Consider the following 72,089-nt stretch of genomic DNA (forward strand, 5'->3'; position numbering starts at 1 on the left):
ATTAAATACAAAGGGCACAATGCCGACTTAAGGACAAGAAGACTGACTCTTCTTACTGACTATGTTTTGAACCATTCCTGTGACACTAGTTACAGATTCCGATGCTTCACTTCAGGTTTGCTGTATACCTTGGACCTTCTTATTGACGATGAAACACAGAAATTGCATCGGAATTAAATACAAAAGGCCCAATGCCGACTTTGGTACAAGAGGACTGACTCTTCCTACTGTGTATGTTTTGAACCATTCCTGTGACACTAGTTTTGGATTCCGATGCTTCACTTCAGGTTTACTGTATCCCTCTGACCTTCTTATTGACGATGAAACACAGAAATTGCATCGGAATTAAATAGAAAAGGCACAATGCCGACTTAAGTACAAGAAGACTGACTCTTCTTACTGTCTATGACTTGAACCATTCCTGTGACTCTAGTTATAGATTCCGATGCTTCACTGCAGGTTTACCGTATCCCTTGGACCTTCTTATTGACGATGAAACACAGAAATTGCATCGGAATTAAATAGAAAAGGCACAATGCCGACTTAAGTACACGAAGACTGACTCTTCTTACTGTCTATGTTTTGAATCTTTCCTGTGACACTAGTTATAGATTCCGATGCTACACTCCAGGTTTACTGTATCCCTTGGACCTTCTTATTGACGATGAAACACAGAAATTGCATCGGAATTAAATACAAAAGGCACAATGCCGACTTAAGTACAAGAAAACTGACTCTTCTTACTGACTATGTTTTGAACCATTCTGGTGACACTAGTTATAGATTCCGATGCTTCACTTCAGGTTTACTGTATCCCTCTGACGTTCTTATTGACGATGAAACACAGAAATTGCATCGGAATTAAATAGAAAAGGCACAATGCCGACTTAAGTACAAGAAGACTGACTCCTCTTACTGTCTATGAATTGAACCATTCCTGTGACTCTAGTTATAGATTCCGATGCTTCACTGCAGGTTTACCGTATCCCTTGGACCTTCTTATTGACGATGAAACACAGAAATTGCATCGGAATTAAATAGAAAAGGCACAATGCCGACTTAAGTACAAGAAGACTGACTCTTCTTAGTGACTATCTTTTGAACCATTCCTGTGACACTAGATATAGATTCCGATGCTTCCCTTCAGGTTTACTGTATACCTTGGACCTTCTTATTGACGATGAAACACAGAAATTGCATCGGAATTAAATACAAAAGGCACAATGCCGACTTAGGTACAGGAGGACTGACTCTTCCTACCGTGTATGTTTTGAACCATTCCTGTGACACTTGTTTTGGATTCCGATGCTTCACTTCAGGTATACTGTATCCCTCTGACCTTCTTATTGCCGATGAAACACAGAAATTGCATCGGAATTAAAAACAAATGGTACAATGCCGACTTAAGTACAAGAAGACTGACTTTTTCTACTGTCTATGTTTTGAACCATTCCTGTGACACTAGCTATAGATTCCGATGATTCACTTCAGGTTTACTGTTTCCCTCTGACGTTATTGCCGATGAAACACAGAAATTGTTTCGCAATTAAATACAAAAGGCACAATGCCGACTTAAGGACAAGAACACTGACTCGTCTTACTGACTATGTTTTGAACCAATCCTGTGACACTAGTTATAGATTCCGATGCTTCACTTCAGGTTTACTGTATCCCTCTGACCTTCTTATTGACGATGAAACACAGAAATTGCTTCGGAATTAAATACAAAAGGCACAATGCCAACTTAAGTACATGAAGACCGACTCATGTTATTGACAATGATTTGAACCATTCCTGTGACACTAGTTATAGATTCCGATGCTTCACTTCAGGTTTACTGTATCCCTCTGACGTTCTTATTGACGATGAAACACAGAAATTGCATCGGAATTAAATAGAAAAGGCACAATGCCGACTTAAGTACAAGAAGACTGACTATTCTTACTGTCTATGTTTTGAACCATTCCTGTGACACTAGTTATAGATTCCGATGCTTCACTCCAGGTTTACTATATCCCTTGGACCTTCTTATTGACGATGAAACATAGAAATTGCAACGGAATTAAATACAAAAGGCACAATGCCGACTTAAGGACAAGAAGACTGACTCTTCTTACTGACTATGTTTTGAACCATTCCTGTGACACTAGTTACAGATTCCGATGCTTCACTTCAGGTTTGCTGTATACCTTGGACCTTCTTATTGACGATGAAACACATAAATTCCATCAGATTTAAATACAAAAGGCACAATGCCGACTTAAGTACAAGAAGACTGACTCTTCCTACTGTCTATGTTTTGAACCATTCCTGTGACACTAGTTTTGGATTCCGATGCTTCACTTCAGGTTTACTGTATCCCTCAGACCTTCTTATTGACGATGAAACACAGAAATTGCATCGGAATCAAATACAAAAGGCACAATGCCAACTTAAGTACAAGTAGACTGACTCTTCCTACTGTCTATGTTTGAACCATTCCTGTGACACTAGTTATAGATTCCGATGCTTCACTTCAGGTTTACTGTATCCCTCTGACCTTATTGCCGATGAATCGGAATTAAATAGAAAAGGCACATTTCCGATTTAAGGACAAGAAGACTGACTCTTCTGACTGACTATGTTTTGAACCATTCCTGTGACACTAGTTATAGATTGCGATGCTTCACTTCAGGTTTGCTGTATCCCTCTGACCTTCTTAATGACGATGAAACACAGAATTTGCATCGGAATTAAATACAAAAGGCACAATGCAGACTTAAGTACAAGAAGACTGACTCTTCTTACTGACTATGTTTTGAACCATTCCTGTGACACTAGTTATAGATTGCGATGCTTCACTTCAGGTTTGCTGTATCCCTCTGACCTTCTTAATGACGATGAAACACAGAATTTGCATCGGAATTAAATACAAAAGGCACAATGCCGACTTAAGTACAAGAAGACTGACTCTTCGTACTGACTATGTTTGAACCATTCCTGTGTCACTAGTTATAGATTCCGATGCTTCACTTCAGGTTTACTGTATACCTTGGACCTTCTAATTGACGATGAAACACAGAGATTGCATCGGAATTAAATAGAAAGGGCACAATGCCGAGTTAAGTACAAGAAGGCTGCCTCTTTTTACTGTCTATGTTTTGAACCATTTCTGTGACACTAGTTATAGATAGCGATGCTTCACTTCAGGTTTGCTGTCTCTCTTGGACCTTCTTATTGACGATGACACACAGAAATTGCATCGGAATTAAATACAAAAGGCACAATACCGACTTAAGTACAAGAAGACTGACTCTTCCTACTCTCTATGATTTGAACCATTCCTGTGACACTAGTTATAGATTCCGATGCTTCAATTCAGGTTTATTGTAACCCTCTGACCTTATTGACGATGAAACACGGAAATTGCATCGGAATTAAATACAAAAGGAAGAATACCGACTTAAGTACAAGAAGACTGAATCTTCTTTCTGTCTATGTTTTGAACCATTCCTGTGACACTAGTTATATATTCCGATGCTTCACTTTAGGTTACTGTATCCCTTGGACCTTCTTAGTGACGATGAAACACAGAAATTGCATCGGAATTAAATACAAAAGGCACAATGCTGACTTAAGTACAAGAAGACTGACTCTTCCTACTGTCTATGTTTTAACTATTCCTGTGAGACTAGTAATAGAGTCCGATGCTTCACTTCTGGTTTACTGTATTCCTTGGACCCTCTTATTGACGATGAAACACAGAAATTGCATCGGAATTAAATACAAAAGGCACAATGCCGACTTAGGTACAAGAGGACTGACTCTTCCTACTGTGTATGTTTTGAACCATTCCTGTGACACTAGTTTTGGATTCCGATGTTTCACTTCAGGTTTACTGTATCCCTCTGACCTTCTTATTGACGATGAAACACAGTAATTGCTTCGGAATTAATTACAAAAGGCACAATGCCGACTTAAGTACATGAAGACCGACTCTTGTTATTGACAATGATTTGAACCATTCCTGTGACACTAGTTATAGATTCCGATGCTTCACTTCAGGTTTACTGTATCCCTCTGACGTTCTTATTGACGATGAAACACAGAAATTACATCGGAATTAAATAGAAAAGGCACAATGCCGACTTAAGTACAAGAAGACTGACTCTTCTTACTGTCTATGTTTTGAACCATTCCTGTGACACTAGTTATAGATTCCGATGCTTCACTCCAGGTTAACTATATCCCTTGGACCTTCTTATTGACGATGAAACATAGAAATTGCAACGGAATTAAATACAAAGGGCACAATGCCGACTTAAGGACAAGAAGACTGACTCTTCTTACTGACTATGTTTTGAACCATTCCTGTGACACTAGTTACAGATTCCGATGCTTCACTTCAGGTTTGCTGTATACCTTGGACCTTCTTATTGACGATGAAACACAGAAATTGCATCGGAATTAAATACAAAAGGCCCAATGCCGACTTTGGTACAAGAGGACTGACTCTTCCTACTGTGTATGTTTTGAACCATTCCTGTGACACTAGTTTTGGATTCCGATGCTTCACTTCAGGTTTACTGTATCCCTCTGACCTTCTTATTGACGATGAAACACAGAAATTGCATCGGAATTAAATAGAAAAGGCACAATGCCGACTTAAGTACAAGAAGACTGACTCTTCTTACTGTCTATGACTTGAACCATTCCTGTGACTCTAGTTATAGATTCCGATGCTTCACTGCAGGTTTACCGTATCCCTTGGACCTTCTTATTGACGATGAAACACAGAAATTGCATCGGAATTAAATAGAAAAGGCACAATGCCGACTTAAGTACACGAAGACTGACTCTTCTTACTGTCTATGTTTTGAATCTTTCCTGTGACACTAGTTATAGATTCCGATGCTACACTCCAGGTTTACTGTATCCCTTGGACCTTCTTATTGACGATGAAACACAGAAATTGCATCGGAATTAAATACAAAAGGCACAATGCCGACTTAAGTACAAGAAAACTGACTCTTCTTACTGACTATGTTTTGAACCATTCTGGTGACACTAGTTATAGATTCCGATGCTTCACTTCAGGTTTACTGTATCCCTCTGACGTTCTTATTGACGATGAAACACAGAAATTGCATCGGAATTAAATAGAAAAGGCACAATGCCGACTTAAGTACAAGAAGACTGACTCCTCTTACTGTCTATGAATTGAACCATTCCTGTGACTCTAGTTATAGATTCCGATGCTTCACTGCAGGTTTACCGTATCCCTTGGACCTTCTTATTGACGATGAAACACAGAAATTGCATCGGAATTAAATAGAAAAGGCACAATGCCGACTTAAGTACAAGAAGACTGACTCTTCTTAGTGACTATCTTTTGAACCATTCCTGTGACACTAGATATAGATTCCGATGCTTCCCTTCAGGTTTACTGTATACCTTGGACCTTCTTATTGACGATGAAACACAGAAATTGCATCGGAATTAAATACAAAAGGCACAATGCCGACTTAGGTACAGGAGGACTGACTCTTCCTACCGTGTATGTTTTGAACCATTCCTGTGACACTTGTTTTGGATTCCGATGCTTCACTTCAGGTATACTGTATCCCTCTGACCTTCTTATTGCCGATGAAACACAGAAATTGCATCGGAATTAAAAACAAATGGTACTATGCCGACTTAAGTACAAGAAGACTGACTTTTTCTACTGTCTATGTTTTGAACCATTCCTGTGACACTAGCTATAGATTCCGATGATTCACTTCAGGTTTACTGTTTCCCTCTGACGTTATTGCCGATGAAACACAGAAATTGTTTCGCAATTAAATACAAAAGGCACAATGCCGACTTAAGGACAAGAACACTGACTCGTCTTACTGACTATGTTTTGAACCAATCCTGTGACACTAGTTATAGATTCCGATGCTTCACTTCAGGTTTACTGTATCCCTCTGACCTTCTTATTGACGATGAAACACAGAAATTGCTTCGGAATTAAATACAAAAGGCACAATGCCAACTTAAGTACATGAAGACCGACTCATGTTATTGACAATGATTTGAACCATTCCTGTGACACTAGTTATAGATTCCGATGCTTCACTTCAGGTTTACTGTATCCCTCTGACGTTCTTATTGACGATGAAACACAGAAATTGCATCGGAATTAAATAGAAAAGGCACAATGCCGACTTAAGTACAAGAAGACCGACTATTCTTACTGTCTATGTTTTGAACCATTCCTGTGACACTAGTTATAGATTCCGATGCTTCACTCCAGGTTTACTATATCCCTTGGACCTTCTTATTGACGATGAAACATAGAAATTGCAACGGAATTAAATACAAAAGGCACAATGCCGACTTAAGGACAAGAAGACTGACTCTTCTTACTGACTATGTTTTGAACCATTCCTGTGACACTAGTTACAGATTCCGATGCTTCACTTCAGGTTTGCTGTATACCTTGGACCTTCTTAGTGACGATGAAACACAGAAATTGCATCGGAATTAAATACAAAAGGCACAATGCCGACTTAAGTACAAGAAGACTGACTCTTCTTACTGTCTATGTTTTGAACCATTCCTGTGACACTAGTTATAGATTCCGATGCTTCACTCCAGGTTTACTATATCCCTTGGACCTTCTTATTGACGATGAAACATAGAAATTGCAACGGAATTAAATACAAAAGGCACAATGCCGACTTAAGGACAAGAAGACTGACTCTTCTTACTGACTATGTTTTGAACCATTCCTGTGACACTAGTTAGAGATTCCGATGCTTCACTTCAGGTTTGCTGTATACCTTGGACCTTCTTATTGACGATGAAACACATAAATTCCATCAGATTTAAATACAAAAGGCACAATGCCGACTTAAGTACAAGAAGACTGACTCTTCCTACTGTCTATGTTTTGAACCATTCCTGTGACACTAGTTTTGGATTCCGATGCTTCACTTCAGGTTTACTGTATCCCTCAGACCTTCTTATTGACGATGAAACACAGAAATTGCATCGGAATTAAATACAAAAGGCACAATGCCAACTTAAGTACAAATAGACTGACTCTTCCTACTGTCTATGTTTGAACCATTCCTGTGACACTAGTTATAGATTCCGATGCTTCACTTCAGGTTTACTGTATCCCTCTGACCTTTTTGCCGATGAATCGGAATTAAATAGAAAAGGCACATTTCCAATTTAAGGACAAGAAGACTGACTCTTCTTACTGACTATGTTTTGAACCATTCCTGTGACACTAGTTATAGATTGCGATGCTTCACTTCAGGTTTGCTGTATCTCTCTGACCTTCTTAATGACGATGAAACACAGAATTTGCATCGGAATTAAATACAAAAGGCACAATGCAGACTTAAGTACAAGAAGACTGACTCTTCTTACTGACTATGTTTTGAACCATTCCTGTGACACTAGTTATAGATTGCGATGCTTCACTTTAGGTTTGCTGTATCCCTCTGACCTTCTTAATGACGATGAAACACAGAATTAGCATCGGAATTAAATACAAAAGGCACAATGCCGACTTAAGTACAAGAAGACTGACTCTTCGTACTGACAATGTTTGAACCATTCCTGTGTCACTAGTTATAGATTCCGATGCTTCACTTCAGGTTTACTACATACCTTGGACCTTCTAATTGACGATGAAACACAGAGATTGCATCGGAATTAAATAGAAAGGGCACAATGCCGAGTTAAGTACAAGAAGGCTGCCTCTTTTTACTGTCTATGTTTTGAACCATTTCTGTGACACTAGTTAAAGATAGCGATGCTTCACTTCAGGTTTGCTGTCTCTCTTGGACCTTCTTATTGACGATGACACACAGAAATTGCATCGGAATTAAATACAAAAGGCACAATACCGACTTAAGTACAAGAAGACTGACTCTTCCTACTCTCTATGATTTGAACCATTCCTGTGACACTAGTTATAGATTCCGATGCTTCAATTCCGGTTTATTGCAACCCTCTGACCTTATTGACGATGAAACACGGAAATTGCATCGGAATTAAATACAAAAGGAAGAATACCGACTTAAGTACAAGAAGACTGAATCTTCTTTCTGTCTATGTTTTGAACCATTCCTGTGACACTAGTTATATATTCCGATGCTTCACTTTAGGTTACTGTATCCCTTGGACCTTCTTATTGACGATGAAACACAGAAATTGCATCGGCATTAAATACAAAAGGCACAATGCCGACTTAAGTACAAGAAGACTGACTCTTCCTACTGTCTATGTTTTGAACTATTCCTGTGAGACTAGTAATAGAGTCCGATGCTTCACTTCTGGTTTACTGTATCCCTTGGACCCTCTTATTGACGATGAAACACAGAAATTGCATCGGAATTAAATACAAAAGGCACAATGCCGACTTAGGTACAAGAGGACTGACTCTTCCTACTGTGTATGTTTTGAACCATTCCTGTGACACTAGTTTTGGATTCCGATGCTTCACTTCAGGTTTACTGTATCCCTCTGACCTTCTTATTGACGATGAAACACAGTAATTGCTTCGGAATTAATTACAAAAGGCACAATGCCGACTTAAGTACATGAAGACCGACTCTTGTTATTGACAATGATTTGAACCATTCCTGTGACACTAGTTATAGATTCCGATGCTTCACTTCAGGTTTACTGTATCCCTCTGACGTTCTTATTGACGATGAAACACAGAAATTGCATCGGAATTAAATAGAAAAGGCATAATGCCGACTTAAGTACAAGAAGACTGACTCTTCTTACTGTCTATGTTTTGAACCATTCCTGTGACACTAGTTATAGATTCCGATGCTTCACTCCAGGTTTACTATATCCCTTGGACCTTCTTATTGACGATGAAACATAGAAATTGCAACGGAATTAAATACAAAAGGCACAATGCCGACTTAAGGACAAGAAAACTGACTCTTCTTACTGACTATATTTTGAACCATTCCTGTGACACTAGTTACAGATTCCGATGCTTCACTTCAGGTTTGCTGTATACCTTGGACCTTCTTATTGACGATGAAACACAGAAATTGCATCGGAATTAAATACAAAAGGCACAATGCCGACTTAAGTACAAGAAGACTGACTCTTCTTACTGTCTATGTTTTGAACCAATCCTGTGACACTAGTTATAGATTAAGATGCTTCACTCCAGGTTTACTATATCCCTTGGACCTTCTTATTGACGATGAAACATAGAAATTGCAACGGAATTAAATACAAAAGGCACAATGCCGACTTAAGGACATGAAGACTGACTCTTCTTACTGACTATGTTTTGAACCATTCCTGTGACACTAGTTACAGATTCCGATGCTTCACTTCAGGTTTGCTGTATACCTTGGACCTTCTTATTGACGATGAAACACATAAACTCCATCAGATTTAAATACAAAAGGCACAATGCCGACTTAAGTACAAGAAGACTGACTCTTCCTACTGTCTATGTTTTGAACCATTCCTGTGACACTAGTTTTGGATTCCGATGCTTCACTTCAGGTTTACTGTATCCCTCAGACCTTCTTATTGACGATGAAACACAGAAATTGCATCGGAATTAAATACAAAAAGCACAATGCCAACTTAAGTACAAGTAGACTGACTCTTCCTACTGTCTATGTTTGAACCATTCCTGTGACACTAGTTATAGATTCCGATGCTTCACTTCAGGTTTACTGTATCCCTCTGACCTTATTGCCGATGAATCGGAATTAAATAGAAAAGGCACATTTCCGATTTAAGGACAAGAAGACTGACTCTTCTTACTGACTATGTTTTGAACCATTCCTGTGACACTAGTTATAGATTGCGATGCTTCACTTCAGGTTTGCTGTATCCCTCTGACGTTCTTAATGACGATGAAACACAGAATTTGCATCGGAATTAAATACAAAAGGCACAATGCAGACTTAAGTACAAGAAGACTGACTCTTCTTACTGACTATGTTTTGAACCATTCCTGTGACACTAGTTATAGATTGCGATGCTTCACTTCAGGTTTGCTGTATCCCTCTGACCTTCTTAATGACGATGAAACACAGAATTTGCATCGGAATTAAATACAAAAGGCACAATGCCGACTTAAGTACAAGAAGACTGACTCTTCGTACTGACTATGTTTGAACCATTCCTGTGTCACTAGTTATAGATTCCGATGCTTCACTTCAGGTTTACTGTATACCTTGGACCTTCTAATTGACGATGAAACACAGAGATAGCATCGGAATTAAATAGAAAGGGCACAATGCCGAGTTAAGTACAAGAAGGCTGCCTCTTTTTACTGTCTATGTTTTGAACCATTTCTGTGACACTAGTTATAGATAGCGATGCTTCACTTCAGGGTTGCTGTCTCTCTTGGACCTTCTTATTGACGATGACACACAGAAATTGCATCGGAATTAAATACAAAAGGCACAATACCGACTTAAGTACAAGAAGACTGACTCTTCCTACTCTCTATGATTTGAACCATTCCTGTGACACTAGTTATAGATTCCGATGCTTCAATTCAGGTTTATTGTAACCCTCTGACCTTATTGACGATGAAACACGGAAATTGCATCGGAATTAAATACAAAAGGAAGAATACCGACTTAAGTACAAGAAGACTGAATCTTCTTTCTGTCTATGTTTTGAACCATTCCTGTGACACTAGTTATATATTCCGATGCTTCACTTTAGGTTACTGTATCCCTTGGACCTTCTTATTGACGATGAAACACAGAAATTGCATCGGCATTAAATACAAAAGGCACAATGCCGACTTAAGTACAAGAAGACTGACTCTTCCTACTGTCTATGTTTTGAACTATTCCTGTGAGACTAGTAATAGAGTCCGATGCTTCACTTCTGGTTTACTGTATCCCTTGGACCCTCGTATTGACGATGAAACACAGAAATTGCATCGGAATTAAATACAAAAGGCACAATGCCGACTTAGGTACAAGAGGACTGACTCTTCCTACTGTGTATGTTTTGAACCATTCCTGTGACACTAGTTTTGGATTCCGATGCTTCACTTCAGGTTTACTGTATCCCTCTGACCTTCTTATTGACGATGAAACACAGTAATTGCTTCGGAATTAATTACAAAAGGCACAATGCCGACTTAAGTACATGAAGACCGACTCTTGTTATTGACAATGATTTGAACCATTCCTGTGACACTAGTTATAGATTCCGATGCTTCACTTCAGGTTTACTGTATCCCTTGGACATTCTTATTGACGATGAAACACAGAAATTGCATCGGAATTAAATACAAAAAGGCACAATGCCGACTTAAGTACATGAAGACCGACTCTACTTATTGAGAATGATTTGAACCATTCCTGTTACACTAGTTATAGATTCCGATGCTTCACTTCAGGATTACTGTATCCCTTGGACATTCTTATTAACGATGAAACACAGAAATTGCATCGGAATTAAATACAAAATGCACAATGCTGACTTAAGTACAAGAAGACTGACTCTTCTTACTGTCTATGTTGCGAACCATTCCTGTGACACTAGTTATAGATTCCGATGCATCACTCCAGGTTTACTATATCCCTTGGACCTTCTTATTGACGATGAAACATAGAAATTGCAACGGAATTAAATACAAAAGGCACAATGCCGACTTAAGGACAAGAAGACTGACTCTTCTTACTGACTATGTTTTGAACCATTCCTGTGACACTAGTTACAGATTCCGATGCTTCACTTCAGGTTTGCTGTATACCTTGGACCTTCTTATTGACGATGAAACACATAAATTCCATCAGATTTAAATACAAAAGGCACAATGCCGACTTAAGTACAAGAAGACTGACTCTTCCTACTGTCTATGTTTTGAACCATTCCTGTGACACTAGTTTTGGATTCCGATTCTTCACTTCAGGTTTACTGTATCCCTCAGACCTTCTTATTGACGATGAAACACAGAAATTGCATCGGAATTAAATACAAAAGGCACAATGCCGACTTAAGTACAAGAAGACAGACTCTTCTTACTGTCTATATTTGAACCATTCCTGTGATACTAGTTGTTGATTCCGATGCTTCACTTCTGGTTTACTGCATCTCCTGGACCTTCTTATTGACGATGATACACAGAAATTGCATCGGAATTAAATACAAATGTCACAATGCCGACCTAAGTACAAGAACACTGACTCTTCCTACTGTCTATGCTTTGAACCATTCCGGTGACACTAGTTATAGATTCCGATGCTTCACTTCAAGTTTACTGTATCCCTTGTACCTTCTTATTGACGATGAAACACAGAAATTGCATCGGACTTAAATACAAAAGGCACAATGCCGACTTAAGTAAAAGAAGACTGACTCTTCCTACTGTCTATGATTTGAACCATTCCAGTGACACTAGTTATAGATTCCGATGCTTCAATTCAGGTTTATTGTAACCCTCTGACCTTATTGACGATGAAACACGGAAATTGCATCGGAATTAAATACAAAAGGAACAATACCGACTTAAGTACAAGAAGACTGAATCTTCTATCTGTCTATGTTTTGAACCATTCCTGTGACACTAGTTATATATTACGATGCTTCACTTTAGGTTACTGTATCCCTTGGACCTTCTTATTGACGATGAAACACAGAAAATGCATCGGCATTAAATACAAAAGGCACAATGCCGACTTAAGTTCAAGAAGACTGACTCTTCCTACTGTCTATGTTTTGAACTATTCCTGTGACACTAGTAATAGAGTCCGATGCTTCACTTGTGGTTTACTGTATCCCTTGGACCCTCTTATTGGCGATGAAACACAGAAATTGCATCGGAATTAAATACAAAAGGCACAATGCCGACTTAGGTACAAGAGGACTGACTCTTCCTACTGTGTATGTTTTGAACCATTCCTGTGACACTAGTTTTGGATTCCGATGCTTCACTTCAGGTTTACTGTATCCCTCTGACCTTCTTATTGACGATGAAACACAGTGATTGCTTCGGAATTAAATACAAAAGGCACAATGCCGACTTAAGTACATGAAGACCGACTCTTGTTATTGACAATGATTTGAACCATTCCTGTGACACTAGTTATAGATTCCGATGCTTCACTTCAGGTTTACTGTATCCCTTGGACATTCTTATTGACGATGAAACACAGAAATTGCATAGGAATTAAATACAAAAAGGCACAATGCCGACTTAAGTACATGAAGACCGACTCAACTTATTGAGAATGATTTGAACCATTCCTGTTACACTAGTTATAGATTCCGATGCTTCACTTCAGGTTTACTGTATCCCTTGGACATTCTTATTAACGATGAAACACAGAAATTGCATCGGAATTAAATACAAAAGGCACAATGCCGACTTAAGTACAAGAAGACTGACTCTTCTTACTGTCTATGTTTTGAACCATTCCTGTGACACTAGTTATAGACTCCGGTGCTTCACTCCAGGTTTACTATATCCCTTGGACCTTCTTATTGACGATGAAACATAGAAATTGCAACGGAATTAAATACAAAAGGCACAATGCCGACTTAAGAACAAGAAGACTGACTCTTCTTACTGACTATGTTTTGAACCATTCCTGTGACACTAGTTACAGATTCCGATGCTTCACTTCAGGTTTGCTGTATACCTTGGACCTTCTTATTGACGATGAAACACATAAATTCCATCAGATGTAAATACAAAAGGCACAATGCCGACTTAAGTACAAGAAGACTGACTCTTCCTACTGTCTATGTTTTGAACCATTCCTGTGACACTAGTTTTGGATTCCGATGCTTCACTTCAGGTTTACTGTATCCCTCAGACCTTCTTATTGACGATGAAACACAGAAATTGCATCGGAATTAAATACAAAAGGCACAATGCCAACTTAAGTACAAGTAGACTGACTCTTCCTACTGTATATGTTTGAACCATTCCTGTGACACTAGTTATAGATTCCGATGCTTCACTTCAGGTTTACTGTATCCCCCTGACCTTATTGCAGATGAAACACAGAAATTGCATCAGAATTAAATAGAAAAGGCACATTTCCGATTTAAGGACAAGAAGACTGACTCTTCTTACTGACTATGTTTTGATCCATTCCTGAGACACTATGTATAGATTCCGATGCTTCACTTCAGGTTTACTGTATCCCTCTGACATTCTTATTGACGATGAAACACAGAAATTGCATCGGAATTAAATACAAAAGCCACAATGCCGACTTAAGCACAAGAAGACTGACTCTTCCTACTGTCAATGATTTGAACCATTCCTGTGACACTAGTTATAGATTCCGATGCTTCAATTCAGGTTTACTGTAACCCTCTGACCTTATTGACGATGAAACACAGAAATTGCATCGGAATTAAATACAAAAGGAACAATAGCGACTTAAGTACAAGAAGACTGAATCTTCTTTCTGTCTATGTTTTGAACCATTCCTGTGACACTAGTTATATATTCCGATGCTTCACTTTACGTTACGGTATCCATTGGACCTTCTTATTGACGATGAAACACAGAAATTGCATCGGCATTAAATGCAAAAGGCAAAATGCCGACGTAACTACAAGAAGACTGACTCTTCCTACTGTCTATGTTTTGAACTATTCCTGTGACACTAGTAATTGAGTCCGATGCTTCACTTCTGGTTTACTGTATCCCTTGGACCCTCTTATTGACGATGAAACACAGAAATTGCATTGGAACTAAATACAAAAGGCACAATGCTGACTTAAGTACAAGAAGACTGACTCTTCCTACTGTCTATGTTTTGAACCATTCCGGTGACACGAGTTATAGATTCCGATGCTTCACTTCAGGTTTACTGTATCTTTTGGACCTTCTAGTTGACGATGAAACACAGAAATTGCTTCGGAATTAAATACAAAAGACACAATGCCGACTTAAGTACAAGAAGACTGACTCTTCTTACTGTCTATGTTTTGAACCATTCCTGTGACACTAGTTATAGATTCCGATGCTTCACTCCAGCTTTACTGTATCCATTGGACATTCTTACAGACGATGAAACACAGAAATTGCATCGGAATTAAATACAAAAGGCACAATGCCGACTTAAGTACAAGAAGACTGACTCTTCTCACTGTCTATGCTTTGTACCATTCCTGTGACACTACTTATAGATTCCTATGCTACACTCCAGGTTTACTGTATCCCTAGGACCTTCTTATTGACGATGAAACACAGAAATTGCATCGGAATTAAATGCAAAATCCACAATGCCGACTTAAGTACAAGAAGACTGACTCTTCTTACTGACTATGTTTTGATCCATTCCTGTGACACTAGTTATAGATTTCGACGCTTCACTTCTGGTTTACTGTATCTCTTTGACCGTCATATTGACGATGAAACACAGAAATTGCATCGGAATTAAATACAAAAGGCACAATGCCGACTTAAGTACAAGAAGTCTGACGCTGCTTACAGTCTATGTTTTGAACCATTACTGTGACACTAGTTATAGATTCCGTTGCTTCACTCCAGGTTTACTGTATCCCCTGGACCTTCTTATTGACGATGAAACACAGAAATTGCGTCTTAATTAAATACAAAAGGCACAATGCCGACTTAAGGAAAAGAAGACTGACTCTTCTTACTGACTATGTTTTGAACCATTCCTGTGACACTAGTTATAGATTCCGATGCTTCATTTCAGGTTTACTGTATCCCTGTGACCTTCTTATTGACGACGAAACACAGAAATTGCATCGGAATTAAATAGAAATGGCACAATGGCGACTTAAGTACAGGAAGACTGACTCTTCTTACTGTCTACGTTTTGAACCATTCCTGTGAAACTAGTTGTAGATTCCGATGCTTCACTTCAGGTTTACTGTATCCCTTGGACCTTCTTATTGACGATGAAACACAGAAATTGCATCGGAATTACTGACTCTTCCTACTGTCTATGTTTTGAACCATTCCTGTGACACTAGCTACAGATTCCGATGCTTCACTTCAGGTTTACTGTATCCCTTGTACCTTCTTATTGACGATGTAACACAGAAATTGCATCGGAATAAAGTACAAAAAGCACAATGCCGACTTAAGTACATGAAGACCGACTCTTCTTATTAACAATAATTTGAACCACTCCTGTGACACTAGTTATAGATTCCGATGCTTCACTTCAGGTTTACTGTATCTCTTGGACATTCTTATTGACGATGAAACACAGAAATTGTATCCGAATTAAATACAAAAGGCACAATGCCGACTTAAGTGCAAGAAGACTGACTCTTCTTACTGTCTAGAATTTGAACCATTCTTGTGACACTAGTTATAGATTCCGATGCTTCACTTCAGGTTTATTGTATCCCTCTGACCTTATTGACGATGAAACACAGAAATTGCATCGGAATTAAATACAAAAGGAACAATACGGACTTAAGTACAAGAAGACTGACTCTTCTTACTGTCTATGTTTTGAACCATTCCTGTGACACTAGTTATATATTCCGATGCTTCAATTTAGGTTACTGTATCCCTTGGACCTTGTTATTGACGATGAAACACAGAAATTGCATCGGAATTAAATACAAAAGGCACAATGTCGACTTAAGTACAAGAACACTGACTCTTCCTTCTGTCTATGTTTTGAACCATTCCTGTGACACTAGTTGTAGAATCCGATGCTTCACTTCAGGTTTACTGTTTACCTTGGACCTTCTTATTGACGATGAAACACAGAAATTGCATCGGAATTAAATACAAAAGGCACAATGCCGACTTAAGTACAAGAAGACTGACTCTTCCTACTGTCTATGTTTTGAACCACTTCTGTGACACTAGTTATAGAGTCCGATGCTTCACTTCAGGTTTACTGTATCCCTTTGACCTTCTTATTGTCGATGAAACACAAAATTGCATCAGAAATAAATACAAAAGGCACAATGCCGACTTAAGTACAAGAAGACTGACGCTGCTTACAGTCTATGTTTTGAACCATTACTGTGACACTAGTTATAGATACCGTTGCTTCACTCCAGGTTTACTGTATCCCCTGGACCTTCTTATTGACGATGAAACACAGAAATTGGGTCGGAATTAAATACAAAAGGCACAATGCCGACTTAAGGACAAGAAGACTGACTCTTCTTACTGACTATGTTTTGAACTATTCCTGTGACACTAGTTATAGATTCCGATGCTTCACTTCAGGTTTACTGTATGCCTCTGACCTTCTTATTGACGATGAAACACAGAAATTGCATCGGAATTAAATTGAAAAGGCACAATGCCGACTTAAGTACAGGAAGACTGACTCTTCTTACTGTCTATGTTTTGAACCATTCCTGTGAAACTAGTTGTAGACTCCGATGCTTCACTTCAGGTTTACTGTATCCCTTGGACCTTCTTATTGACGATGAAACGTAGAAATTGCATCGGAATTACTGACTCTTCCTACTGTCTTTGTTTTGAACCATTCCTGTGACACTAGCTATAGATTCCGATGCTTCGCTTCAGGTTTACTGTATCCCTTGTACCTTCTTATTGACGATGTAACACAGAAATTGCATCGGAATTAAATACCAAAGGCACAATGCTGACTTAAGTACATGAAGACCGACTCTTCTTATTAACAAAGATTTGAACCACTCCTGTGACACTAGTTATAGATTCCGATGCTTCACTTCAGGTTTACTGTATCCCTTGGACATTCTTATTGGCGATGAAACACAGAAATTGTATCGGAATTAAATACAAAAGGCACAATGCCGACTTAAGTGCAAGAAGACTGACTCTTCTTACTGTCTATGATTTGAACCATTCCTGTGACACTAGTTATAGATTCCGATGCTTCACTCCAGGTTTACTATATCCCTTGGACCTTCTTCATGACGATGAAACACAGAAATTGCATCGGAATTAAATACAAAAGGCACAATGCCGACTTAAGGACAAGAAGACTGACTCTTCTTACTGACTATGTTTTGAACCATTCCTGTGACAATAGTTATTGATACCGATGCTTCACTTTAGGTTTACTGCATCCCTCTGACCTTCTTATTGACGATGAAACTCAGAAATTGCATCGGAATTAAATACAATAGCCACAATGCCGAATTAACTACAAGAAGACTGACTCTTCTTACTGTCTATGTTTTGAACCATTCCATTGACACTAGTTATAGATTCCGATGCTTCACTCCAGGTTTATTGTATCCCTTGGACCTTCTTATTGACGATGAAACACAGAGATTGCATCGGAATTAAATACAAAAGGCACAATGCCGACTTAAGTACATGAAGACCAACTCTTCTTACTGTCTATGATTTGAACCATTCTCTGTGACACTAGTTACAGATTCCGGTGCTACACTCCAGGTTTACTGTATCCCATGGACCTTCTTATTGACGATGAAACACAGAAATTGCAACGGAATTAAATACACAATGCACAATGCCGACTTAAGTACAAGAAGACTGACTCTTCCTGCTGTCTATGTTTTGAACCATTCCTGTGACACTAGTTTTGGATTCCGATGCTTCACTTTCGGTTTACTGTATCCCACTGACCTTCTTATTGACGATGAAACACAGAAATTGCATCGGAATTAAATACAAAAGGCACAATGCCGACTTAAGTACAAGAAGACTGACTCTTCCTAGTGTCTATGTTTTGAACCATTTCTGTGTCACTAGTTATAGATTCCGATGCTTCACTTCAGGTTTATTGTATCCCTCTGACCTTATTGACGATGAAACACAGAAATTGCATCGGAATTAAATACAAAAGGAACAATACGGACCGAAGTACAAGAAGGCTGACTCTTCTTACTGTCTATGTTTTGAACCATTCCTGTGACACTAGTTAGATATTCCGACGCTTCACTTTAGGTTACTGTATCCCTTGGACCTTCTTATTGACGATGAAACACAGAAATTTCATCGGCATTAAATACAAAAGGCACAATGCCGACTTAAGTACAAGAAGACTGACTCTTCCTACTGTCTATGTTTTGAACCATTCCTGTGACACTAGTTGTAGATTCCGATGCTTCCCTTCAGGTTTACTGTTTACCTTGGACCTTCTTATTGACAATGAAACACAGAAATTGCATCGGAATTAAATACAAAAGGCACAATGCCGACTTAAGTACAAGAAGACTGACTCTTCCTACTGTCTATGTTTTGAACCATTTCTGTGACACTAGTTATAGAGTCCGATGCTTCACTTCAGGTTTACTGTATCCCTTTGACCTTCTTATTGTCGATGAAACACAAAAATTGCATCAGAAATAAATACAAAAGGCACAATGCCGACTTAAGTACAAAAAGACTGACGCTGCTTACAGTCTATGTTTTGAACCATTACTGTGAGACTAGTTATAGATTCCGTTGCTTCACTCCAGGTTTACTGTATCCCCTGGACCTTCTTATTGACGATGAAACACAGAAATTGGGTCGGAAATAAATACAAAAGGTACAATGCCGACTTAAGGACAAGAAGACTGACTCATCTTACTGACTATGTTTTGAACCATTCCTGTGACACTAGTTATAGATTCCGATGCTTCACTTCAGGTTTACTGTATGCCTCTGACCTTCTTATTGACGATGAAACACAGAAATTGCATCGGAATTAAATTGAAAAGGCACAATGCCGACTTGAGTACAGGAAGACTGACTCTTCTTACTGTCTATGTTTTGAACCATGCCTGTGAAACTAGTTGTAGACTCCGATGCTTTACTTCAGGTTTACTGTATCCCTTGTACCTTCTTATTGACGATGTAACACAGAAATTGCATCGGAATTAAATACCAAAGGCACAATGCTGACTTAAGTACATGAAGACCGTCTCTTCTTATTAACAAAGATTTGAACCACTCCTGTGACACTAGTTATAGATTCCGATGCTTCACTTCAGGTTTACTGTATCTCTTGGACATTCTTATTGGCGATGAAACACAATAATTGTATCGGAATTAAATACAAAAGGCACAATGCCGACTTAAGTGCAAGAAGACTGACTCTTCTTACTGTCTATGATTTGAACCATTCCTGTGACACTAGTTATAGATTCCGATGCTTCACTCCAGGTTTACTATATCCCTTGGACCTTCTTCATGACGATGAAACACAGAAATTGCATCGGAATTAAATACAAAAGGCACAATGCCGACTTAAGGACAAGAAGACTGACTCTTCTTACTGACTATGTTTTGAACCATTCTTGTGACAATAGTTATTGATACCGATGCTTCACTTTAGGTTTACTGCATCCCTCTGACCTTCTTATTGACGATGAAACTCAGAAATTGCATCGGAATTAAATACAAAAGCCACAATGCCGAATTAACTACAAGAAGACAGACTCCTCTTACTGTCTATGTTTTGAAAAATTCCATTGACACTAGTTATAGATTCCGATGCTTCACTCCAGGTGTATTGTATCCCTTGGACCTTCTTATTGACGATGAAACACAGAAATTGCATCGGAATTAAATACAAAAGGCACAATGCCGACTTAAGTACATGAAGACCGACTCTTCTTACTGTCTATGATTTGAACCATTCTCTGTGACACTAGTTATAGATTCCGGTGCTACACTCCAGGTTTACTGTATCCCTTGGACCTTCTTATTGACGATGAAACACAGATATTGCAACGGAATTAAATACACAATGCACAATGCCGACTTAAGTACAAGAAGACTGACTCTTCCTGCTGTCTATGTTTTGAACCATTCCTGTGACACTAGTTTTGGATTCCGATGCTTCACTTTCGGTTTACTGTATCCCACTGACCTTCTTATTGACGATGAAACACAGAAATTGCATCGGAATTAAATACAAAAGGCACAATGCCGACTTAAGTACAAGAAGACTGACTCTTCCTACTGTCTATGTTTTGAACCATTTCTGTGACACTAGTTATAGATTCCGATGCTTCACTTCAGGTTTATTGTATCCCTCTGACCTTATTGACGATGAAACACAGAAATTGCATCGGAATTAAATACAAAAGGAACAATACGGACTTAAGTACAAGAAGGCTGACTCTTCTTACTGTCTATGTTTTGAACCATTCCTGTGACACTAGTTATATATTCCGATGCTTCACTTTAGGTTACTGTATCCCTTGGACCTTCTTATTGACGATGAAACACAGAAATTTCATCGGCAATAAATACAAAAGGCACAATGCCGACTTAAGTACAAGAAGACTGATTCTTCCTACTGTCTATGTTTTGAACTATTCCTGTGACACTAGTAATAGAGTCCGATGCTTCACTTCAGGTTTACTGTATCCCTTGGACCCTCTTATTGACGATGAAACACACAAATTGCATCGGAATTAAATACAAAAGGCACATTGCCAACTTAAGTACAAGAAGACTGACTCTTCCTACTGTCTATGTTTTGAACCATTCCCGTGACACGAGTTATAGATTCCGATGCTTCACTTCAGGTTTACTGTATCCCTTGGACCCTCTAGTTGACGATGAAACACAGAAATTGCATCGGAATTAAATACAAAAGGAACAATACGGACTTAAGTACAAGAATACTGAATCTTCTTACTGTCTATGTTTTGAACCATTCCTGTGACACTAGTTGTAGATTCCGATGCTTCACTTCAGGTTCACTGTTTCCCTTTGACCTTCTTATTGTCGATGAAACACAAAAATTGCATCGGAATTAAATACAAAAGGCACAATGCAGACTTAAGTACAAGAAGACTGACGCTGCTTACAGTCTATGTTTTGATATATTACTGTTACACTAGTTATAGATTCCGTTGCTTCACTCCAGGTTTACTGTATCCCCTGGACCTTCTTATTGACGATGAAACACAAAAATTGGGTCGGAATTAAATACAAAAGGCACAATGCCGACTTAAGTTCATGAAGACCGACTCTTCTTACTGTCTATGATTTGAACCATTCTCTGTGACATTAGTTATAGATTCCGGTGCTACACTCCAGGTTTACTGTGTCCCTTGGACCTTCTTATTGACGATGAAATACAGAAATTGCATCGGAATTAAATACAAAAGGCACAATGCCGACCTAAGGACAAGAAGACTGACTCTTCTTACAGACTATGTTTTGAACCATTCCTTTGACACTTGTTATAGATTCCGATGCTTCACTTCAGGTTTACTGTATCATTTGGACCTTATTATTGATGATGAAACACAGAAATTGCATCGGAATTAAATAGAAAAGGCACAATGCCGACTTAAGAACAAGAAGACTGACTCTTCTTACTGTCTATGATTTGAACCATTTCTGAGACACTAGTTATAGATTCCTATGCTTCACTTTAGGTTTACTGTATCCCTTGGACCCTCTTATTGACGATGAAACACAGAAATTGCAACGGAATTAAATACATAAGGCACGATGATACTTAAGTACAAGAAGACTGACTCTTCCTACTGTCTATGTTTTGAACGATTCCCGTGACACGAGTTATAGATTCCGATGCTTCACTTCAGGTTTACTGTATCCCTTGGACCTTCTAGTTGACGATGAAACACAGAAATTGCTTCGGAATTAAATACAAAAGACACAATGCCGACTTAAGTGCAAGAAGACTGACTCTTCTTACTGTCTATGCTTTGTACCATTCCTGTGACACTAGTTATAGTTTCCGATGCTACACTCCAGGTTTACTGTATCCCTAGGACTTTCTTATTGACAATGAAACACAGAAATTGCATCGGAATTAAATACAAAAGGCACAATGCCGACTTAAGTACAAGAAGACTGACTCTTCTTACTGACTATAATTTGATCCATTCCTGTGACACTAGTTATAGATTCCGATGCTTCACTTCAGGTTTACTGTATCTCTTTGACCTTCATATTGACGATGAAACACAGAAATTGGATCGGAATTAAATAGAAAAGGCACAATGCCGACTTAAGTACAAGAAGACTGACTCTTCTTACTGTCTATGTTTTGAACCATTCCTGTGACACTAGTTGTAGATTCCGATGCTTCACTTCAGGTTTACTGTATCCCTTGGACCTTTTTATGGACGATGAAACACAGAAATTGCATCGGAATTAAATAGAAAAGGCACAATGTCGACTTAAGTACAAGAACACTGACTCTTCCTACTGTCTATGATTTGAACCATTCCTCTGGCACTAGTTGTAGATTCCGATGCTTCACTTCAGGTTTACTATTTCCCTTTGACCTTCTTATTGTCGATGAAACACAAAAATTGCATCAGAATTAAATACAAAAGGCACAATGCCGACTTAAGTACAAGAAGACTGACGCTGCTTACAGTCTATGCTTTGAACCATTCCTGTGACACTAGTTATAGATTCCGTTGCTTCACTCCAGGTTTACTGTATCCCCTGGACCTTCTTATTGACGATGAAACACAGAAATTGGGTCGGAATTAAATACAAAAGGCACAATGCCGACTTAAGGACAAGAAGACTGACTCTTCATACTGACTATGTTTTGAACCATTCCTGTGACACTAGTTATAGATTCCGATGCTTGACTTCAGGTTTACTGTATGCCTCTGACCGTCTTATTGACGATGAAACACAGAAATTGCATCGGAATTAAATAGAAAAGGCACAATGCCGACTTAAGTACAGGAAGACTGACTCTTCTTACTGTCTATGTTTTGAACCATTCCTGTGAAACTAGTTGTAGATTCCGATGCTTCACTTCAGGTTTACTGTATCCCTTGGACCTTCTTATTGACGATGAAACACAGAAATTGCATTGGAATTACTGACTCTTCCTACTGTCTTAGTTTTGAACCATTCCTGTGACACTAGCTATAGATTCCGATGCTTCACTTCAGGTTTACTGTATCCCTTGGACATTCTTATTGACGATGAAACACAGAAATTGTATCGGAATTAAATACAAAAGGCACAATCCCGACTTAAGTGCAAGAAGACTGACTCTTCTTACTGTCTATGATTTGAACCATTCCTGTGACACTAGTTATAGATTCCGATGCTTCCCTCCAGGTTTACTATATCCCTTGGACCTTCTCATTGACGATGAAACACAGAAATTGCATCGGAATTAAATACAAAAGGCACAATGCCGACTTAAGGCCAAGAAGACTGACTATTCTTACTGACTATGCTTTGAACCATTCCTGTGACAATAGTTATTGATACCTATGCTTCACTTTAGGTTTACTGCACCCCTCTGACCTTCTTTTGACGATGAAACTCAGAAATTGCATCGGAATTAAATACAAAAGGTACAATGCCGAATTAAGTACAAGAAGACTGACTCTCCTTACTGTCTATGTTTTGAACCATTCCATTGCCACTAGTTATAGATTCCGATGCTTGACTCTAGGTTTTTTGTATCCCTTGGACCTTCTTATTGACGATGAAACACAGAAATTGCATCGGAATTAAGTAGAAGAGGCACAATGCCGACTTAAGTACAAGAAGACTGACTCTCCTTACTGACTATGTTTGGAACCACTCTTGTGACACTAGTTATAGATTCCGATGCTTCACTTCAGGTTTACTGTATTTTTGGACCTTCTTATTGACGTTGAAACACAGAAATTGCATCGGAATTAAATACAAAAGGCACAATGCCGACTTAAGTACATGAAGACCGACTCTTCTTACTGTCTATGATTTGAACCATTCTCTGTGACACTAGTTATAGATTCCGGTGCTATACTCCAGGTTTACTGTATCCCTTGGACCTTCTTATTGACGTTGAAACACAGAAATTGCATCGGAATTAAATACGAAAGGCACATTGCCGACCTAAGGACAAGAAGACTGACTCTTCTTACAGACTATGTTTTGAACCATTCCTGTGACACTAGTTATAGATTCCGATGCTTCACTTCAGGTTTACTGTATCATTTAGAACTGCTTATTGACGATGAAACACAGAAATTGCATCGGAATTAAATAGAAAAGGCACAATGCCGACTTAAGAACAAGAAGACCGACTCTTCTTACTATCTATGATTTGAACCATTCCTGAGACACTAGTTATAGATTCCTATGCTTCACTTTAGGTTTACTGTATCCCTTGGACCCTCTTATTGACGATGAAACACAGAAATTGCAACGGAATTAAATACACAAGGCACAATGCCGACTTAAGTACAAGAAGACTGACTCTTCCTGCTGTCTATGTTTTGAACCATTCCTGTGACACTAGTTTTGGATTCCGATGCTTCACTTTCGGTTTACTGTATCCCACTGACCTTCTTATTGACGATGAAACACAGAAATTGCAGCGGCATTAAATACAAAAGGCACAATGCCGACTTAAGTACAAGAAGACTGACTCTTCCTACTGTCTATGTTTTGAACTATTCCTGTGACACTAGTAATAGAGTCCGATGCTTCACTTCTGGTTTACTGTATCCCTTGGACCCTCTTATTGACGATGAAACACAGAAATTGCATCGTAATTAAATACAAAAGGCACAATGCCGACTTAAGTACAAGAAGACTGACCCTTCCTACTGTCTATGTTTTGAACCATTTACGTGACACGAGTTATAGATTCCGATGCTTCACTTCAGGTTTACTGTATCCCTTGGACCTTCTAGTTGATGATGAAACACAGAAATTGCTTCGGAATTAAATACAAAAGACACAATGCCGACTTAAGTGCAAGAAGACTGACTCTTCTTACTGTCTATGTTTTGAACCATTCCTGTGACACTAGTTATAGATTCCGATGCTTCACTCCAGGTTTACTGTATCCATCGGACATTCTTACAGACGATGAAACACAGAGATTGCATCGGAATTAAATACAAAAGGCACAATGCCGACTTAAGTACAAGAAGACTGAGTCTTCTTACTGTCTATGCTTTGTACCATTCCTGTGACACTAGTTATAGTTTCCGATGCTACACTCCAGGTTTACTGTATCCCTAGGACTTTCTTATTGACAATGAAGCACAGAAATTGCATCGGAATTAAATACAAAAGGCACAATGCCGACTTAAGTACAAGAAGACTGACTCTTCTTACTGACTATATTTTGATCCATTCCTGTGACACTAGTTATAGATTCCGATGCTTCACTTCAGGTTTACTGTATCCATTGGACCTTCTTATTGACGATGAAACACAGAAATTGCATCGGTATTACTGACTCTTCCTACTGTCATAGTTTTGAACCATTCCTGTGACACTAGCTATAGATTCCGATGCTTCACTCCAGGTTTACTGTATACCTTGTACCTTCTTATTGACGATGTAACACAGAAATTGCATCGGAAATAAATACAAAAGGCACAATGCCGACTTAAGTACATGAAGACCGACTCTTCTTATTAACAAAGATTTGAACCACTCCTGTGACACTAGTTATAGATTCCGATGCTTCACTTCAGGTTTACTGTATCCCTTGGACATTCTTATTGACGATGAAACACAGAAATTGTATCGGAATTAAATACAAAAGGCACAATCCCGACTTAAGTGCAAGAATACTGACTCTTCTTACTGTCTACGATTTGAACCATTCCTGTGACACTAGTTATAGATTCCGATGCTTCCCTCCAGGTTTACTATATCCCTTGGACCTTCTCATTGACGATGAAACACAGAAATTGCATCGGAATTAAATACAAAAGGCACAATGCCGACTTAAGGACAAGAAGACTGACTATTCTTACTGACTATGCTTTGAACCATTCCTGTGACAATAGTTATTGATACCGATGCTTCACTTTAGGTTTGCTGCACCCCTCTGACCTTCTTTTGACGATGAAACTCAGAAATTGCATCGGAATTAAATACAAAAGGTACAATGCCGAATTAAGTACAAGAAGACTGACTCTCCTTACTGTCTATGTTTTGAACCATTCCATTGCCACTAGTTATTGATTCCGATGCTTGACTCTAGGTTTATATGTATCCCTTGGACCTTCTTATTGACGATGAAACACAGAAATTGCATCGGAATTAAGTAGAAAAGGCACAATGCCGACTTAAGTACAAGAAGACTGACTCTTCTTACTGACTATGTTTGGAACCATTTTTGTGACACTAGTTATAGATTCCGATGCTTCACTTCAGGTTTACTGTATCTTTTATACCTTCTTATTCACGATGAAACACAGAAATTGCATCGGAATTAAATACAAAAGGCACAATGCCGACTTAAGTACATGAAGACCGACTCTTCTTACTGTCTATGTTTTGAACCATTCCCTGTGACAGTAGTTATAGATTCCGGTGCTACACTCCAGATTTACTGTATCCCTTGGACCTTCTTATTGACGATGAAACACAGAAATTGCAACGGAATTAAATACAAGAGGCACAATGCCGACCTACGGACAAGAAGACTGACTCTTCTTACAGACTATGAATTGAACCATTCCTGTGACACTAGTTATAGATTCCTATGCTTCATTTTAGGTTTACTGTATCCCTTGGACCTTCTTATTGACGATGAAACACAGAAATTGCAACGAAATTAAGTAAACCAGGCACAATGCCAACTTAAGTACAAGAAGACTGACTCTTCCTGCTGTCTATGATTTGAACCATTCCTGTGACACTAGTTTTCGATTCCGATGCTTCACTTTAGGTTTACTGTATCCCTCTGACCTTCTTATTGACGATGAGACACAAAAATTGCATCGGAATTAAATAGAAAAGGCACAATGCCTACTTAAGTACAAGAAGACTGACTCTCCTTACTGTCTATGTTTTGAACCATTCCTGTGACACTAGTTATAGATTCCTATGCTTCACTTTAGGTTTACTGTGTCCCTTGGACCTTCTTATTGACGATGAAACACAGTAATTGCATCGGAATTAAATACAAAAGGCACAATGCCGACTTATGTACAAGAGACTGACTCTTCTTACTGACTATGTTTTGAACCATTCCTGTGACACTAGTTATAGATTCCGATGCTTCACTTCTGGTTTACTGTATCCCTCTGACCTTCTTATTGACGATGAAACACAGAAATTGCATCGGAATTAAATAGTAAAGGCACAATGCCGACTTAAGTACAAGAAGACTGACTCTTCTTACTGACTATGTTTGAACCATTCCTGTGACACTAGTTATAGATTCCGATGCTTCACTTCAGGTTTACTGTATCCCTTGGACCTTCTTATTGACGATGAATCACAGAAATTGCATCGGAATTAAATACAAAAGGCCCACTGCCGACTAAAGTACATGAAGACTGACACTTCTTACTGACTATGTTTTGAACCATTCCTGTGACACTACTTATAGATTCCGATGCTTCACTTCAGGTTTACTGTATCCCTTGGACCTTTTTATGGACGATGAAACACAGAAATTGCATCGGAATTAAATAGAAAAGGCACAATGTCGACTTAAGTACAAGAACACTGACTCTTCCTACTGTCTATGATTTGAACCATTCCTGTGACACTAGTTGTAGATTCCGATGCTTCACTTCAGGTTTACTGTTTCAGTTTGACCTTCTTATTGTCGATGAAACACAAAAATTGCATCGTAATTAAATACAAAAGGCACAATGCCGACTTAAGTACAAGAAGACTGACGCTGCTTACAGTCTATGTTTTGAACCATTCCTGTGACACTAGTTATAGATTCCGTTGCTTCACTCCAGGTTTACTGTAGCCCCTGGACCTTCTTATTGACGATGAAACACAGAAATTGTGTCGGAATTAAATACAAAAGGCACAATGCCGACTAAAGGACAAGAAGACTGACTCTTCATACTGACTATGTTTTGAACCATTCCTGTGACACTAGTTATAGATTCCGATGCTTCACTTCAGGTTTACTGTATGCCTCTGACCTTCTTATTGACGATGAAACACAGAAATTGCATCGGAATTAAATAGAAAAGGCACAATGCCGACTTAAGTACAGGAAGACTGACTCTTCTTACTGTCTATGTTTTGAAACATTCCTGTGAAACTAGTTGTAGATTCCGATGCTTCACTTCAGGTTTACTGTATCCCTTGGACCTTCTTATTGACGATGAAACACAGAAATTGCAATGGAATTACTGACTCTTCCTACTGTCATAGTTTTGAACCATTCCTGTGACACTAGCTATAGATTCCGATGCTTCACTCCAGGTTCACTGTATCCCTTGTACCTTCTTATTGACGATGTAACACAGAAATTGCATCGGAATTAAATACAAAAGGCACAATGCCGACTTAAGTACATGAAGACCGACTCTTCTCATTAACAAAGATTTGAACCACTCCTGTGACACTAGTTATAGATTCCGATGCTTTACTTCAGGTTTACTGTATCCCTTGGACATTCTTATTGACGATGAAACACAGAAATTGTATCGGAATTCAATACAAAAGGCACAATCCCGACTTAAGTGCAAGAAGACTGACTCTTCTTACTGTCTATGATTTGAACCATTCCTGTGACACTAGTTATAGATTCCGATGCTTCCCTCCAGGTTTACTATATCCCTTGGACCTTCTCATTGACGATGAAACACAGAAATTGCATCGGAATTAAATACAAAAGGCACAATGCCGACTTAAGGACAAGAAGACTGACTATTCTTACTGACTATGCTTCGAACCATTCCTGTGACAATAGTTATTGATACCGATGCTTCACTTTAGGTTTACTGCACCCCTCTGACCTTCTTTTGACGATGAAACTCAGAAATTGCATCGGAATTAAATACAAAAGCTACAATGCCGAATTAAGTACAAGAAGACTGACTCTCCTTACTGTCTATGTTTTGAACCATTCCATTGCCACTAGTTATAGAATCCGATGCTTGACTCTAGGTTTATTGTATCCCTTGGACCTTCTTATTGACGATGAAACACAGAAATTGCATCGGAATTAAGTAGAAAAGGCACAATGCCGACTTAAGTACAAGAAGACTGACTCTTCTTACTGACTATGTTTGGAACCATTTTTGTGACACTAGTTATAGATTCCGATGCTTCACTTCAGGTTTACTGTATCTTTTATACCTTCTTATGCACGATGAAACACAGAAATTGCATCGGAATTAAATACAAAAGGCACAATGCCGACTTAAGTACATGAAGACCGACTCTTCTTACTGTCTATGTTTTGAACCATTCCCTATGACACTAGTTATAGATTCCGGTGCTACACTCCAGATTTACTGTATCCCTTGGACCTTCTTATTGACGATGAAACACAGAATTTGCAACGGAATTAAATACAAAAGGCACAATGCCGACCTACGGACAAGAAGACTGACTCTTCTACAGACTATGAATTGAACTATTCCTGTGACACTAGTTATAGATTCTGATGCTTCACTTCAGGTTTACTGTATCATTTGGACCTTCTTATTGACGATGAAACACAGAAATTGCATCGGAATTATATAGAAAAGGCACAATGCCGACTTAAGTACAAGAAGACTGACACTTCTTACTGTCTATGTTTTGAACCATTCCTGTGACACTAGTTATAGATTCCTATGCTTCATTTTAGGTTTACTGTATCCCTTGGACCTTCTTATTGACGTTGAAACACAGAAATTGCATCTGAATTAAATACAAAACGCACAATGCCGACTTAAGTACTGTCTATGTTGCGAACCATTCCTGTGACACTAGTTATAGATTCCGATGCTTCACTCCAGGTTTACTGTATCCCTTGGACCTACTTATTGATGATGAAACACAGAAATTGCATCGGAATTAAATACAAAAGGCACAATGCCGACTTAAGTACAAGAAGACTGACTCTTCTTACTGACTATATTTTGATCCATTCCTGTGACACTAGTTATAGATTCCGATGCTTCACTTCAGGTTTACTGTATCTCTTTGACCTTCATATTGACGATGAAACACAGAAATTGGATCGGAATTAAATAGAAAAGGCACAATGCCGACTTAAGTACAAGAAGACTGACTCTTCTTACTGTCTATGTTTTGAACCATTCCTGTGATACTAGTAGTAGATTCCGATGCTTCACTTCAGGTTTACTGTATCCCTTGGACCTTTTTATGGACGATGAAACACAGAAATTGCATCGGAATTAAATAGAAAAGGCACAATGTCGACTTAAGTACAAGAACACTGACTCTTCCTACTGTCTATGATTTGAACCATTCCTGTGACACTAGTTGTAGATTCCGATGCTTCACTTCAGGTTTACTGTTTCCCTTTGACCTTCTTATTGTCGATGACACACAAAAATTGCATCGGAATTAAATACAAAAGGCACAATGCCGACTTAAGTACAAGAAGACTGACGCTGCTTACAGTCTATGTTTTGAACCATTCCTGTGACACTAGTTATAGATTCCGTTGCTTCACTCCAGGTTTACTGTATCCCCTGGACCTTCTTATTGACGATGAAACACAGAAATTGGGTCGGAATTAAATACAAAAGGCACAATGCCGACTAAAGGACAAGAAGACTGACTCTTCATACTGACTATGTTTTGAACCATTCCTGTGACACTAGTTATAGATTCCGATGCTTCACTTCATGTTTACTGTATGCCTCTGACCTTCTTATTGACGATGAAACACAGAAATTGCATCGGAATTAAATAGAAAAGGCACAATGCCGACTTAAGTACATGAAGACCGACTCTTCTTATTAACAAAGATTTGAACCACTCCTGTGACACTAGTTATAGATTCCGATGCTTCACTTCAGGTTTACTGTATCCCTTGGACATTCTTATTGACGATGAAACACAGAAATTGTATAGAAATTAAATACAAAAGGCACAATCCCGACTTAAGTGCAAGAAGACTGACTCTTCTTACTGTCTATGATTTGAACCATTCCTGTGACACTAGTTATAGATTCCGATGCTTCCCTCCAGGTTTACTATATCCCTTGGACCTTCTCATTGACGATGAAACACAGAAATTGCATCGGAATTAAATACAAAAGGCACAATGCCGACTTAAGGACAAGAAGACTGACTATTCTTACTGACTATGCTTTGAACCATTCCTGTGACAATTGTTATTGATACCGATGCTTCACTTTAGGTTTACTGCACCCCTCTGACCTTCTTTTGACGATGAAACTCAGAAATTGCATCGGAATTAAATACAAAAGGTACAATGCCGAATTAAGTACAAGAAGACTGACTCATCTTACTGACTATGTTTGGAACCATTTTTGTGACACTAGTTATAGATTCCGATGCTTCACTTCAGGTTTACTGTATCTTTTATACCTTCTTATTCACGATGAAACACAGAAATTGCATCGGAATTAAATACAAAAGGCACAATGCCGACTTAAGTACATGAAGACCGACTCTTCATACTGTCTATGTTTTGAACCATTCCCTGTGACACTAGTTATAGATTCCGGTGCTACACTCCAGATTTACTGTATCCCTTGGACCTTCTTATTGACGATGAAACACAGAAATTGCAACGGAATTAAATACAAAAGGCACAATGCCGACCTACGGACAAGAAGACTGACTCTTCTTACAGACTATGACTTGAACCATTCCTGTGACACTAGTTATAGATTCCGATGCTTCACTTCAGGTTTACTGTATCATTTGGACCTTCTTATTGACGATGAAACACAGAAATTGCATCGGAATTATATAGAAAAGGCACAATGCCGACTTAAGTACAAGAAGACTGACACTTATTACTGTCTATGTTTTGAACCATTCCTGTGACACTAGTTATAGATTCCTATGCTTCATTTTGGGTTTACTGTATCCCTTGGACCTTCTTATTGAGGATGAAACACAGAAATTGCAACGAAATTAAATAAACCAGGCAAAATGCCAACTTAAGTACAAGAAGACTGACTCTTCCTGCTGTCTATGATTTGAACCACTCCTGTGACACTAGTTTTCGATTCCGATGCTTCACTTTAGGTTTACTGTATCCCTCTGACCTTCTTATTGACGATGAGACACAAAAATTGCATCGGAATTAAATAGAAAAGGCACAATGCCGACTTAAGTACAAGAAGACTGACTCTCCTTACTGTCTATGTTTTGAACCATTCCTGTGACACTAGTTATAGATTCCTATGCTTCACTTTAGGTTTACTGTATCCCTTGGACCTTCTTATTGACGATGAAACACAGTAATTGCATCGGAATTAAATACAAAAAGCACAATGCCGACTTATGTACAAGAGACTGACTCTTCTTACTGACTATGTTTTGAACCATTCCTGTGACACTAGTTATAGATTCCGATGCTTCACTTCAGGTTTACTGTATGCCTCTGACCTTCTTATTGACGATGAAACACAGAAATTGCATCGGAATTAAATAGAAAAGGCACAATGCCGACTTAAGTACAGGAAGACTGACTCTTCTTACTGTCTAAGTTTTGAAACATTCCTGTGAAACTAGTTGTAGATTCCGATGCTTCACTTCAGGTTTACTGTATCCCTTGGACCTTCTTATTGACGATGAAACACAGAAATTGCATCGGAATTACTGACTCTTCCTACTGTCATAGTTTTGAACCATTCCTGTGACACTAGCAATAGATTCCGATGCTTCACTCCAGGTTTACTGTATCCCTTGTACCTTCTTATTGACGATGTAACACAGAAATTGCATCGGAATTAAATACAAAAGGCACAATGCCGACTTAAGTACATGAAGACCGACTCTTCTTATTAACAAAGATTTGAACCACTCCTGTGACACTAGTTATAGATTCCGATGCTTCACTTCAGGTTTACTGTATCATTGGGACCTTCTTATTGACGATGAAACACAGAAATTGCATCGGAATTATATAGAAAAGGCACAATGCCGACTTAAGTACAAGAAGACTGACACTTCTTACTGTCTATATTTTGAACCATTCCTGTGACACTAGTTATAGATTCCTATGCTTCATTTTAGGTTTACTGTATCCCTTGGACCTTCTTATTGACGATGAAACACAGAAATTGCAACGAAATTAAATAAACCAGGCACAATGCCAACTTAAGTACAAGAAGACTGACTCTTCCTGCTGTCTATGATTTGAACCATTCCTGTGACACTAGTTTTCGATTCCGATGCTTCACTTAAGGTTTACTGTATCCCTCTGACCTTCTTATTGACGATGAGACACAAAAATTGCATCGGAATTAAATAGAAAAGGCACAATGCCGACTTAAGTACAAGAAGACTGACTCTCCTTACTGTCTATGTTTTGAACCATTCCTGTGACACTAGTTACAGATTCCGATGCTTCACTTCTGGTTTACTGTATCCCTCTGACCTTCTTATTGACGATGAAACACAGAAATTGCATCGGAATTAAATAGTAAAGGCACAATGCCGACTTAAGTACAAGAAGACTGACTCTTCTTACTGACTAGGTTTGAACCATTCCTGTGACACTAGTTATAGATTCCGATGCTTCACTTCAGGTTTACTGTATCCCTTGGACCTTCTTATTGACGATGAAATACAGAAATTGCATCGGAATTAAATACAAAAGGCCCACTGCCGACTAAAGTACATGAAGACTGACACTTCTTACTGACTATGTTTTGAACCATTCCTGTGACACTACTTATGGATTCCGATGCTTCACTTCAGGTTTACTGTATCCCTTGGACCTTCTTATTGACGTTGAAACACAGAAATTGCATCTGAATTAAATACAAAAGGCACAATGCCGACTTAAGTAGTGTCTATGTTTTGAACCATTCCTGTGACACTAGTTATAGCTTCCGATGCTTCACTCCAGGTTTACTGTATCCCTTGGACCCACTTATTGATGATGAAACACAGAAATTGCATCGGAATTAAATACAAAAGGCACAATGCCGACTTAAGTACAAGAAGACTGACTCTTCTTAGTGACTATATTTTGATCCATTCCTTTGACACTAGTTATAGATTCCGATGCTTCACTTCAGGTTTACTGTATCTCTTTGACCTTCATATTGACGATGAAACACAGAAATTGGATCGGAATTAAATAGAAAAGGCACAATGCCGACTTAAGTACAAGAAGACTGACTCTTCTTACTGTCTATGTTTTGAGCCATTCCTGTGACACTAGTTGTAGATTCCGATGCTTCACTTCAGTTTTACTGTATCCCTTGGACCTTTTTATTGACGATGAGACACAGAAATTGCATCGGAATTAAATAGAAAAGGCACAATGTCGACTTAAGTACAAGAACACTGACTCTTCCCACTGTCTATGATTTGAACCATTCCTGTGACACTAGTTGTAGATTCCGATGCTTCACTTCAGGTTTACTGTTTCCCTTTGACCTTCTTATTGTCGATGAAACACAAAAATTGCATCGGAATTAAATACAAAAGGCACAATGCCGACTTAAGTACAAGAAGACTGACGCTGCTTACAGTCTATGTTTTGAACCATTCCTGTGACACTAGTTATAGATTCCGTTGCTTCACTCCAGGTTTACTGTATCCCCTGGACCTTCTTATTGACGATGAAGCACAGAAATTGGGTCGGAATTAAATACAAAAGGCACAATGCCGACTAAAGGACAAGAAGACTGACTCTTCATACTGACTATGTTTTGAACCATTCCTGTGACACTAGTTATAGATTCCGATGCTTCACTTCAGGTTTACTGTATGCCTCTGACCTTCTTATTGACGATGAAACACAGAAATTGCATCGGAATTAAATAGAAAAGGCACAATGCCGACTTAAGTACAGGAAGACTGACTCTTCTTACTGTCTATGTTTTGAAACATTCCTGTGAAACTAGTTGTAGATTCCGATGCTTCACTTCAGGTTTACTGTATCCCTTGGACCTTCTTATTGACGATGAAACACAGAAATTGCATCGGAATTACTGACTCTTCCTACTGTCATAGTTTTGAACCATTCCTGTGACACTAGCTATAGATTCCGATGCTTCACTCCAGGTTTACTGTATCCCTTGTACCTTCTTATTGACGATGTAACACAGAAATTGCATCGGAATTAAATACAAAAGGCACAATGCCGACTTAAGTACATGAAGACCGACTCTTCTTATTAACAAAGATTTGAACCACTCCTGTGACACTAGTTATAGATTCCGATGCTTCACTTCAGGTTTACTGTATCCCTTGGACATTCTTATTGACGATGAAACACAGAAATTGTATCGGAATTAAATGCAAAAGGCACAATCCCGACTTAAGTGCAAGAAGACTGACTCTTCTTACTGTCTATGATTTGAACCATTCCTGTGACACTAGTTATGGATTCCGATGCTTCCCTCCAGGTTTACTATATCCCTTGGACCTTCTCATTGACGATGAAACACAGAAATTGCATCGGAATTAAATACAAAAGGCACAATGCCGACTTAAGGACAAGAAGACTGACTATTCTTACTGACTATGCTTTGAACCATTCCTGTGACAATAGTTATTGATACCGATGCTTTACTTTAGGTTTACTGCACCCCTCTGACCTTCTTTTGACGGTGAAACTCAGAAATTGCATCGGAATTAAATACAAAAGGTACAATGCCGAATTAAGTACAAGAAGACTGACTCTCCTTACTGTCTATGTTTTGAACCATTCCATTGCCACTAGTTATAGATTCCGATGCTTGACTCTAGGTTTATTGTATCCCTTGGACCTTCTTATTGACGATGAAACACAGAAATTGCATCGGAATTAAGTAGAAAATGCACAATGCCGACTTAAGTACAAGAAGACTAACTCTTCTTACTGACTATGTTTGGAACCATTTTTGTGACACTAGTTATAGATTCCGATGCTTCACTTCAGGTTTACTGTATCTTTTATACCTTCTTATTCACGATGAAACACAGAAATTGCATCGGAATTAAATACAAATGCACAATGCCGACTTAAGTACATGAAGACCGACTCTTCTTACTGTCTATGTTTTGAACCATTCCCTGTGACACTAGTTATAGATTCCGGTGCTACACTCCAGATTTACTGTATCCCTTGGACCTTCTTATTGACGATGAAACACAGAAATTGCAACGGAATTAAATACAAAAGGCACAATGCCGACCTACGGACAAGAAGACTGACTCTTCTTACAGACTATGAATTGAACCATTCCTGTGACACTAGTTATAGATTCCGATGCTTCACTTCAGGTTTACTGTATCATTTGGACCTTCTTATTGACGATGAAACACAGAAATTGCATCGGAATTATATAGAAAAGGCACAATGCCGACTTAAGTACAAGAAGACTGACACTTCTTACTGTCTATGTTTTGAACCATTCCTGTGACACTAGTTATAGATTCCTATGCTTCATTTTAGGTTTACTGTATCCCTTGGACCTTCTTATTGACGATGAAACACAGAAATTGCAACGAAATTAAATAAACCAGGCACAAAATTCCAACTTAAGTACAAGAAGACTGACTCTTCCTGCTGCCTATGATTTGAACCATTCCTGTGACACTAGTTTTCGATTCCGATGCTTCACTTTAGGTTTACTGTAACCCTCTGACCTTCTTATTGACGATGAGACACAAAAATTGCATCGGAATTAAATAGAAAAGGCACAATGCCGACTTAAGTACAAGAAGACTGACTCTCCTTACTGTCTATGTTTGAACCATTCCTGTTACACTAGTTATAGATTCCTATGCTTCACTTTAGGTTTACTGTATCCCTTGGACCTTCTTATTGACGATGAAACACAGTAATTGCATCGGAATTAAATACAAAAGGCACAAAGCCGACTTATGTACAAGAGACTGACTCTTCTTACTGACTATGTTTTGAACCATTCCTGTGACACTAGTTATAGATTCCGATGCTTCACTTCTGGTTTACTGTATCCCTCTGACCTTCTTATTGACGATGAAACACAGAAATTGCATCGGAATTAAATAGTAAAGGCACAATGCCGACTTAAGTACAAGAAGACTGACTCTTCTTACTGACTATGTTTGAACCATTCCTGTGACACTAGTTATAGATTCCGATGCTTCACTTCAGGTTTACTGTATTCCTTGGACCTTCTTATTGACGATGAAACACAGAAATTGCATCGGAATTAAATACAAAAGGCCCACTGCCGACTAAAGTACATGAAGACTGACACTTCTTACTGACTATGTTTTGAACCATTCCTGTGACACTACTTATAGATTCCGATGCTTCACTTCAGGTTTACTGTATCCCTTGGACCTTCTTATTGACGTTGAAACACAGAAATTCCATCTGAATTAAATGCAAAAGGCACAATGCCGACTTAAGTACTGTCTATGTATTGAACCATTCCTGTGACACTAGTTATAGATTCCGATGCTTCACTCCAGGTTTACTGTATCCCTTGGACCTACTTATTGATGATGAAACACAGAAATTGCATCGGAATTAAATACAAAAGGCACAATGCCGGCATAGGCACATGATGAGTGACTCTTCTTACTGTCTATGTTTTGAACCATTCCTGTGATACTAGTTATAGATTCCGATGCTACACTCCATGTTTACTGTATCCCTTGGACCTTCATATTGACGATGAAACACAGAAATTGCATCGGAATTAAATACAAAAGGCACAATGCCGACTTAAGGTTAAAAAGACTGACTCTTCTAACTGACTATGTTTTGAACCATTCCTGTGACGATAGTTATATATTCTGATGCTTCACTTCAGGTTCACTGTATCCCTCTGACCTTCTTATTGACGATGAAACACAGAAATCGCATCGTAATTAAATACAAAAGGCACAATGCCGACTTAAGTACAAGAAGACTGTATCTTCTTACTGTCTATGTTTTCAACCATTCCTGTGACACTAGTTATAGATTCCGAAGCTTCACTCCAGGTTTACTCTAACCCTTGGACCTTCTTATTGACGATGAAACACAAAAATTACATCGGAATTTAATACAAAAGGCACAATGCCGACTTAAGGACAAGAAGACTGACTCTTCTTACTGACTATGTTTTGAACCATTCCTGTGCAACTAGTAATAGATTCCGATGCTTCACTTCTGGTTTACTGTATCCCTCTGACCTTCTTATTGACGATAAAACACAGAACTTGCACCGGAATTAAATACAAAAGGCACAATGCCGACTTCAGTACATGAAGACCGACTCTTCTTACTGACTATGTTTAGAACCATTTCTGTGACACTAGTTATAGATTCCGATGCTTCAGTTCAGGGTTACTATATCCCTCTGACCTTCTTATTGACGATGAAACACAGAAATAGCATCGGAATTAAATACTAAAGGCACAATGCCGACTTAAGTATAAGAAGACTGACTCTTCTTACTGTCTATGTTTTGAACCATTCCTGTGACACTAGTTGCAGATTCCGATGCTTCACTTCAGGTTTACTGTATCCCTTGGACTTTCTTATTGACGATGAAACACAGAAATTGCATCGGAATTAAATACAAGCGGCACAATGTCGACTTATGTAGAAGAAGACTGTCTCTTCCTACTGTCTATGTATTGAACCATTCCTGTGACACTAGTTATAGATTCCGATGCCTCACTTCAGGTTTACTGTATCCCTTGGACCTTCTTATTGACGATGAAACACAGAAATTGCATCGGAATTAAATACAAAACGCACAAGGCCGACTTAAGTACATGAAGACTGACTCTTCTTACTGACTATGTTTTGAACCATACCTGTGACACTAGTTACAGATTCCGATGCTTCACTTCAGGTTTACTGTAACCCTTGAACCTTCTTATTGACGATGAAACACAGAAATTGCATCGGAATTAAATACAAAAAGCACAATGCCGACATAGGTACATGAAGACTGACCCTTCTTACTGTCTATGTTTTGAACCATGCCTGTGACACTAGTTACAGATTTCGATGCTTGACTTCAGGTTTACTGTATCCCTTGGACCTTCTTATTGACGATGAAACACAGAAACTGCATCGGAATTTAATACAAAAGGCACAATGCCGACTCAAGTACAAGGAGACTGACTCTCTTACTGTCTATGCTTTAAACCATTCCAGTGGCACTAGTTATAGTTTCCGATGCTTCACTGCAGGTTTACTGTATCCCTCTGACCTTCTTATTGACGATGAAACACAGAAATTGCATCGGAATTAAATACAAAAGGCAAAATGCCGGCTTAAGTACAAGACGACTGACTCTTCCCACTGTCTATGTTTTGAACCATTCCTGTGACCGTAGTTATAGATTCCGATGCTTCACTTCAGGATTACTGTATCCCTCTGACCTTATTCACGATGAAACACAGAAATTGCATCCGAATGAAATACAAAAGGAACAATACCGACTTAAGTACAAGAAGACTGACTCTTCCTAATGTCTATGTCTTGAACCATTCCTGTGACACTAGTTATTGATTCCGATGTTTCACTTCAGATTTACTGTATCATTTTGAACTTCTTATTGGCGATGAAACACAGATATTACATCGGAATCAAATACAAAAAGCATAATGCCGACTTAAGTACAAAAAGTCTGACTCTTCTTACTGACTATGTTTTGAACCATTCCTGTGCCACTAGTTATAGATTCCGATGCTTCACTTCAGGTTTACTGTATCCCTCTGACCTTATTCACGATAAAACACAGAAATTGCATCGGAAATAAATACAAAAGCCACAATACCGACTGACTCTTCTTACTGTCTATGTTTTGAACAATTCCTGTGACACTAGTTATAGTTTCCGATGCTTCACTTCAGGTTTACTGTATGCCTCTGACCTCCTTATTGACGATGAAACACAGAATTAGCATCGGAATTAAATACGAAAGGCACAATGCCGACTTAAGTACAAGAAAACTGAATCTTCTTACTGTCTATGCTTTGAACCATTCCTGTGACACAAGTTATAGATTCCGATGCTTCACTTCAGGTTTACTGTACCCCTCTGACATTCTTATTGACGATGAAAGATAGAAATTGCATCGGAATTAAATACAAAAGGCACAATGCTGACTTAAGTACAACAAAACTGACTCTTGTTACTGTCTATGTTTTGAACCATTCATGTGACACTAGTTATAGATTCCGATGCTTCACTTGAGGTTTACATTATCCCTCTGACCTTCTTATTGACGATGAAACTTAGAAATTGCATCGGAATTAAATAGAAAAGGCAGAATGCCGAATTAAGTACAAGAAGACTGACTCTTCTTACTGTCTACGTTTTGATCCATTCCTGTGACACTAGTTATAGATTCCGATGCTTCACTTCAGGATTACTGTATCCCTCTGACCTTTTTGACGATGAAACACAGAAATTGCCTGGGAATTAAATACAAAAAGCACAATGCCGACTTAAGTACAAGAAGACTGACTTTTCTTAATGACTATGTTTTGAACAATTCCTGTGACACTAGTAATAGATTCCGATGCTTCACTTCAGGTTTACTAAATCCCTCTGACCTTCTTATTGACGATGAAACACAGAAATTGCCCCGGAATTAAATAAAAAAGGCACAATGCCGACTTAAGGACATGAAGACTGACTCTTCTTACTGTCTATGCTTTGAACCATTCCATTGACACTAGTTATAGATTCCAATGCTTCACTCCAGGTTTACTGTATCCCTTTTAAATTCTTATTGACGATGAAACACTGAAATTGCATCGGAATTAAATACAAAAGGCAAAATGCCGGCTTAAGTAAAAGAAGACTGACTCTTTCTACTGTCTATGTTTTGAACCATTCCTGTGACACTAGTTATAGATTCCGATGCTTCACTTCAGGTTTACTGTATCCCTCTTACCTTATTCACGATGAAACACAGAAATTGCATCGGAATGAAATACAAAAGGAACTATACCGACTTAAGTACAAGAAGACTGACTCTTCTTAATGTCTATGTTTTGAACCATTCCTGTGACACTAGTTATTGATTCCGATGCTTCACTTCAGGTTCACTGTATCATTTTGAACTTCTTATTGACGGTGAAACACAAAAATTACATCGGAATCAAATACAAAAAGCATAAAGCCGACTTAAGTACAAAAAGATTGACTCTTCTTAGTGACTATGTTTTGAACCATTCCTGTGCCACTAGTTATAGATTCCGATGCTTCACTTCAGGTTTACTGTATCCCTCTGACCTTATTCACGATGAAACACAGAAATTGCATCGGAATTAAATACAAAAGGCACAATACCGACTGACTCTTCTTACTGTCTATGTTTTGAACAATTCCTGTGTCACTAGTTATAGATTACGATGCTTCACTTTAGGTTTACTGTATGCCTCTGACCTTCTTATTGACGATGAAACACAGAATTTGCATCGGAATTAATTACAAAAGGTACAATGCCGACTTAAGTACCAGAAAACTGACTCTTCTTACTGTCTATCTTTTGAACCATTCATGTGACATAAGTTATAGATTCCGATGCTTCACTTCATGTTTACTGTATCCCTCGTACACTCTTATTGACGATGAAACATAGAAATTGCATCGGAATTAAATACAAAAGGCACAATGCTGACTTAAGTACAAGAAAACTGACTCTTCTTACTGTCTATGTTTTCAACCATTCAAGTGACACTAGTTATAGATTCCGACGCTTCACTTGAGGTTTACATTATCCCTCTGAACTTCTTTTTGACGATGAAACACAGAAATTGCATCGGAATTAAATAGAAAAGGCACAATGCCGAATTAAGTACAAGAAGACTGACTCTTCTTACTGTCTATGTTTTGAACCATTGCTGTGACACTAATTACAGATTCCGATGCTTCACTTCAGGTTTACTGTATCCCTCTGACCTTATTCACGATTAAACACAGAAATTGCATCGGAATTAAATACAAAAGGCACAATACCGACTGACTCTTCTTACTGTCTATGTTTTGAACATTTCCTGTGTCACTAGTTATAGATTCCGATGCTTCACTTCAGGTTTACTGTATGCCTCTGACCTTCTTATTGACGATGAAACACAGAATTTGCATCGGAATTAATTACAAAAGGCACAATGCCGACTTAAGTACAAGAAGACTGACTCATCTTACTGTCTATCTCTTGAACCATTCATGTGACACAAGTTATAGATTCCGATGCTTCACTTCATGTTTACTGTATCCCTCGTACATTCTTATTGACGATGAAACATAGAAATTGCATCGGAATTAAATACAAAAGGCACAATGCTGACTTAAGGACAAGAAGACTGACTCTTCTTACTGACTATGTTTTGAACCATTCCTGTGACACTAGTTATTGATTCCGATGCTTCACTCCAGGTTTACTGTATCCCTCTGACCTTCTTATTGACGATGAAACACAGAAATTGCATCGGAATTAAATACAAAAGGCAGAATGCCGACTTAAGTACAAGATGACTGACTCTTCTTAGTGTCTATGTTTTGAACCATTCCATTGACACTTGTTATAGATTCCGATGCTTCACGCCAGGTTTTCTGTATCCCTTGGACCTTCTTATTGACGATGAAACACTGAAATTGCATCAGAATTAAATACAAAAGGCACAATGCCGACTTAAGGACAAGAAGACTGACTCTTCTTACTGACTATGTTTTGAACCATTCCTGTGCCACTAGTTATAGATTCCGATGCTTCACTTCAGGTTTACTGGATCCCTCTCACCTTATTCACGATAAAACACAGAAATTGCATCGGAAATAAATACAAAAGGCACAATTCCGACTGACTCTTCTTACTGTCTATGTTTTGAACAATTCCTGTGACACTAGTTATAGATTCCGATGCTTCACTTCAGGTTTACTGTATGGCTCTGACCTTCTTATTGACGATGAATCACAGAATTTGCATCGGAATTAAATACAAAAGGCACAATGCCGACTTAAGGACAAGAAGACTGACTCATCTTACTGACTATGTTTTGAACCATTCCTGTGACACTAGTAATAGATTCCGATGCTTCACTACAGGTTTACTATATCCCTCTGACCCTCTTATTGACGATGAAACACAGAAATTGCACCGGAATTAAATAAAAAAGGCACAATGCCGACTTAAGGACATGAAGACTGACTCTTCTTACTGTCTATGTTTGAACCATTCCATTGACACTAGTTATAGATTCCGATGCTTAACTTCAGGTTTACTGTATGCCTCTGACCTTCTTATTGACGATGAATCACAGAATTTGCATCGGAATTAAATACAAAAGGCACAATGCCGACTTAAGGACAAGAAGACTGACTCTTCTTACTGACTATGTTTTGAACCATTCCTGTGACACTAGTAATAGATTCCGATGCTTCACTTCAGGTTTACTATATCCCTCTGACCCTCTTATTGACGATGAAACACAGAAATTGCACCGGAATTAAATAAAAAAGGCACAATGCCGACTTAAGGACATGAAGACTGACTCTTCTTACTGTCTATGTTTTGAACCATTCCATTGACACTAGTTATAGATTCCGATGCTTCACTCCAGGTTTACTGTATCCCTTTTAAATTCTTATTGACGATGAAACACTGAAATTGCATCGGAATTAAATACAAAAGGCAAAATGCCGGCTTAAGTAAAAGAAGACTGACTCATCCTACTGTCTATGTTTTGAACCATTCCTGTGACACTAGTTATAGATTCCGATGCTTCACTTCAGGTTTACTGTATCCCTCTGACCTTATTCACGATGAAACACAGAAATTGCATCGGAATGAAATACAAAAGGAACAATACCGACTTATGTACAAGAAGACTGACTCTTCTTAATGTCTATGTTTTCAACCATTCCTGTGACACTAGTTATTGATTCCGATGCATCACTTCAGGTTTACTGTATCATTTTGAACTTCTTATTGACGGTGAAACACAGAAATTACATCGGAATCAAATACAGAAAGCATAATGCCGACTTAAGTACAAAAAGACTGACTCTTCTTACTGACTATGTTTTGAACCATTCCTGTGCCACTAGTTATAGATTCCGATGCTTCACTTGAGATTTACTGTATCCCTCTGACTTCATTCACGATGAAACACAGAAATTGCATCGGAATTAAATACAAAAGACACAATATAGGCTGACTCTTCTTACTGTCTATGTTTTGAACAATTCCTGTGTCAATAGTTATAGATTCCGATGCTTCACTTCATGTTTACTGTATCCCTCGTACATTCTTATTTACGATGAAACATAGAAATTGCATCGGAATTAAATACAAAAGGCACAATGCTGACTTAAACACAAGAAAACTGACTCTTCTTACTGTCTATGTTTTGAACCATTCATGTGACACTAGTTATAAATTCCGACGCTTCACTTGAGGTTTACATTATCCCTCTGAACTTCTTATTGACGATGAAACACAGAAATTGCATCGGAATTAAATAGAAAAGGCACAATGCCCAATTAAGTACAAGAAGACTGACTCTTCTTACTGTCTATGTTTTGAACCATTCCTGTGACACTAATTACAGATTCCGATGCTTCACTTCAGGTTTGCTGTTTCCCTCTGACCTTATTCACGATGAAACATAGAAATTGCATCGGAATTAAATACAAAAGGCAGAATGCCGACTTAAGTACAAGATGACTGACTCTTCTTAGTGTCTATGTTTTGAACCATTCCATTGACACTTGTTATAGATTCCGATGCTTCACGCCAGGTTTTCTGTATCCCTTGGACCTTCTTATTGACGATGAAACACTGAAATTGCATCGGAATTACATACTAAAGGCACAATGCCGACTTAAGGAAAAGAAGACTGACTCTTCTTACTGACTATGTTTTGAACCATTCCTGTGACACTAGTTATTGATTCCGATGTTTCACTTCAGGTTTACTGAATCATTTTGAACTTCTTAATGACGATGAAACACAGAAATTACATCGGAATCAAATACAAAAAGCATAATGCCGACTTAAGTTCAAAAAGACTGACTCTTCTTACTGACTATCTTTTGAACTAATCCTGTGCCACTAGTTATAGATTCCGATGCTTCACTTCAGGTTTACTGTATCCCTCTGACCTTATTCACGATGAAACACAGAAATTGCATCGGAATTAAATACAAAAGGCACAATACCGACTGACTCTTCTTACTGTCTATGTTTTGAACAATTCCTGCGACACTAGTTATAGATTCCGATGCTTCACTTCAGGTTTACTGTATCCCTCTGACATTCGTATTGACGATGAAACATAGAAATTGCATCGGAAATAAATACAAAAGGCACAATGCATACTTAAGTACAAGAAAACTGACTCTTCTTACTGTCTATGTTTTGAACCATTCATGTGACACTATTTATAGATTCCGACGCTTCACTTGAGGTTTACATTATCCCTCTGACCTTCTTATTGACGATGGAACACAGAAATTGCATCGGAATTAAATAAAAAAGGCACAATTCCGAATTAAGTACAAGAAGACTGACTCTTCTTACTGTCTATGTTTTGAACCATTCCTGTGACACTAGTTATAAATTCCGATGCTTGACTTCAGATTTACTGTATCCCTTGGACCTTCTTATTGACGATGAAACACAGAAATTGCATCGGAATTTAATACAAAAGGGACAATGCCGACTCAAGTACAAGAAGACTGACTCTTCTTACTGTCTATGTTTTGAAACATTCCTGTGACACTAGTTATAGATTCCGATGCTTCACTTCAGGTTTACTGTATCCCTCTGCCTTCCGTATTGACGATGAAACACAGAAGTTGCACCTGAATTAAATACAAAAGGCACAATGCTCACTTAAGGACAAGAAGACTGACTCTTCTAACTGACTATGTTTGAACCATTATGTGACACTAGTTATCGATTCCGATGCTTCTCTTCAGGTTTACTGTATCCCTCTGACCTTCTTATTGACGATGAAACACAGAAATTGCATCGGAATTAAACACAAAAGGCACAATTCCGACTGAAGTACAAGAAGACTGACTCTTCTTACTGACTATGCTTTGAACCATTTCTGTGACACTAGTTATAGATTCCGATGCTTCACTTTGGGGTTACTGTATCCCTCTGACCTTCTTATTGACGATGAAACACAGAAATTGCATCGGAATTTATTACAAAAGGCAGAATGCCGACTTAAGTACAAGATGACTGACTGTTCTTACTGTCTATGTTTTGAACCATTCCATTGACACTTGTTATAGATTCCAATGCTTCACTCCAGGTTTACTGTATCCCTTTTAACTTCTTATTGACGATGAAACACTGAAATTGCATTGGAATTAAATACAAAAGACAAAATGCCGACTTAAGTACATGAAGCATGACTCTTCCTACTGTCTATGATTGAACCATTCCAGTGACACTAGTTATAGATTCCGATGCTTCACTTCAGGTTTACTGTATCCCTCTGACTTTATTCACGATGAAACACAGAAATTGCATCGGAATTAATTTCAAAAGGCACAAAACCGAATTAAGTACAAGAAGGCTGACTCTTCTTACTGTCTATGTTTTGAGCAATTCCTGTGTCACTAGTTATAGATTCCGATGATTCACTTCACATTTACTGTATGCCTCTGACCTTCTTATTGACGATGAAACACTGCATTTGCATCGGAATTAAATACAAAAGGCACAATGCCGTCTTAAGTACAAGAAAACTGACTCTTCTTACTCCCTATGCTTTGAACCATTCCTATGACACTAGTTATAGATTCCGATGCTTGACTTTAGGTTTACTGAATCCCTTGGACCGTCTAATTGACGATGAAACACAGAAATTGCATCGGAATTTAATACAAAAGGCACAATGCCGACTCAAGTACAAAAAGACTGACTCTTCTTATTGTCTATGTTTTGAACCATTCCTGTGACTCTAGTTATAGATTCCGATGCTTCACTCCAGGTTTACTGTATCCCTTTTAACTTCTTATTGACGATGAAACACTGAAATTCCAATGCTTCACTTCAGGTTTACTGTATCCCTCTGACCTTCTCATTGACGATGAAACACAGAAGTTGCATCGGAATTAAATAGAAAAGGCACAATGCCGAATTAAGTACAAGAATACTGACACTTCTTACTGTCTATGTTTTGAACCATTCCTGTGACACTAATTACAGATTCCGATGCTTGACTTCAGGTTTACTGTATCCCTTGTACCTTCTTATTGACGATGAACACAGAAATTGCATCGGAATTTAATACAAAAGGGGCAATGCCGACTTAAGGACAAGAAGACTGACTCTTCTTACTGACTATGTTTTGAACCATTCCTGTGACACTAGTTATTGATTCCGATGCTTCACTCCAGGTTTATTGTATCCCTCTGACCTTCTTATTGACGATGAAACACAAAAATTGCATCGGAAGGAAATACAAAAGGCTGAATCCCGACTTAAGTACAAGATGACTGACTCTTCTTAGTGTCTATGTTTTGAACCATTCCATTGACACTTGTTATAGATTCCGATGCTTCACGCCAGGTTTTCTGTATCCCTTGGACCTTCTTATTGACGATGAAACACTGAAATTGCATCGGAATTAAATACAAAAGGCACAATGCCGACTTAAGGACAAGAAGACTGACTCTTCTTACTGACTATGTTTTGAACCATTCCTGTGACACTAGTTATTGATTCCGATGCTTCACTTCAGGTTAACTGTATCATTTTGAACTTCTTATTGACGATGAAACACAGAAATTACATCGGAATCAAATACAAAAAGCATAATGTCGACTTAAGTACAAAAAGACTGACTCTTCTTACTGACTATCTTTTGAACCATTCCTGTGCCACTAGTTATAGATTCCGATGCTTCACTTCAGGTTTACTGTATCCCTCTGAATTTTTCACAATGAAACACAGAAATTGCATCGGAATTAAATACAAAAGGCACAATACCGACTCACTCTTCTTACTGTCTATGTTTTGAACAATTCCTGTGCCACTAGTTATAGATTCCGATGCTTCACTTCAGGTTTACTGTATCCCTCTGACTTTCTTATTGACGATGAAACATAGAAATTGCATCGGAAATAAATACAAAAGGCACAATGCTGACTTAAGTACAAGAAAACTGACTCTTCTTACTGTCTATGTTTTGAACCATTCATGTGACACTAGTTATAGATTTTGACGCTTCACTTGAGGTTTACATTATCCCTCTGACCTTATTGACGATGAAACACAGAAATTGCATCGGAATTAAATAGAAAAGGCACAATGCCGAATTAAGTACAAGAAGGCTGACTCTTCTTACTGTCTATGTTTTGAACCATTCCTGTGACACTAGTTACAAATTCCGATGCTTGACTTCAGGTTTACTGTATCCCTTGGACCTTCTTATTGACGATGAAACACCGAAATTGTATCGGAATTTAATACAAAAGGGACAATGCCGACTCAAGTACAGGAATACTGACTCTTCTTACTGGCTATGCTTTGAACCATTCCTGTGACACTAGTTATAGATTCCGATGCTTCACTTCAGGTTTACTGTATCCCTCTGACCTTCCTATTGACGATGAAACTCAGAAATTGCACCGGAATTAAATACAAAAAAGCACAATGCCAACTTAAGAACAAGAAGACTGACTCTTCTTTCTGTCTATGTTTTGAACCATTCCATTGACACTAGATATAGATTCCGATGCTTCACTCCAGGTTTACTATATCCCTTTTAACTTCGTATTGACGATGAAACACTGAAATTGCATTGGAATAAAATACAAAAGACAAAATGCCGACTTAAGTACAAGAAGACTGACTCTTCCTACTGTCTATGATTGATCCATTCCTGTGACACTAGTTATAGATTCCGATGCTTCACTTCAGGTTTACTGTATCCCTCTAACCTTATTCACGATGAAACACAGAAATTGCATTGGAATTAATTTCAAAAGGCACAATACCGTCTTAAGTACAAGAAGACTGTATCTTCTTACTGTCTATGTTTTGAACAATTCCTGTGACACTAGTTATAGATTCCGATACTTCACTTCACATTTACTGTATGCCTCTGACCTTCTTATTGACGATGAAACACAGCATTTCCATCGGAATTAAATACAAAAGGCACAATGCCGACTTAAGTACAAGAAAACTGACTCTTCTTACTCTCTATGTTTTGAACCATTCCTGTGACACCAGTTATTGATTCCGATGCTTCACTTCAGGTTTACTGAATCCCTTGGACCTTCTTAGTGACGATGAACCACAGAAATTGCATCGGAATTTAATACAAAATTCACAATGCCGACTCAAGTACAAGAAGACTGACTCTTCTTCCTGTCTATGCTTTGAACCATTCCTTTGACACTAGTTATAGATTCCAATGCTTCACTTCAGGTTTACTGTATCCCTCTGACCTTCTTATTGACGATGAAACACAGAAATTGCATCGGAATTAAATAGAAAAGGCACAATGCCGTATTAAGTACAAGAAGACTGACTCTTCCTACTGTCTTGCTTTGAACCATTCCTGTGACACTAGTTATATATTCCGATGCTTCACTTCAGGTTTACTGTATCCCTTGGACCTTCTTATTGACGATGAAACACAGAAATTGCATCGGAATTAAATACAAAAAGGCACAATGACGACTTAAGTACAAGGAGACTGTATCTTCTTACTGTCTATGTTTTGAAACATTCCTATGACACTAGTTATAGATTCCGATGCTTCACTCCAGGTTTACTGTATCCCTTGGACCTTCTTATTGACGATGAAACACAGAAAATGCATCGGAATTAAATACAAAAGGCCCAAGGCCGACTTAAGTACAAGAAGACTGACTCTTCTTACTGACTATGTTTTGAACCATTCCTGTGACACTAGTTATAGATTCCGATTCTCACTTCAGGTTTACTGTATCCCACTGACTTTCGTATTGACGATGAAACACAGAAATTGTACCGGAATTAAATACAAAAGGCACAATACCGACTTAAGGACATGAAGACTGATTCTTCTTACTGACTATGTTTTGAACCATTCCTGTGAGACTAGTTATAGATTCCGATGCTTCACTTCAGGTTTATTGTATCCCTCTGACCTTCTTATTGACGAAGACACACAGAAATTGCCTCGGAATTAAATAGAAAAGGCACAATGCCGACTTAAGTACAAGGAGACTGACTCTTCTTAATGTCTATGTTCTGAACCATTCCTGTGACACTAGTTATAGATTCCGATGCTTCACTGTCGATTTAGTGTATCCCTTGGACCTTCTTATTGACCATGAACACAGTAATTGCATCGGAATTAAAGAGAAAAGGCACAATGCCGACTTAAGTAGAAGAAGACTGATCTTCTTACTGACTATGTTTTGAACCATTCCTGAGACACTAGTTATAGATTCCGATGCTTCACTTCAGGTTTACTGTATCCCTCTGACCTTCTTATTGACGATGAAACACAGAAATTGCATCGGAATTAATTACAAAAGGAAGAATGCCGACTTAAGTACAAGATGACTGACTGTTCTTACTGTCTATGTTTTGAACCATTCCATTGACACTTGTTATAGATTCCAATGCTTCACGCCAGGTTTACTGTATCCTTTGGACCTTCTTATTGACGATGAAACACTGAAATTGAATCGGAATTAAACACAAAAGGCACAATGCCGACTTAAGGAGAAGAAGACTGACTCTTCTTACTGACTATGTTTAGAACCATTCCTGGGACACTAGTTATAGATTCCGATGCATCACTTCAGGTTCACTGCATCCCTCTGACCTTCCTATTGACGATGAAACACAGAAATTGCACCGGAATTAAGTACAAAAGGCACAATGCCGACTTAAGAACAAGAAGACAGACTCTTCTATCTGTCTATGTTTTGAACCATTCCATTGACACTAGTTATAGATTCCGATGCTTCACTCCAGGTTTACTGTATCCCTTTTAACTTCTTATTGACGATGAAACACTGAAATTGCATTGGAATTAAATACAAAAGACAAAATGCCGACTTAAGTACATGAAGCATGACTCTTCCTACTGTCTATGATTGAACCATTCCTGTGACACTAGTTATGGATTCCGATGCTTCACTTCAGGTTTACTGTATCCCTCTGACTTTATTCACGATGAAACACAGAAATTGCATCGGAATTAATTTCAAAAGGCACAATACCGACTTAAGTACAAGTAGGCTGACTCTTCTTACTGTCTATGTTTTGAGCAATTCCTGTGTCACTAGTTATAGATTCCGATGATTCACTTCACATTTACTGTATGCCTCTGACCTTCTTATTGACGATGAAACACAGCATTTGCATCGGAATTAAATACAAAAGGCACAATGCCGACTTAAGTACAAGAAAACTGACTCTTCTTACTCTCTATGCTTTGAACCATTCCTGTGACACTAGTTATAGATTCCGATGCTTGACTTCAGGTTTACTGAATCCCTTGGACCGTCTTATTGACGATGAAACACAGAAATTGCATCGGAATTTAATACAAAAGGCACAATGCCGACTCAAGTGCAAGAAGACTGACTCTTCTTACTGACTATGTTTTGAACCATTCCTGTGACACTAGTTATTGATTCCGATGCTTCACTTCAGGTTAACTGTATCATTTTGAACTTCTTATTGACGATGAAACACAGAAATTACATCGGAATCAAATACAAAAAGCATAATGTCTACTGACTTTTCTTACTGACTATCTTTTGAACCATTCCTGTGCCACTAGTTATAGATTCCGATGCTTCACTTCAGGTTTACTGTATCCCTTTGACCTTATTCACGATGAAACACAGAAATTGCATCGGAATTAAATAGAAAAGGCACAATGCCGAATTAAGTACAAGAATACTGACTCTTCTTACTGTCTATGTTTTGAACCATTCCTGTGACACTAATTACAGATTCCGATGCTTGACTTCTGGTTTACTGTATCCCTTGTACCTTTTTATTGACGATGAACACAGAAATTGCATCGGAATTTAATACAAAAGGGGCAATGCCGACTTAAGGACAAGAAGACTGACTCTTCTTACTGACTATGTTTTGAACCATTCCTGTGACACTAGTTATTGATTCCGATGCTTCACTCCAGGTTTATTGTATCCCTCTGACCTTCTTATTGACGATGAAACACAAAAATTGCATCGGAAGGAAATACAAAAGGCTGAATCCCGACTTAAGTACAAGATGACTGACTCTTCTTAGTGTCTATGTTTTGAACCATTCCATTGACACTTGTTATAGATTCCGATGCTTCACGCCAGGTTTTCTGTATCCCTTGGACCTTCTTATTGACGATGAAACACTGAAATTGCATCGGAATTAAATACAAAAGGCACAATGCCGACTTAAGGACAAGAAGACTGACTCTTCTTACTGACTATGTTTTGAACCATTCCTGTGACACTAGTTATTGATTCCGATGCTTCACTTCAGGTTAACTGTATCATTTTGAACTTCTTATTGACGATGAAACACAGAAATTACATCGGAATCAAATACAAAAAGCATAATGTCGACTGACTCTTCTTACTGACTATCTTTTGAACCATTCCTGTGCCACTAGTTATAGATTCCGATGCTTCACTTCAGGTTTACTGTATCCCTTTGACCTTATTCACGATGAAACACAGAAATTGCATCGGAATTACATATAAAAGGCACAATACCGACTGACTCTACTTACTGTCTATGTTTTGAACAATTCCTGTGACACTAGTTATAGATTCCGATGCTTCACTTCAGGTTTACTGTATCCCTCTGACATTCTTATTGACGATGAAACATAGAAATTGCATCGGAAATAAATACAAAAGGCACAATGCTGACTTAAGTACAAGAAAACTGCCTCTTCTTACTGTCTATGTTTTGAACCATTCATGTGACACTAGTTATAGGTTCCGACGCTTCACTTGAGGTTTACATTATCCCTCTGACCTTCTTATTGACGATGACACACAGAAATTGCATCGGAATTAAATAGGAAAGGCACAATGCCGAATTAAGTACAAGAAGGCTGACTCTTCTTACTGTCTATGTTTTGAACCATTCCTGTGACACTAGTTACAAATTCCGATGCTTGACTTCAGGTTTACTGTATCCCTTGGACCTTCTTATTGACGATGAAACACAGAAATTGCATCGGAATTTAATACAAAAGGGACAATGCCGACTCAAGTAGAGGAATACTGACTCTTCTTACTGGCTATGCTTTGAACCATTCCTGTGACACTAGTTATAGATTCCGATGCTTCACTTCAGGTTTACTGTATCCCTCTGACCTTCCTATTGACGATGAAACACAGAAATTGCACCGGAATTAAATACAAAAAAGGACAATGCCAACTTAAGAACAAGAAGACTGACTCTTCTTTCTGTCTATGTTTTGAACCATTCCATTGACACTAGATATGGATTCCGATGCTTCACTCCAGGTTTACTATATCCCTTTTAACTTCGTATTGACGATGAAACACTGAAATTGCATTGGAATTAAATACAAAAGACAAAATGCCGACTTAAGTACAAGAAGACTGACTCTTCCTACTGTCTATGTTTGATCCATTCCTGTGACACTAGTTATAGATTCCGATGCTTCACTTCAGGTTTACTGTATCCCTCTGACCTTATTCACGATGAAACACAGAAATTGCATCGGAATTAATTTCAAAAGGCACAATACCGGCTTAAGTACAAGAAGACTGTATCTTCTTACTGTCTATGTTTTGAACAATTCCTGTGACACTAGTTATAGATTCCGATACTTCACTTTACATTTACTGTATGCCTCTGACCTTCTTATTGACGATGAAACACAGCATTTCCATCGGAATTAAATACAAAAGGCACAATGCCGACTTAAGTACAAGAAAACTGACTCTTCTTACTCTCTATGTTTTGAACCATTCCTGTGACACCAGTTATAGATTCCGATGCTTCACTTCAGGTTTACTGAATCCCTTGGACCTTCTTATTGACGATGAACCACAGAAATTGCATCGGAATTTAATACAAAAGGCACAATGCCGACTCAAGTACAAGAAGACTGACTCTTCTTCCTGTCTATGCTTTGAACCATTCCTTTGACACTAGTTATAGATTCCAATGCTTCACTTCAGGTTTACTGTATCCCTCTGACCTTCTTATTGACGATGAAACACAGAAATTGCATCGGAATTAAAAAGAAAAGGCACAATGCCGTATTAAGTACAAGAAGACTGACTCTTCCTACTGTCTTGCTTTGATCCATTCCTGTGACACTAGTTAAATATTCCGATGCTTCACTTCAGGTTTAATGTATCCCTTGGACCTTCTTATTGACGATGAAACACAGAAATTGCATCGGTATTAAATACAAAAAGGCACAATGACGACTTAAGTACAAGAAGACTGTATCTTCTTACTGTCTATGTTTTGAAACATTCCTGTGAGACTAGTTATAGATTCCGATGCTTCACTCCAGGTTTACTGTATCCCTTGGACCTTCTTATTGACGATGAAACACAGAAAATGCATCGGAATTAAATACAAAAGGCCCAAGGCCGACTTAAGTACAAGAAGACTGACTCTTCTTACTGACTATGTTTTGAACCATTCCTGTAACACTAGTTATAGATTCCGATTCTCACTTCAGGTTTACTGTATACCACTGACTTTCGTATTGACGATGAAACACAGAAATTGCACCGGAATAAAATACAAAAGGCACAATACCGACTTAAGGACAAGAAGACTGATTCTTCTTACTGACTATGTTTTGAACCATTCCTGTGACACTAGTTATAGATTCCGATGCTTCACTTCAGGTTTACTGTATCCCTCTGACCTTCTTATTGACGAAGACACACAGAAATTGCCTCGGAATTAAATAGAAAAGGCACAATGCCGACTTAAGTACAAGGAGACTGACTCTTCTTAATGTCTATGTTCTGAACCGTTCCTGTGACACTAGTCATAGATTCCGATGCTTCACTGTCGATTTAGTGTATCCCTTGGACCTTCCTATTGACGATGAACACAGTAATTGCATCGGAATTAAAGAGAAAAGGCACAATGCCGACTTAAGTAGAAGAAGACTGATCTTCTTACTGACTATGTTTTGAACCTTTCCATTGACACTAGTTATAGATTCCGATGCTTCACTCCAGGTTTACTGTATCCCTTTTACATTCTTATTGACGATGAAACAATGAAATTGCATCGGAATAAAATACAAAAGTTAAAATGCCGGCTTAAGTACAAGAACACTGACTCTTCCTAGTGTCTATGTTTTGAACCATTCCTGTGACACTAGTTATAGATTCCGATGCTTTACTTCAGGTTTACTGTATCCCTCTGACCTTATTCACGATGAAACACAGAAATTGCATCGTAATGAAATACAAAAGGCACAATACCGACTTAAGTACAAGAAGACTGACTCTTCTTACTGTCTATGTTATGAACCATTGCTGTGACACTAGTTATTGATTCCGATGCTTCACTTCAGGTTTACTGTATAATTTTGAACTCCTTATTGACGATGAAACTCAGAAATTACATCGGAATCAAATACAAAAAGCATAATGCCGACTTAAGTACAAAAAGACTGACTCTTCTTACTGACTATGTTTTTAACCATTCCTGTGACACTAGTTACAAATTCCGATGCTTGACTTCAGGTTTACTGTATCCCTTGGACCTTCTTATTGACGATGAAACACAGAAATTGCATCGGAATTTAATACAAAAGGGACAATGCCGACTCAAGTACAAGAATACTGACTCTTCTTACTGGCTATGCTTTGAACCATTCCTGTGACCCTAGTTATAGATTCCGATGCTTCACTTCAGGTTTACTGTATCCCTCTGACCTTCCTATTGACGATGAATCACAGAAATTGCACCGGAATTAAATACAAAAGGCACAATGCCGACTTATGAACAAGAAGACTGACTCTTCTTTCTGTCTATGTTTTGAACCACTCCATTGACACTAGATATAGATCCCGATGCTTCACTCCAGGTTTACTGTATCCCTTTTAACTTCGAATTGACGATGAAACACAGAAATAGCATTGGAATTAAATACAAAAGACAAAATGCCGACTTAAGTACAAGAAGACTGACTCTTCCTACTGTCTATGTTTGATCCATTCCTGTGACACAAGTTAAAGTTTCCGATGCTTCACTTCAGGTTTACTGTATCCCTCTGACCTTATTCCCGATGAAACACAGAAATTGCATCGGCATTAATTTCAAAAGGCACAATACCGACTTAAGTACAAGAAGGCTGACTCTTCTTACTGTGTATGTTTTGAACAATTCCTGTGACACTAGTTAGAGATTCCGATACTTCACTTCACATTTACTGTATGCCTCTGACCTTCTTATTGACGATGAACCACAGAAATTGCATAGGAATTTAATACAAAAGGCACAATGAAGTCTCAAGTACAAGAAGACTGACTCTTCTTCCTGTCTATGCTTTGAACCATTCCTTTGACACTAGTTATAGATTCCAATGCTTCACTTCAGGTTTACTGTATCCCTCTGAAGTTCTTATTGACGATGAACACAGTAATTGCATCGGAATGAAAGAGAAAAGGCACAATGCCGACTTAAGTAGAAGAAGACTGATCTTCTTACTGACTATGTTTTGAACCATTCCTGAGACACTAGTTATAGATTCTGATGCTTCACTTCAGGTTTACTGTATCCCTCTGAACTTCTTATTGACGATGAAACACAGAAATTGCATCGGAATTAAATTAAAAAGGCACAATGCCGACTTAAGTACAAGAAGACTGACTCTTCTTACTGTCTATGATTTGAACCATTCCATTGACACTAGTTATAGATTCCAATGCTTCACTCCAGGTTTACTGTATCCCTTTTACATTCTTATTGACGATGAAACACTGAAATTGCATCGGAATTAAATACAAAAGTCAAAATGCCGGCTTAAGTACAAGAACACTGACTCTTCCTACTGTCTATGTTTTGAACCATTCCTGTGACACTAGTTATAGATTCCGATGCTTCACTTCAGGTTTACTGTTTCTTTCAGACCTTATTCGCGATGAAACACAGAAAATGCATCGTAATGAAATACAAAAGGCACAATACCGACTTAAGTACAAGAAGATTGACTCTTCTTACTGTCTATGTTTTGAACCATTCCTGTGACACTAGTTATTGATTCCGATGCTTCACTTCAGGTTTACTGTATCATTTTGAACTTCTTATTGACGATGAAACTCAGAAATTACATCGGAATCAAATACAAAAAGCATAATGCCGACTTAAGTTCAAAAAGACTGACTCTTCTTACTGACTATGTTTTGAACCATTCCTGTGACACTAGTTATAGATTCCGATGCTTCACTTCAGGTTTACTGTATCCCTCATACCTTATTCACGATGAAACACAGAAATTGCATCGGAATTAAATACAAAAGGCACAATACCGACTGACTCTTCTTACTGTCTATGTTTTGAACTATTCCTGTGACACTAGTTATAGATTCCGACGCTTCACTTCAGGTTTACTGTATGCCTCTGACCTTCTTATTGACGATGAAACATTGAATTTGCATCGGAATTAAATACAAAAGGCACAATACCGACTTAAGTACAAGAAAACTGACTCTTCTTTGTGTCTATGTTTTGAACCATTCCTGTGACACAAGTTATAGATTCCGATGCTTCACTTCAGGTTTGCTGTATCCCTCTGACATTCTTATTGACGATGAAACATAGAAATTGCATCGGAATTAAATACAAAAGGCACAAGCTGACTTAAGTACAAGAAAACTGACTCTTCTTACTGTCTATGTTTTGAACCATTCCTGTGCCACTAATTATAGATTCCGATGCTTGACTTCAGGTTTACTGTATCCTTGGACCTTCTTATTGACGATGAAACACAGAAATTGCATCGGAATTTAATACAAAAGGCATAATGCCGACTCAAGTACAAGAAGACTGACTCTTCTTACTGTCTATGATTTGAAACATTCCTGTGACACTAGCTATAGATTCTGATGCTTCACTTCAGGTTTACTGTATCCCTCTGACTTTCTTATAGGACGATGAAACACAGAAGTTGCACCGGAATTAAATACAAAAGGCACAATGCTGACTTAAGGACAAGAAGACTGACTCTTCTTACTGACTATGTTTTGAACCATTCCTGTGACACTAGTTACAGATTCCGATGCTTCACTTGAGGTTTACATTATCCCTCTGACCTTCTTATTGACGATGAAACACAGAAATTGCATCGGAATTAAATAAAAAAGGCACAATGCCGAATTATATACAAGAAGACTGACTCTTCCTACTGTCTATGTTTTGAACCATTTCTGTCACACTAGTTATATATTCCGATTCTTCACTTCAGGTTAACTGTATCCCTTACACCTTCCTATTGACGATGAAACACAGAAATAGCATCGGAATTAATTACAAAAGGTGCAATGCCGAATTAAGTACAAGAAGACTGACTCTTCCTACTGTCTATGTTTTGAACCATTCCATTGACACTAGTTATAGATTCCGATGCTTGACTTCAGGTTTACTGAACCCTTGGACCTTCGTATTGACGATAAAACACAGAAATTGCATCGGAATTAAATAGAAAAGGCACAATGCCGACTTAAGTACAAGAAGACTGACTCTTCTTAATGTCTATGTTTTGAACCATTCCTGTGACACTAGTTAAAGATTCCGGTGCTTCACTCTAGGTTTAGTGTATCCCTTGGACTTTCTTATTGACGATGAACACAGAAATTGCATCGGAATTAAATAGAAAAGGCACAATGACGAATTAAGTACAAGAAGACTGACTCTTCCTACTGTCTATGTTTTGAACCATTTCTGTGACACTAGTTATATATTCCGATGCTTCACTTCAGGTTTACTGTATCCCTTGGACCTTCTTATTGACGATGAAACACAGAAATTGCATCGGAATTAAATAGAAAAATGCACAATGCCGACTTAAGTACAAGAAGACTGTATCTTCTTACTGTCTATGTTTTGAAACATTCCTGTGACACTAGTTATAGATTCCGATGCTTCACTCCAGGTCTACTGTATCCCTTGGACCTTCTTATTGACGATGAAACACAGAAAATGCATCGGAATTAAATACAAAAGGCCCAAGGCCGACTTAAGTACAAGAAAACTGACTCTTCTTACTGACTATGTTTTGAACCATTCCTGTGACACTAGTTATAGATTCCGATTCTGACTTCAGGTTTGCTGTATCCCTCTGACTTTCTTATTGACGATGAAACACAGAAATTGCACCGGAATTAAATACAAAAGGCACATTGCCGACTTAAGGACAAGAAGACTGACTCTTCTTACTGACTATGATTTGAACCATTCCTGTGACACTAGTTATAGATTCCGATGATTCACTTCAGGTTTACTGTATCCCTCTGACCTTCTTATTGACGAAGACACACAGCAATTGACTCGGAATTAAATAGAAAAGGCACAATGCCGACTTAAGTACAAGCAGACAGACTCTTCTTAATGCCTATGATTTGAACCATTCCTGTGACACTAGTTATAGATTCCGATGCTTCACTCTAGGTTTAGTGTATCCCTTGGACCTTCTTATTGACGATGAACACAGTAATTTAATCGGAATTAAAGAGAAAAGACACAATGCCGACTTAAGTAGAAGAAGACTGACTCTTCTTACTGACTATGTTTTGAACCATTCCTGAGACACTAGCTATACATTCCGATGCTTCACTTCAGGTTTACGGTATCCCTCTGACCTTCTTATTGACGATGACACACAGAAATTGCATCGGAATGAAATAAAAAAGGCACAATGCCGACTTAAGTACAAGAAGACTGACTGTTCTTACTGTCTATGCTTAGAACCATTCCTGTGACACTAGTTATAGATTCCAATGCTTCACTTCAGGTTTACTGTATCCCTCTGACTTTCTTATTGACGATGAAACACTGAAATTGCATCGGAATTAAATACAAAAATCACAATGCCGACTCAAGTACAAGAAGACTGACTCTTCTTACTGTCTATGTTTGAACCATTTCTGTGACACTAGTTGTAGATTCCAATGCTTCACTTCAGGTTTACTGTATCCCTCTGAACTTCTTATTGACGATGAAACACACAAATTGCAGCGGAATTAAATAGAAAAGGCACAATGCCGAATTAAGTACAAGAAGACTGACTCTTCCTACTGTCTATGTTTTGAACCATTCCTGTGACACTAGTTATATATTCCGATGCTTCACTCCAGGTTTACTGTATCCCTTGGACCTTCTTATTGACGATGAAACACAGAAATTGCATCGAAATTAAATACAAAAGGCACAATGCCGACTTAAGGACAAGAAGACTGACTCTTCTTACTGACTATGTTTTGAACCATTCCTGTGACACTAGTTATAGATTCCGATGCTTCACTTCAGGTTTACTGAATGCCTCTGACCTTCTTATTGACGATGAAACACAGAAGTTGCATCGGAATTAAATACAAAAGGCACAATGCCGAATTAAGTACAAGAAGACTGACTCTTCCTACTGTCTATGTATTGAACCGTTCCATTGACACTAGTTATAGATTCCGATGCTTGACTTCAGGTTTACTGAATCCCTTGGACCTTCTTATTGACGATAAAACACAGAAATTGCATCGGAATTTAATACAAAAGGCACAATGCCGACTCAAGTACAAGAAGACTGACTCTTCTTACTGTCTATGTTTTGAACCATTCCTGCGACACTAGTTACACATTCCAATGCTTCACTTCAGGTTTACTGTATCCCTCTGACCTTCTTATTGACGATGAAACGCAGAAATTGCATCGGAATTAAATAGAAAAGGCACAATGCCGAATTAAGTACAAGAAGACTCACTTTTCCTACTGTCTATGTTTTGAACCATTTCTGTGACACTAGTTATATATTCCGATGCTTCACTTCAGGTTTACTGTATCCCTTGGACCTTCTTATTGACGATGAAACACAGAAATTGCATCGGAATTAAATACAAAAGGCACAATGCCGACTTAAGTACAAGAAGACTGTATCTTCATACAGTCTATGTTTTGAAACATTCCTGTGACACTAGTTATAGATTCCGATGCTTCACTCCAGGTTTACTGTATCCCTTGAACCTTCTTATTGACGATGAAACACAGAAATTGCACCGGAATTAAATACAAAAGGCACAATACCGACTTAAGGACAAGAAGACTGACTCTTCTTACTGACTATGATTTGAACCATTCCTGTGACACTAGTTATAGATTCCGATGCTTCACTTTAGGTTTACTGTATCCCTCTGACCTTCTTATTGACGAAGACACACAGAAATTGCCTTGGAATTAAATAGAAAAGGCACAATCCCGACTTAAGTACAAGAAGACTGACTCTTCTTACTGTCTATGTTTTGAAACATTCCTGTGACACTAGTTATAGATTCCGATGCTTCACTTCAGGTTTACTGTATCCCCCTGACTTTCTTATTGACGATGAAAAACAGAAGTTAAACCGGAATTAAATACAAAAGGCACAATGCCGACTTAAGGACAAGAAGACTGACTCTTCTTACTGACTATGTTTTGAACCATTCCTGTGACACTAGTTATAGATTTCGATGATTCACTTCAGGTTTACTGTATCCCTCTGACCTTCTTATTGACGAAGACACACAGAAATTGCCTCGGAATTAAATAGAAAAGGCACAATGCCGACTTAAGTACAAGAAGACTGACTCTTCTTAATGTCTTTGTTTTGAACCATTCCTGTGACACTAGTTATAGATTCCGATGCTTCAATCTAGGTTTAGTGTATCCCTTGGACCTTCTTATTGACGATGAACACAGTAAATGCATCGGAATTAAAGAGAAAAGACACAATGCCGACTTAAGTAGAAGAAGACTGACTCTTCTTACTGACTATGTTTTGAACCATTCCTGAGACACTAGTTATACATTCCGATGCTTCACTTCAGGTTTACGGTATCCCTCTGACCTTCTTATTGTCGATGACACACAGAAATTGCATCGGAATTAAATAAAAAAGGCACAATGCCGACTTAAGTACAAGAAGACTGACTCTTCTTACTGTCTATGCTTTGAACCATTCCTGTGACACTAGTTATTGATTCCAATGCTTCACTTCAGGTTTACTGTATCCCTCTGACCCTCTTATTGACGATGAAACACAGAAATTGCATCGGAATTAAATAGAAAAGGCACAATGCCGAATTAAGTACAAGAAGACTGACTCTTCCTACTGTCTATGGTTTGAACCATTTCTGTGACACTAGTTATATATTCCGATGCTTCACTTCAGGTTTACTGTATCCCTTGGACCTTCTTATTGACGATGAAACACAGAAATTGCATCGGAATTAAATACAAAAAAGACAATGCCGAATTAAGTACAAGAAGACTGACTCATCCTACTGTCTATGTTTTGAACCATTCCATTGACACTAGTTATAGATTCCGATGCTTCACTCCAGGTTTACAGTATCCTTTTTACATTCTTATTGACGATGAAACACTGAAATTGCATCGGAATTAAATACAAAAGGCACAATGCCGACTCAAGTACAAGAAGACTGACTCTTCTTCCTGTCTATGTTTGAACCATTTCTGTGACACTAGTTATAGATTCCAATGCTTCACTTCAGGTTTACTGTATCCCTCTGAACTTCTTATTGACGATGAAACACACAAATTGCATCGGAATTAAGTAGAAAAAGCACAATGCCGAATTAAGTAAAAGAAGACTGACTCTTCCTACTGTCTATGTTTTGAACCATTCCTGTGACACTATTTATATATTCCGATGCTTCACTCCAGGTTTACTGTATCCCTTGGACCTTCTTATTGACGATGAAACACAGAAATTGCATCGAAATTAAATACAAAAGGCACAATGCCGACTTAAGGACAAGAAGACTGACTCTTCATACTGACTATGTTTTGAAGCATACCTGTGACACTAGTTATAGATTCCGATGCTTCACTTCAGGTTTACTGTATCCCTCTGACCTTCTTATTGACGAAGACACACAGAAATTGCCTCGGAATTAAATAGAAAAGGCACAATGCCGACTTAAGTACAAGAAGACTGACTCTTCTTAATGTCTATGTTTTGAACCATTCCTGTGACACTAGTTATAGATTCCGATGCTTCGCTCTGGGTTTACTGTATCCCTTGGACCTTCTTATTGACGATGAAACACAGAAATTGCATCGGAATTAAATACAAAAGGCACAATGCCGACTTAAGGACAAGAAGACTGACTCTTCTTACTGACTATGTTTTGAACCATTCCTGTGACACTAGTTATAGATTCCGATGCTTCACTTCAGGTTTACTGTATCCCTCTGACCTTATTCACGATGAAACACAGGAATTGCATCGGAATTAAATACAAAAGGCACAATACCGACTGACTCTTCTTACTGTCTATGTTTTGAACAATTCCTGTGACACTAGTTATAGATTCCGATTCTTCACTTCAGGTTTACTGAATGCCTCTGACCTTCTTATTGACGATGAAACACAGAATTTGCATCGGAATTAAATACAAAAGGCACAATGCCGAATTAAGTACAAGAAGACTGACTCTTCCTACTGTCTATGTATTGAACCGTTCCATTGACACTAGTTATAGATTCCGATGCTTGACTTCAGGTTTACTGAATCCCTTGGACCTTCTTATTGACGATAAAACACAGAAATTGCATCGGAATTTAATACAAAAGGCACAATGCCGACTCAAGTACAAGAAGACTGACTCTTCTTAATGTCTATGATTTGAACCATTCCTGCGACACTAGTTATACATTCCAATGCTTCACTTCAGGTTTACTGTATCCCTCTGACCTTCTTATTGACGATGAAACACAGAAATTGCATCGGAATTAAATAGAAGAGGCACAATGCCGAATTAAGTACAAGAAGACTGACTTTTCCTACTGTCTATGTTTTGAACCATTTCTGTGACACTAGTTATATATTCCGATGCTTCACTTCAGGTTTACTGTATCCCTTGGACCTTCTTATTGACGATGAGACACAGAAATTGCATCGGAATTAAATACAAAAGGCACAATGCCGACTTAAGTACAAGAAGACTGTATCTTCATACAGTCTATGTTTTGAAACATTCCTGTGACACTAGTTATGGATTCCGATGCTTCACTCCAGGTTTACTGTATCCCTTGGACCTTCTTATTGACGATGAAACACAGAAATTGCACCGGAATTAAATACAAAAGGCACAATACCGACTTAAGGACAAGAAGACTGACTCTTCTTACTGACTATGTTTTGTACCATTCCTGTGACACTAGTTATAGATTCTGATGCTCACTTCAGGTTTACTGTATCCCTCTGACTTTCGTATTGACGATGAAACACAGAAATTGCACCGGAATTAAATACAAAAGGCACAATGCCGGCTTAAGGACAAGAAGACTGACACTTCTAACTAACTATGATTTGAACCATTCCTGTGACACTAGTTATAGATTCCGATGCTTCACTTTAGGTTTACTGTATCCCTCTGACCTTCTTATTGACGAAGACACACAGAAATTGCATCGGAATTAAATAGAAAAGGCACAATCCCGACTTAAGTACAAGAAGACTGACTCTTCTTACTGTCTATGTTTTGAAACATTCCTGTGACACTAGTTATAGATTCCGATGCTTCACTTCAGGTTTACTGTATCCCTCTGACTTTCTTATTGACGATGAAACACAGAAGTTAAACAGGAATTAAATACAAAAGGCACAATGCCGACTTAAGGACAAGAAAACTGACTCTTCTTACTGACTATGTTTTGAACCATTCCTGTGACACTAGTTATAGATTCCGATTCTCACTTCAGGTTTACTGTACCCCACTGACTTTCGTATTGACGTTGAAACACAGAAATTGCACCGGAATTAAATACAAAAGGCACAATACCGACTTAAGGACAAGAAGACTGATTCTTCTTACTGACTATGTTTTGAACCATTCCTGTGAGACTAGTTATAGATTCCGATGCTTCACTTCAGGTTAACTGTATCCCTCTGACCTTCTTATTGACGAAGACACACAGAAATTGCCTCGGAATCAAATAGAAAAGGCACAATGCCGACTTAAGTACAAGGAGACTGACTCTTCTTAATGTCTATGTTCTGAACCATTCCTGTGACACTAGTTATAGATTCCGATGCTTCACTGTCGATTTAGTGTATCCCTTGGACCTTCTTATTGACCATGAACACAGTAATTGCATCGGAATTAAAGAGAAAAGGCACAATGCCGACTTAAGTAGAGGAAGACTGATCTTCTTACTGACTATGTTTTGAACCATTCCTGAGACACTAGTTATAGATACCGATGCTTCACTTCAGGTTTACTGTATCCCTCTGACCTTCTTATTGACGATGAAACACAGAAATTGCAGCGGAATTAATTACAAAAGGCAGAATGCCGACTTAAGTACAAGATGACTGACTGTTCTTACTGTCTATGTTTTGAACCATTCCATTGACACTTGTTATAGATTCCAATGCTTCACGCCAGGTTTACTGTATCCTTTGGACCTTCTTATTGACGATGAAACACTGAAATTGCATTGGAATTAAATACAAAAGACAAAATGCCGACTTAAGTACTTGAAGCATGACTCTTCCTACTGTCTATGATTGAACCATTCCTGTGACACTAGTTATAGATTCCGATGCTTCACTTCAGGTTTACTGTATCCCTCTGACTTTAATCACGATGAAACACAGAAATTGCATCGGAATTAATTTCAAAAGGCACAATACCGACTTAAGTACAAGAAGGCTGACTCTTCTTACTGTCTTTGTTTTGAGCAATTCCTGTGTCACTAGTTATAGATTCCGATGATTCACTTCACATTTACTGTATGCCTCTGACCTTCTTTTTGACGATGAAACACAGCATTTGCATCGGAATTAAATACAAAAGGCACAATGCCGACTTAAGTACAAGAAAACTGACTCTTCTTACTCTCTATGCTTTGAACCATTCCTGTGACACTAGTTATAGATTCCGATGCTTGCCTTCAGGTTTACTGAATCCCTTGGACCGTCTTATTGACGATGAAACACAGAAATTGCATCGGAATTTAATACAAAAGGCACAATGCCGACTCAAGTACAAGAAGACTGACTCTTCTTACTGTCTATGTTTTGAACCAATCCTGTGACTCTAGTTATAGATTCCGATGCTTCACTCCAGGTTTACTGTATCCCTTTTAACTTCTTATTGACGATGAAACACTGAAATTCCAATGCTTCACTTCAGGTTTACTGTATCCCTCTGACCTTCTCATTGACGATGAAACACAGAAGTTGCATCGGAATTAAATAGAAAAGGCACAATGCCGAATTAAGTACAAGAATACTGACTCTTCTTACTGTCTATGTTTTGAACCATTCCTGTGACACTAATTACAGATTCCGATGCTTGACTTCAGGTTTACTGTATCCCTTGTACCTTCTTATTGACGATGAACACAGAAATTGCATCGGAATTTAATACAAAAGGGGCAATGCCGACTTAAGGACATGAAGACTGACTCTTCTTACTGACTATGTTTTGAACCATTCCTGTGACACTAGTTATTGATTCCGATGCTTCACTCCAGGTTTATTGTATCCCTCTGACCTTCTTATTGACGATGAAACACAAAAATTGCATCGGAATTAAATATAAAAGGCTGAATGCCGACTTAAGTACAAGATGACTGACTCTTCTTAGTGTCTATGTTTTGAACCATTCCATTGACACTTGTTATAGATTCCGATGCTTCACGCCAGGTTTTCTGTATCCCTTGGACCTTCTTATTGACGATGAAACACTGAAATTGCATCGGAATTAAATAGAAAAGGCACAATACCGACTGACTCTTCTTACTGTCTATGTTTTGAACAATTCCTGTGACACTAGTTATAGATTCCGATGCTTCACTTCAGGTTTACTGTATCCCTCTGACCTTCTTATTGACGATGAAACACAGAAATTGCATCGGAATTAATTACAAAAGGCAGAATGCCGACTTAAGTACAAGATGACTGACTGTTCTTACTGTCTATGTTTTGAACCATTCCATTGACACTTGTTATGGATTCCAATGCTTCACGCCAGGTTTACTGTATCCTTTGGACCTTCTTATTGACGATATTGACGTTATCAGGAGAAAGAAAACTGGCGTTCTACGGATCGGAGCGTGGAATGTCAGATCACTTAATCGGGCAGGTAGGTTAGAAAATTTAAAAAGAGAAATGGATAGGTTGAAGTTAGATATAGTGGGAATTAGTGAAGTTCGGTGGCAGGAGGAACAAGACTTCTGGTCAGGTGACTACAGGGTTATAAACACAAAATCAAATAGGGGTAGTGCAGGAGTAGGTTTAATAATGAATAGGAAAATAGGAATGCGGGTAAGCTACTACAAACAGCATAGTGAACGCATTATTGTGGCCAAGATAGATACGAAGCCCACACCTACTACAGTAGTACAAGTTTATATGCCAACTAGCTCTGCAGATGACGAAGAAATTGAAGAAATGTATGACAAAATAAAAGAAATTATTCAGATTGTGAAGGGAGACGAAAATTTAATAGTCATGGGTGACTGGAATTCGAGTGTAGGAAAAGGAAGAGAAGGAAACATAGTAGGTGAATATGGATTGGGGGACAGAAATGAAAGAGGAAGCCGCCTGGTAGAATTTTGCACAGAGCACAACATAATCATAACTAACACTTGGTTTAAGAATCATGAAAGAAGGTTGTATACATGGAAGAACCCTGGAGATACTAAAAGGTATCAGATAGATTATATAATGGTAAGACAGAGATTTAGGAACCAGGTTTTAAATTGTAAGACATTTCCAGGGGCAGATGTGGACTCTGACCACAATCTATTGGTTATGACCTGTAGATTAAAACTGAAGAAACTGCAAAAAGGTGGGAATTTAAGGAGATGGGACCTGGATAAACTAAAAGAACCAGAGGTTGTACAGAGATTCAGGGAGAGCATAAGGGAGCAATTGACAGGAATGGGGGAAAGAAATACAGTAGAAGAAGAATGGGTAGCTTTGAGGGATGAAGTAGTGAAGGCAGCAGAGGATCAAGTAGGTAAAAAGACGAGGGCTAGTAGAAATCCTTGGGTAACAGAAGAAATATTGAATTTAATTGATGAAAGGAGAAAATATAAAAATGCAGTAAATGAAGCTGGCAAAAAGGAATACAAACGTCTCAAAAATGAGATCGACAGGAAGTGCAAAATGGCTAAGCAGGGATGGCTAGAGGACAAATGTAAGGATGTAGAGGCCTATCTCACTAGGGGTAAGATAGATACCGCCTACAGGAAAATTAAAGAGACCTTTGGAGATAAGAGAACGACTTGTATGAATATCAAGAGCTCAGATGGAAACCCAGTTCTAAGCAAAGAAGGGAAAGCAGAAAGGTGGAAGGAGTATATAGAGGGTCTATACAAGGGCGATGTACTTGAGGACAATATTATGGAAATGGAAGAGGATGTAGATGAAGATGAAATGGGAGATATGATACTGCGTGAAGAGTTTGACAGAGCACTGAAAGACCTGAGTCGAAACAAAGCCCCCGGAGTAGACAATATTCCATTGGAACTACTGACGGCCGTGGGAGAGCCAGTCCTGACAAAACTCTACCATCTGGTGAGGAAGATGTATGAGACAGGCGAAATACCCTCAGACTTCAAGAAGAATATAATAATTCCAATCCCAAAGAAAGCAGGTGTTGACAGATGTGAAAATTACCGAACTATCAGCTTAATAAGTCACAGCTGCAAAATACTAACACGAATTCTTTACAGACGAATGGAAAAACTAGTAGAAGCCAACCTCGGGGAAGATCAGTTTGGATTCCGTAGAAACACTGGAACACGTGAGGCAATACTGACCTTACGACTTATCTTAGAAGAAAGATTAAGGAAAGGCAAACCTACGTTTCTAGCATTCGTAGACTTAGAGAAAGCTTTTGACAATGTTGACTGGAATACTCTCTTTCAAATTCTGAAGGTGGCAGGGGTAAAATACAGGGAGCGAAAGGCTATTTACAATTTGTACAGAAACCAGATGGCAGTTATAAGAGTCGAGGGACATGAAAGGAAAGCAGTGGTTGGGAAGGGAGTAAGACAGGGTTGTAGCCTCTCCCCGATGTTGTTCAATCTGTATATTGAGCAAGCAGTAAAGGAAACAAAAGAAAAATTTGGAGTAGGTATTAAAATTCATGGAGAAGAAATAAAAACTTTGAGGTTCGCCGATGACATTGTAATTCTGTCAGAGACAGCAAAGGACTTGGAAGAGCAGTTGAATGGAATGGACAGTGTCTTGAAAGGAGGATATAAGATGAATATCAACAAAAGCAAAACAAGGATAATGGAATGTAGTCTAATTAAGTCGGGTGATGCTGAGGGAATTAGATTAGGAAATGAGGCACTTAAAGTAGTAAAGGAGTTTTGCTATTTGGGGAGCAAAATAACTGATGATGGTCGAAGTAGAGAGGATATAAAATGTAGGCTGGCAATGGCAAGGAAAGCGTTTCTGAAGAAGAGAAATTTGTTAACATCCAGTATTGATTTAAGTGTCAGAAAGTCATTTCTGAAAGTGTTCGTATGGAGTGTAGCCATGTATGGAAGTGAAACATGGACGATAAATAGCTTGGACAAGAAGAGAATAGAAGCTTTCGAAATGTGGTGCTACAGAAGAATGCTGAAGATTAGATGGGTAGATCACATAAGTAATGAGGAAGTATTGAATAGGATTGGGGAGAAGAGAAGTTTGTGGCGCAACTTGACCAGAAGAAGGGATCGGTTGGTAGGACATGTTGTGAGGCATCAAGGGATCACCAAATTAGTATTGGAGGGCAGCGTGGAGGGTAAAAATCGTAGAGGGAGACCAAGAGATGAATACACTAAGCAGATTCAGAAGGATGTAGGTTGCAGTAGGTACTGGGAGATGAAAAAGCTTGCACAGGATAGAGTAGCATGGAGAGCTGCATCAAACCAGTCTCAGGACTGAAGACCACAACAACAACAACATTGACGATGAAACACTGAAATTGCATCGGAATTAAACACAAAAGGAACAATGCCGACTTAAGGACAAGAAGACTGACTCTTCTTACTGACTATCTTTTGAACCATTCCTGTGCCACTAGTTATAGATTCCGATGCTTCACTTCAGGTTTACTGTATCCCTCTGACCTTATTCACGATGAAACACAGAAATTTAATTAATACAAAAGGCACAATGCCGACTCAAGTACAAGAAGACTGACTCTTCTTACTGTCTATGTTTTGAACAATTCCTGTGACTCTAGTTATAGATTCCGATGCTTCACTCCAGGTTTACTGTATCCCTTTTAACTTCTTATTGACGATGAAACACTGAAATTCCAATGCTTCACTTCAGGTTTACTGTATCCCTCTGACCTTCTCATTGACGATGAAACACAGAAGTTGCATCGGAATTAAATAGAAAAGGCACAATGCCGAATTAAGTACAAGAATACTGACTCTTCTTACTGTCTATGTTTTGAACCCTTCCTGTGACACTAATTACAGATTCCGATGCTTGACTTCAGGTTTACTGTATCCCTTGTACCTTCTTATTGACGATGAACACAGAAATTGCATCGGAATTTAATACAAAAGGGGCAATGCCGACTTAAGGACAAGAAGACTGACTCTTCTTACTGACTATGTTTTGAACCATTCCTGTGACACTAGTTATTGATTCCGATGCTTCACTCCAGGTTTATTGTATCCCTCTGACCTTCTTATTGACGATGAAACACAAAAATTGCATCGGAATTAAATACAAAAGGCTGAATGCCGACTTAAGTACAAGATGACTGACTCTTCTTAGTGTCTATGTTTTGAACCATTCCATTGACACTTGTTATAGATTCCGATGCTTCACGCCAGGTTTTCTGTATCCCATGGACCTTCTTATTGACGATGAAACACTGAAATTGCATCGGAATTAAATAGAAAAGGCACAATGCCGACTTAAGGACAAGAAGACTGACTCTTCTTACTGACTATGTTTTGAACCATTTCTGTGACACTAGTTATTGATTCCGATGCTTCACTTCAGGTTAACTGTATCACTTTGAACTTCTTATTCACGATGAAACACAGAAATTACATCGGAATCAAATACAAAAAGCATAATGTCGACTTAAGTACAAAAAGACTGACTCTTCTTACTGACTATCTTTTGAACCATTCCTGTG

Source organism: Schistocerca serialis, unplaced genomic scaffold (assembly GCF_023864345.2).
Source record: "Schistocerca serialis cubense isolate TAMUIC-IGC-003099 unplaced genomic scaffold, iqSchSeri2.2 HiC_scaffold_1370, whole genome shotgun sequence".
Classification (NCBI taxonomy): Eukaryota; Metazoa; Arthropoda; class Insecta; order Orthoptera; family Acrididae; genus Schistocerca; species Schistocerca serialis.